This window comes from Drosophila guanche, unplaced genomic scaffold, assembly GCF_900245975.1.
Source record: "Drosophila guanche unplaced genomic scaffold, DGUA_6, whole genome shotgun sequence".
NCBI lineage: Eukaryota > Metazoa > Arthropoda > Insecta > Diptera > Drosophilidae > Drosophila > Drosophila guanche.
The window spans coordinates 4,853,465-4,919,497 of record NW_022995743.1 but is presented as its reverse complement, the minus strand read 5'-3'; the positions used below and the strand labels follow the sequence as shown (position 1 = coordinate 4,919,497).

Here is a 66,033-nt window from a genome sequence, read left to right as displayed (position 1 = left end):
TGATAAACAAAAAAACGTTATTAAAAGAAGGAATGGAAAGGCAAAAGAGTCACAACAGAAATCCCTACATTTCCAGATACAGAGCCACTAAACATTGTTTAATTTCTGATATTTATTCTACGGTTAGAACAACATACCAACAGAAATTACTCGTATCTGTTCGAAAGGGAATGCAATTTCTGTGCAGATTTATTTGAAATTTAATTTTTAGTAAAAACTAGCAAATATTCGCACATTCCAATTGCTTTATTAGTTCGTTTTGCATTTTCAGTTTGGTGCAAATATGGAGCTTACGTGTGGAGTTGTTGCAAGCGCAAAATTGGTAGCTTAAAATGGAAATGAAATTCCACAACTGTCTGGCGGAGGAGGCGTTCTGTTTCGGACGCCGCTGGCTAAACAAATATGCCAGTGCCCCGGGGGCAGAGCAAATATAACTAGACTAGCCCTCGGGTGCAGTCAGTCGGACATGGAAACCCGATGAAAATTTGCATATCAGCCGGCAACCAGAGCGGTACAAACTCGTGCCATATTTGCCCATTTCTTGTTGCATTACTGGACGAAGGGAGCTCTGGCTTAAAGCCCTCTGACTCGACTCGTAGTTCGTTTTTGCAGATAATTACACGGTAAATTTGGCAAAATGTGACGCCCAATAGCAAACAAGATGCCACCGAAGACTGAAACAAGTTGCACGTACATATGTATCCGTGTATACAGATGCTCGTAGTGGCTGCTGCAAAAACAGATACGAGTAGTAGCACGCTTTGTGCCACAGTTACACCTTCCCGAAACGAGAGAGAGAGAGAGAGAGAGATAGAGGGAGTAGAGGGAGAGAGCGAGAGCGATGTGCAAGCACTTCAAAAAATAAATAACAATTTGGTACGTTACACACGTCTCTGGCTTATGCAAACGTATCTGTATCGTGCTCCCTCTCCAGCTGTGTGTGTGTGCCTAAAAAGAATACTTCATTTCATTTCGTGTTGAACATGGCCAAAAGCCACCACTCCCACCCACTCCCTGTGCAAACACCACCGACAAATGGCAGCAGCAGTGGGGTTGGTGGTGGCGCCGCTTTGTTGATTTGGTTATTGTGGCTGCCAGTCTTGTCTTGTTTGCCCTCAAATTGAACAAATAGCTAAAACAATCTCGGTCTAGTAAAAGATTCCTTCCTTCCTGGTCTTGCATATTTGCTACTGTCTTACAAGCTCCTAAGCCATAGAATGTCCTAATCAGCCAAGAGCTCTTATTTGTCACTCAATTTGCCACATCGGGTCACCACCGTCGGGGAAGTTCATTCCACAGAACCATAGGGAATCATTTACGATACACTTTTCCCCTTTATCAACACTCTTTCGAAATGTTTGTCGTATCCGTTTTTAAAATAATCGAAGCACCTCCATTCCGTACAAATTGAAATGTTCCATAGTTTTGGTCAAATTCGCAGTATAAACACATAAAAATTGGTTGTAGAAATCAAAAGAGCAAGCCTACAAATATCGTCTTTCTCGTGTCTCATTCGGCGGCCACATGGATGTGCTCTCTATCACGCAGAAGGTGCTCGTACGCCGCACGGATGGACGGGTCCATTTGGCGAGTATCATCAAGCTGGATGGCGGAGTCAACAACTCCGTAACCGTGGAGTGGTGCGAGGGCGATTGCATGCGTGGCAAGGAGATTTCACTGCCTCAGATCATCGAAATGAATCCGGAAATCTTCGAGGTACAGCGAAAAGAACAATCTGAACAGCGCAAAGGGCACTTGGCAGGCATGGTGCCCATTCCACCCAGAGCTACCACAATGAGCGCCACGAAGCTGTGGAACACCCTGATGCAACGTCTGCCGGCTGGCGGTACACCCATCCCGATGAGGCGCCTGAAGGTGGGCAGTGCCACGCCCAGACAGCGCTCGCCCAGCCGGCAGGAGCGGCATCAGCAGCGGGAGGTTCGCGGTGGATCTGATCGGTGTGACTCCAACTGGGACACGGCCAGGATGATCCACTTGTATCGGCTGCAGATGGAGAGCCGGCCACTGGAGGATCTTGGCTTTCCGGGACCCCTCAAGCGGCACGGCATCATGGTGTGTGTGCGAAAGCGCCCACTCAGTCGGAAGGAGCTGGCCGAGCGCGAGCTGGACGTGATCAGCATGCCCCGTGCGGACATGCTGGTGGCGCACTCGCCGCGCCGGCACGTGAACCTGGTGCGATTCCTCGAGAACCACAACTTTCGCTTCGACTGCACCTTCGACGAGGCCTGCTCGAACGCCACCGTCTACAACTACACGGCGCGTCCGCTGATTCGGCACATCTTCGACGGCGGCATGGCCACGTGCTTCGCTTACGGCCAGACCGGGAGCGGCAAGACCCACACCATGGGCGGAGAGTTCACGGGTAAGCAGCAGAACGTGATGGACGGCATCTATGCGATGGCTGCCAACGATGTGTTCTGCACTTTGGAGGAGCCGTCGAATGCCAGCCTGGGACTGAAGGTGACCTGCAGCTTTTTTGAGATCTACGGATCGCGGATCTACGACCTGTTAACGCCTGGCAAGGAGCAGCTACGCGTCCTCGAGGATGGCCACCAGCAGGTGCAGGTGGTGGGACTCGCCGAGCGGCCGGCGCGCAACACCGCCGATGTCCTGGCGTTGTTGGAGCTGGGCAACTGTTTCCGGACCTCGGGCCAAACCTCGGCCAACTGCAAGTCCTCACGCTCCCACGCCATATTCCAGATTGTTCTGCGCTCCGCGGAGACATTTCGTCTCCATGGAAAGCTTTCGCTAATCGATCTGGCCGGCAACGAGCGGGGAGCAGACAACTCCAGTGCGGATCGCAGGACACGCCTGGAGGGCGCCGAGATCAACAAGTCGCTGCTGGTGCTCAAGGAGTGCATCAGGGCCTTGGGTCGCCAAGCGTCCCACATACCCTTCCGCGGCTGCAAGCTCACACAGGTGCTGCGCGACTCCTTCATCGGCAAGAAGGTGAAGACCTGCATGATAGCGACGATCTCGCCGGGTCTGCGCTGCGTGGAGCACACCCTGAACACCCTCCGCTATGCGGATCGCGTCAAGGAGCTCACAGCACAAACAGTGTTCCCAAAGGCTCGCCTGGCTCGAGCCAATTCCATGGAGGCAGCCCCATCCTTGTCGGCTAGCAGCCTGCAAATGCATTGCCTACCTGATATCATTAGTCCCACCCAGGCCTCGCAATCCCTGACCAATCTGGAGTGGTTTGTCTCCTCCACATCGCTGCAGGACGCAGAAAACCGGTCGACTCGTCGATCCCTGGATATGGAGACTCTGACTTACTGCAAAAATCCCAAAGAGAACAGAAGACCCGAACAGAGGCAGTCAGCGAAACCGGAGGTGACCCCCAGGAACTCGGAGGCATTCCAAGATGCCTCGCTGATGATGGCCAAAGCCTTGGACTTGGTTAACAAATCCCATGGTTAAGATTTCTAAGACATGATTTCTACAACACACAAACATATCCATATAACAAAATTTGGATCTGAATAAATAGTTTTATTGGGAATTAAATTAGAAATTAGAGCTGTTTTGTTACCTTAAAGCTATCTCCCGTTTTACCTACACTTGCCGCTTCATACTTAGTTCATTTGTGTGCCAGGGCCTAGGCCTTTAGCTGCTAAAGACACACACACATACACAGTTCGTGCGCCTTCGACTACATTTTCCATGCTGAACTTCAACTAAGCGCAAATATGTTCTGCATAGTTGCGCATTAAGCCAAAAACTTACTTTTTCCTTTCAGTTTTTCTCTCGGTTTTCCTTTTTATTTTTATTTTTTTGCGTACGCATATCTGCTGGATGGGTGGAGACGGGAAGTGGCTCCTTTGACAGCTGTCAATATACAATATTGGGGATTATGATGGTGCAAAGACACGTCTTACGACAAAGCTTTGTGTCAATATATTAAATTATGGCTTACGGCGGCTTTGCCCTAACTCCCAGCTCTCCCTCTCCCTCTCACTCTGACTCTCTTTCTCTGCTTACTTTTTCTCCCACTTTTACTTTCCCTTTCTCTTTGGTTCTTTATTTCTATATCTGCCTTGACTTCTTGGCTTCTTTTTTCGCGTAAATCCTCCTGCATAAATGCCTAAGGGCCGACTGAATATGGATGAAGCAGGCAAACTTGTTTTATTCCAATACGTTTCACATTCATTTAAATCGAAAAGATTATTTATTGGCTCAGAAGTATCAGTATATCAGTTTGCAGCAGCATTTCAATTTGAATATTGAGGATTTTATTCAATGAAGATGTTTTAACTGCACTTGAAATACATATTCATTAAAATATAAATTAATTTACAACTAATTTGAATTTGGCACTCATCTTCAACGATTTAATGTTTGCAATTTATGTTAATTCAAGTCCCTGGCGGCTCTCGCATGGTTAATCAAAAGCGTCTTTAATCTTATGTCAAGTTATGTAAATAAACAATTACGAGCGTTTATGTATGCACACTCCTACAAGCACACTGGCACACACAGGAGCACAAATTTTGCGGCTTAAAGTTAATTCATTTCGCAAGTGTTTGCCTAACCTGGCATTTAAACAGCAGCTAGTGAGATGTGGGGCGAGAACACCCCCCAAATGGGTTCGCTTATACCATTAGCAGTGCTACCTAAATAAGTAAGTAAATTCGATATAGGCATATGCAAATACATACGTACAAGTGTGTGTCAAGAGCAAACAAAAGCGGAAGGAAGCGCGCTCAGAATCAGTCAAGTGCAAACATTTCAATTTGGGTAAACTGATAAGTCGCATTAATGTAAACTTAACGTGGTCGAAACAAAATAGGGACGATAACTCAAACACATCTCTTGATTGAAAGCTTAAAGCAGTCGTCCCACGCTGGTATTCTTTCAATCCCACTCCCCTCCTCTCAGCATATCGATTACTTTGCTTCTAATGCACTTTGCAGTTCCAGGACTTCAACCTTCGCCAGCAACTTCAACCGAAACCGTTTTCCACAAAAACTTTGCACGCCCCAAGGAGAAGGAATAGCAGAGATTTAGCTGACAGAGTGCCCAGCTTGAGGGCGCAATATCAATGAAATATAGGAAAATAATATCAAAGAAATTTATAGCAAACACAAAGATTAAAGGGAGAATTATTGTAATGGTCAGGAAATTAAACTTCGTATTTTTGTAATGTACCTTAAAATGCATTTAAATAGGCAACTGTTGATGTCGATTATTAAGCGCAAACATATGCAGCTATTTACATGTGGCCGTTGAACATTATTTCGACAAATAAAAATGTGTTTTGAATGAGTGGCTTAAGCACTCCTTTGGCACTTCCCTTCCGGCAATTCCTCATTTCGCAGGATGTTTTATACACATGTACAAATGTGTGTATGTTTGCACTGATAATTGTTCTGCTAGGACTTTGTCGTTGTCATTGTCCGGCCAATAAATTGTTGGCAGCTGCATGTTTGTTAAGCCCCACCCACACGAGGCCCTTTCCCTCGCTGGTAAGCCCCTGTCGGTTCTGTTTGCCTCCTGGCAATGGACAACACTGACTCATGTCCGTATCCTGTCTGCTGCCGTCCTGTCCCTTCTGTCGACACTTCAACTGCTGTACTGAGCTTGGGGCGAGTTATTTATGTTGGGAATTACAGTTTCAGCAAAAACAATTATTTTTTGGAGGCGAGCATACGATAAATAAGATTTCCATCTTTTCGGCATGCACTGAAGAAACCGTTTACGGCATGCATTTGTCGTAGCTTTCATTTTGAATTTGAATTTCCATAAATTGGTGAATCACAAAATGCTCCCTTAAAGGCTCTTGCAATAATTGAAATATCCTTATTTAAGCTCCTCCTCCTCCTTTTGGCTTAAGCCACGGCGAGAGCCGTCGTCCAGCTGAGGCGGCCAAGGGGCGATGCCTTTTGTCTTAACCCAAATTGTTCGCCATTAAGCCGTCAAGTGCTAAACATGCAAGCGATTCTGAATTCAGTTCTCCTCTGCGCCTCTCCTCCTCCGCTCTCTTTCTCCCATTCGATTCGCGTGCCACAGTATGGAAAACGTCAGAGAGAAATGTGCAAAGATAAAAACGAACTTTGCATATTTACAAACACTGTCAGACGTGGGTTAAAGTCCATTAAAAAAATGGTGTGAGATGAAAGAGGCAACAGGGGCAGGAAAAGGGTTTAATTTCAATTTTCACTTGACCATTTTTGCAATTCCCTTACAGAGGGCATAGAGGAAGGCCTATGAAAGTTATCACTTGGGTTCGTGGCTTTGATTTATTACCATTATTTATTGTTCTGTGGAAATAGTTGAATATTCTTTGAGCCATTAAAAAACCATTCTTAGTGATGCATGCATCCAATTCCATTGATATCCTTAGCTAAATATCTTAAAGTGCATTCTGAAATATGAAAGAAGCTAAAATATGGTTGATCTGATTACATGGCAATGGCATCCGCTTTAAGGATATTGTCATTCCTCTGGCCATACAGCAAAGTGGAAATGTGCGAGAAATAACAAGCGAAAGAGCAGCAAACTGTGACTGCTGAACCACGGGCGGTGGGCCATGGCATGCCTGCAACAGCCACTATAGTCGCATACTCTCGTACTCGTATCGCATCGCCCCGAAGAACTTGACAAACATCAAGTTGGGTTGCACTGCCACATGTCCTTGCAAGCAAACGTATGTCTGTATGTTGCCCTATGCTCATGGGTGTGTGTGAGTGTGTGTACACATGTCTGTGCATGCGTGCGCGCTAGTGTGCTTGTGTTTGTCACGCTAACCTCAAAATTGCCGCCAACAATTTAACAAGCAGACGTTGTGTGAAAAATATGTCAAACAGAAGGCGAAGGCGCGGTGGCGGTGGCGGCAGCGGTGGCGGTGTTGGCGTCGGAATTTCGTTCCTTTCTCTCATTTTTTGGCCAGCTTTCATACGAAAATTGCGTTAGCACACAACACACACTGGGATACGCAAGGACGCAAGGACACGAGGACACTCAGACATGTCCCCATAGTCGAATTACCAACATAAAAAGCGGCTAACAGACACACAAGCACACACACACATACAGACAGACACGCTGACACCCATATATACCAGGGTAGGGCAAACATTTTCCCAGCCACTTTTGAATTATGCATGTCTGCCACACATGACTCGAGTCCCTCGCTTCTCTTCCCGCTCTCTCTCTCTCTCTCTCTGTCTCTGTCACGAAGAAAAATATACATATTCACCAAAAAATAAAATGACAAAATATGCAAACGGGAGAAGGCCCCCCACAAACTATTCCTGGAGTTTAACCAGCGTGGGGCTCAGCAAAGCAGGAAGGATGTGTTTTGATATTATGGTGTCCCAAGCCTCATAATGACTGACGCCCAGACTCCTTTACCGAATGCAACTGCGAGTCCTACTTTGATTACCCACAGAGTCCACAAGTCCAGAGGTAAGGTAAGCCGATCATGGGCCTCAATCTTGGCACAAATAGACCATAGCAGAAAGCTCATTTCAAAATCAATTAGAAGCCCATCGCATCAGGAAAATCTCATTTGCCTGGCATCATTTATGGCTCGCAAATAGGGAAAACTCAGTGCTAGCAATTCAAAGGGTTGCACCAGCAAGCCAAGCAAAGAGATCAAGTACCCTCCTCCCATACAGCAACGTACGAGTGAATAAATGATACAAATTGGTTACCAATCAATAGACAGCACTGAATCTAACAAGCCCATAATGTCACATTCATTCGTCCTCCTGTTGCAAATACAATCCTACTAACAGTATAGAGAGAGGGGGCGGATGGGGCAGTTTAACAGCAGCAATCAGAAAACAGTAATTAAATGGAAAACGCACTCGAAAAGTCAGCCGAGTCAAGGAGTAAGAGGAGCAGGAGGAGCAGGAGGAGCAGAAGGAGGCACAATCGCGTGACTTTGAGGCCACCCCCAAGCGCTCACCAAAAATACACACAAGCAGCTATACTCGAGTGCTGCTCAAGTATGAATTTATGTATACGAGTATATTCTTGTACTTGTACATGATTTCTTTTTTTATAATTTTAATTTGTGGCAACCTTGGCCCAAACGATGGCCTTGACAGGGGCCTGAAACTGGGACTGGGACGGGAGATCGCTCGAGTTGATTTTGAGTTTACCGTGTTTGCTGTTGAATAATAAATTCAGTTATTGATTTCCTTCCAAAGCAAAAAAACAAAAGAACCCAGAAAATTAAACTCAAACCGGAACCGGATGATTGGATGATGGGATGACGGCGCCCACAGACTGTGCAACTTTATGGACTCGACTCGTTTGGGGGGTTGGCTGCAAATGTACTCATCTGGGGGCTGCTGGAGTAAAGTTCTTTGGTTTACTTTATGATCTTGGCACTTGTTGTTTTCACTCCCTAAGAACAACATCATTTTGGCCAAACAACAATCAACTACTGGCCCTTCCCCGCCACTGCCCCTCCCTTTCGAAGGGATGGTCATGTATTCATGTGTCAGTGGAGAGCAGCGGAAGGAAAAGGAAAAGTGTTGGCAGGAAGCAAAACTTATTTTCCGTTTGTCAAAATGTAATAAAGTGCAAACAGCAGCAAAAAATAATGTGAACACATAGAAATCACAAAAAGTTTTTCCTCTCAGTTCATACATATACAACATAGACGTTATGTGTGTTGGCTGGCTCTCCACAGTCCTATTGTTTTATTATTGTTCACCCTTTTTGTTGAATGCCACGAGTAGTAGGGGGGAATGAATACTTGAACTTGGCATTGACATGGCGTGGACAGCACAAGTCCATGGGGCAAATTGTATCTTATCAACGGAAGAGCATAAAACTTTTGCTTCCCTTGTCTTGGGGAAAGTATAAACAGTCCGCAAATACACGCACAATTAAAGCTATTATTATATGTTGAACTAAGACGAACAGTTTTGTATCTGATTCGGTTGATGGGTGAATCCCGAATAGGGTTGTATAAGAAGATGTTTCAAAGATGACTGATGAAAGCAGCCTGAAATATCCTTAAAAGGCCCACACCACGGACAGCACCACGGCCTCTAAAGTTCCTTTGACATACCACAAATGGCGTTTGCTTCCATTTAACATGTCAACGCTCTGCAAATCTTTAAATTTCTGCGTGTTTTTTTGTGTGTTTTCCCATTGGCCCCCAATTGAAACAAATATCAATTTGGCCTCCCTCCTAGACATACGCTTTAGGTAATGAGGGGCGTGGCAGTGTCTGGCTGCCAGCACTCCAAATACCCCAGATATATTTTATATATATAAATATAATATATACGATACACCCCCAAAAAGAAACAGTAGATTCCTCAATTGATTTTGATTGTTTTTCGCCCCAAGGGCAGGACACCGAAAGAGGCGAAAAGACAACGAAAACTGTATTGATTTATTTTTTTTGAGCTTTTGTCTCTCTTTGGTGAAATTTGAAACGTGCAAATACCGCATCTTTTAACTATAGTTTTGTTAGTTTATTGGTGTGGGTTTATATACATATGCCGCCAAGTTAAAAACTAAATATTTTTCCTCACAAAAAGTTTTCAATTTTCCATTTTATTTCATTTCAGTTTCCACTGACGGTGTTCGCTTTCACCACGAAATGAGAAAACAAAATTGTAGAAAGGCTTCTGGGGATGAGCGACTAGCAGATACCTCGGGTTCTCTAGTTGATAATATCTACCTCTGGTAATCCACACGAGTATAATGAATATACTCTTCTATTCTCAAAAGAACGGGTATAACAATTTCACTCAGAAGCTAAAGGCGGCAAGTGGGTTGGCAAAGGTTAACTGCAACTTATGCAAATGCCTTATGCACCAAAGAATCTCCCCCAATTCACGCTGCAGCCACCACCACCTCTCTTCTTTATTGTTTTCTCTTTCTCTCCGAGAGAAAGAGAGAAGCCAAGTCAAATAGATGGGAAAAATAAAGCGAACTTTTTGTTAGTTTGGTTTAAGTACCGTGGAAAAGGTTGTAGGAGACTTTTTGGTGGGGCGGCAGGGGTCAGTTCTGCTTGACTCAGTCCTCCCGGGCAGCCCCTGCCCTTAGCTGCCCTTTGTTTCCCAGGGAAATACACACAGAATGGAATTTTTAGTTGGTTCAAATAACTCAAATGGCTGCAGACGAAAAGGAGAAAAATATTTCCCTCATTTGCATTTTACAAGAAGTTTTTCCCAACGGCTGTTAAATGGTAAGGGGATGAATCGTTCTTTGGATGTAGAAGAATATGGCTAACAGTTAACCAAACATTCCTTAATCTTCCATCAGCTGAAATGAATCTTTGGGCACTCTCCTCTGTCTTTTCCCCCTTTTGAATGCGAGAGTCGAGTCGAGCCAATTTGTGGCCACTAATTCGGCCTCTGAATAGTCACTTGAAAGAGCGTGGAAGAGTCTCTCAGAGAGAAAAGGAAGTCTTTCAGGGAGTAGAATGAGAGACTACTGGGGGAAGTGTACTCGTACTTTGGTAGACTTTTAACGATGTCATTGCAATAAACTTGAAGCTGCCTCAACCTCATACTTCTTCATATTCTTCTTTTTTAGCCTACACTCCCAGCCCTGCCACCATTTTCCAGACATTCCCCCACTCCACCCGCATTTCCTTTATCAATTACGCTACCAATTTTTTTTTTTTTTAATGATTTCGACTGCAGTTTTGTGTGGTTCGGGTCCAGCAGAAGTCTCGGTCTCGTTTCCTTGATTTTCTTTCTTTTCTTGGTGCTTTTGCGCTTTTCTTTTGCTGACAAGTGCACATTTTTCTTGGCTCTAACCAGCCCTCACTCCACGCTACCCCTACTCCTACTTTTATTGCCAAGAAAAGCGGAAACTTTATGCAGAGGCACAGGGCCCAAAGAAAAAATATAAAACTTTGAAGAAACAGGAAGCGGAAAAGGAATAAATATTTGTATTTTTTTCCATATAGAAGAAAGTTGAGAAATGCACTTTTCTGCTGTAAAATGTTCTTGGCAAGTTTTCCCCTCCTTATTGATTCTCCAAATAAGTTGAAGTTGAAAATTTACCTAATAATTAGTTGGCAAATATTATTAATTATCTTCGCTTTAGGTCTGCACCAACATCAATCCAACTAATTGCATGCCCATTTCTTTATTCTATATTTCTTTATTCTCAGGCAGGGGGGAAATTCTTTTAGCATCTCTTGAATCTCACTTTTTCTAGACAACTTTCAGCCATGTATGGAAAAGCATGAGTTCTGTTTTCTTTGATGTAGGCTTTCTATGAATCCTTTTCTCATTTTTCCCCCATTTGCTTTCTGTTTTCTGCTTTTCCCCCAATTTCTTTCTCTGTTAGTTTTATGTTCTAGTTTTTTCTCAAAGTCCTCATGGGGCTTATCGCACGGCGATGATCGCATATGATAAATCCTACCTCAAATATGAAACGTATTCAGGGAGAAGGACTTTGCGTTGCGTCTGACTTGAATACACATTGGCTGACTGTCTGTGAGTGTGCGATTGTGTGTGGCTGTATTCTTGTGTGACTGTGTGTGTTCAGTATATGCGGCTATATGCTTGTGTGTATCTTCAACTTGTTGCAAATGCTTATCAATTAATAAAAATCATTGCCTACTTTTCTGCGCGTTGGCTTCGTCCTCTTTGCCCGGCTCTCCTCGAGGGAATTTTTCGCCTTGGGTGTTTGAATACTTTACTTAAATAAGGGTATACTAGCTTTAGGATTATCAGTTATACTTATAGCTGTCCTGTAAAGTCATAACCGTTTGAAATATAAGACTTTGAAGTACTGTTAACTCCATTTGGGTATCCTTAACTTGACCTAGAACACTTCCAACAAATTGGTACATGTTTTCAATTCATCATCCCTTCATATTTTATATGTATTTCTGACAGAGTATTATACCAATCGGTGAGGTTCTTGTTGCTTCATTAACCATTCCCTCTACATTTGGAATTCTTATTTATGGTGAGCATTCGGCGTAATCCACCATCATTTATACCAATTTGCGGCCAAATAGTTGCCATATGTGAACCATCTGGGAGGCGCTTAAGCAGCGAAGAGGCGGCCTCAGAGGACCACAGCCAGAGCTTAAGCAACAGTCGGTGGTCTTTGATGAGGCGCTGGCACTGAAGTGGAGTTGTCAGTGATTTATGCCGAGATATTTACTGATCTCTATCTAACGACTCATTTCAGTGGCATACACAAAGGCATGTCAACAGCACTTGATACATTTTGCAACCATCTTTAATAAGGGTATGTGTGTATATGCCTTAAAACTGTTTCCCCATTTTTTATTTATGAACTTGACTTTCGGCCTGATTGCTTTTCAATTAACGCAAAACATATAAAACAGTAATGCAGCTCATAAATCATACAATAATGAAACAAGCGTTCTCATAATTGTGTTTACATATTAAATAGTTTCCGGTTGTAAACTGTTGGTAAACACACCCACCTAGACCACACTCGAAGGCCAACTGGCATAAATTATGCCCCAAAAATTAAACATTGCAGCACCTAAGGTCAGCAAAACCAAGGTTTGCCTAACCAAATTGGCGGGAAAGTTAACTAGATTTAAATAAATAAATTTGCAGCATTAAAACATAAAGGTTTTTATAAACATTTATGAGTAACCAACAGATTCGGGACAAACTAATTTTGTTGGGAACTCGAGATAAAAACCTCCATTGACTTTTGCCGGATTTTCATGTAGTTTTTTTTTATATTTTTGAAGGCCATGCGCTGACAAAAGATTCTTTAAATAAAAAACACGAATAGAACGGTTTAAAGCATTTCCGACGTGGTTTGGAAATAAAGCAAATAAAGCGGCAGGGAAAGTCCTTAAAGGACTTTCAGCAACTAATTCACTTGGAGAGGTCGTAAAAAGGGGAAATGGAATAAATTAATAAGGCACACACAAAAACCCCAGATCTGGCCAGCTGTTGCCCAGACTTCGAGGGTTTTCCTTTCTTTTTCCGAGTGTCCCACTTGGAGTGCGGAGGCGTAATTAATAAAGTTATTACCAGGAGCTAAGGGACCCGGACCACTACCAGCACTGTACTGAATATCAGGATACAGCTTACATGTGGACACCATTAAGTTGTAATTATGGTCGGTCCTCACTTCTCGGTTCCCTCAAAGGCCTACAGGTTGTGCGGTCCGAGTTTATTGGCAAACTTATAAGTGCCAGTGGTTTTTAGGCAATTGGAAACTGCATTTGCCGTTCCTGTACAAACAAACACACACGCGAACGAGTAGTGATTGCAATTTGTCAGAGCGTACACTTAATGGAGCACCATGTGGAGCTGTTCATGGAACCGTTTTCGCTGTTAAAGCTCTTGCGCTTTCATACAATTTTGGGCAAGTGGGGCAGGGATAAGAGAGCAGTATCGTCCTTATTTTTAGTTATTCAATTAATAATTAATTCAAAGAACATTATATTTATTTTCTGACTAATTTTTAAACCCTTGCACGAGTTTCCTAACCTCATATTATAGTTTTTAACTACAGTTTGAACATATTTAATAAGTCTATGCAAATTATACAGTACCTAAACGCTCAAGCAATGTCTGCGAGGGCAATGTTAGAACTCCCCCAGACAAAAATGTGACCCAATAACAGTCCAATCGTCATATTTCGAGTACAAGGGATGCCACACACAAAAACAGCCGCAGGTCATACCATAACCGAGGCAATATTCGAATGTTTTTGCCAGTGACGGCAATGGATAGGATTCAGAGCTCTACCCACACATGAAGCACGCTCAAAAAACATAGAAACACAACATACACACATACGAGTATGCATCCGGATGAGTATGTTCATTACAAGCGCCTACGCAATTGCCATCTGCTGGCTGACAAGCTAATAGAGCTTATTGAAAAATGATTGCATACTTTTCGGCGACACCAAACGGAACGAACCACAAAAGAGATGAGAGGGATGCCACCCCACACCACCCACACCCATCTGTAGACAGATAGACAGAAGCTATATCTGCCATAATGATTTATGCTGCCACATTCCATTTATTGCACATAATTCGTGGTAAGCTCCCACTACCCTGCGTCTCTGGGGCATTCATTTATCTTAGCATTTGGTGAATAATCGAATACAATTTTTTAGTGTCGCTTAAATAATATTTATTTACAGTGAGCGTCAAAAGTATAGCATGGCACGTAGTTCACCTAGCCCAAAGCGGGCTAGCCCCAGCCCACTCCCAAAAGTGCTAATGTGAGCGGTGAGCGAAGAGAGGTGGGTGCGGGGGTAGGCCAGGCAGGCCAGGGGCCAAGGCAGACTTGTCGTTAACATATTGTGGTATATTTATTTTCTTTCATGCCGTCGACATTCACGTTGCATGTCAAATTCGCCATCTAGTCGACACAAACAGTATAAAAAACCCACAGAGAAAGAGAGCGCTAAAAGGACAGAACGACAGAGAGGGAGAGGGAAAAAGCAGTCGAAGTAAACGAATTCCTTTTGTACGTGCCTGACATTTCATTGTTTTCGTTGCGGAAGAGAGAGCTTCGTCGGAATGTGGGCGGAGGCAAAAGGCAGGTGTGTATGGGAGAAGGGAGTATGGCAAGTGCGGATCGGAGGTGGATTCCGGATGGCAAGACCCACGCACCATCATTGTCAGAGCAACCTTCAAATGTCGCCTCAAAACTGAGCCCGATGTCGATACAAGTTTCGATATTGTTGCCGTTCTCTGCCGTTTCCGATACTCTAACGGAAGGCGGGTTATGCTGGGATATGTGGAAAGGTTGAAGAAGTCACAGAAGATCAAGATCTACTGATAGAAGAGGCCTATCAGTACAATATATTTTCGAGTACGAGGGATCGTTGCAATTACCAGGCAGGGTATGAGAATATTAAAGAATTTACCTTTCAACCCAAAAATGTCGATGCCTATGTGCGTGTGATGGTGTTCTTGTGTAAGTGCGCTTCTATGTGTGTTAGTGTGCTACTAAATGTGTGCGTTTGTATCCGTGTGTATCTTATTCGGCGCTATCGCAATGTGGCATGTCAATTTATTTGTCAAAGAAGAAAAATAAGGCAGGTAAAAGTGTAAGCGGAGCAAAGGAGAAATAGCAATAGCTAAAACATAAAACCGTCAAAGATACGACACGATGACGAGGCTGGAGAAAGGGGGGAGAAAGAGACACGACATAGAGACGGGGAAGAAGCCAAAGAGGAAGGAAGAAAACAATGACAGCCTCAAGTTGTTACCCATTGAGGTGCTGTATGTGTGAGTTTCTCTGCATGTGGAAGTCTATGCTTCGTTATGTCTGTGTGGCAGCTTTAAGCACTCGAGGGCGATGCCTGGCAGCAAAGGTAATCGATATTTATAGTTATGGAAATCGCAACACGGCTGCCTAGAGAAAGGGCAAGCGAGTGCGGAGGAAACTGAGTAAACTAGAGTGAAAAGAGAGGGGAAAAGGGAAAGAGTGTATGAGGCAAATCGACCATTGGTTGAACATCACGTTTGTCCCAAGATAAGAAATAATATCGTACGTTTCCATGAAAATATACACATAAAGTGTTGCCTGTTAGCCTCCCCAAGATGTTACACCCTTCTTTCGCTCTTTCTCTCTCTTTAAAGCACACCTTAAAGCCAATACACTCGCCTCGATGATATACAGTTGAAGGAAGAGTGTGGTTGGCCCCTCAAATTAATTGTGGGAGCGAAAGTTTTGGCATGACATAAACATGTTAGACAGTTCTATTAATAGCTGTGGCCGGGCTGCACACAGTAGATATACGTTTAATTATATACATATATACAAACATCTGCAAGTGTGACATAAACCAGAATAATTGAAGCATAACCTTTGACTGAACTCGACAGAGTTGCCTGTGGCCTGCTCTGTAATGTGGCAGGAGCAGTTTATTTGGGTGATTTGATGATCCCAGTCAAGAGCATACTTTTCATGACTGTCAAAAGAAGTTGTTGAGTATATAATTGTTAATAAATCTGTACTGAATAAACTAATATTCTCGTATATCTTAAAAGGATGTATACTTAATACAAATTATTTACTGTGCAGCTCCTCATTCCACACTCCCATCTATGCACATTCCTGTCAGTAGCAAAGATATAATTTGCGCTCTCTATTTTCAGTACATTTGAGTGGATCACTCAGCGCACATTCTACGTACTTAAATGTGCGCTCACTTAACGCATTTTTCTATTCTCTTATGCTGCGCTGCATTATTGACAGCTTATTAAATTGATTTCATTTAGGACTTGGCAAACATGTCATGCTGCATCGTCATCATCGACATCACCAACAGCAAGCAGCATCCTCATCATCCTTCTGAGAAGCAACGTCAGGAGTATAGTCAGCCAGGAGCAGAGCACGAACAAGTTTTGCTTCACAAAAGCTCCCGCTTTCGCAACGCTCGCTCTAATAGGAGCCGAGACCCAACCTTCCCCCACGCTCTTGTCAAGCAGTTGCTGACTTTTTATTGCGTGTCTTCCCATATCCCATACACCTTACACTCCGCGTCGCCTGCTCCCCTTGGCTGCGTGTGTGAGAGTGCCCCAAGTTAAGTGCTCATAAAATATTTGTAAATGTTTGAGCTGATGCCAGAGCGAACGGGAGAAGAAAAAAACTAACCGAAAACATTTTAAAGCATACTTACGAGCCTCGTCGACTCGGGGGCCTGTCAATTTTCCCGGATCCTAATGCTGTCAATTAGGGCCTTCTAAATTGTTAAGCACTTCCCCTACTTTACCAGTTCCCGAAAAACAATGATCCCATGAGCCGGCACAAAACTCACTCTCAAAACCAACTTGGCCACACAAAAACCGTAAAATTGTTTCTCCTTTTTATTCATTCCGGATTATGGTTGAGGTGGTTTGTGTGTCTGTGTGTGCTGGTATATAAGCAATATTTGTATATATACTAATAAGCTCTAGAGCAGAACTTTTTCTTTTTTGGGGCAAAGTTTTAAACAAATTCATTAGCCCAAAAAGCACATCATCTATTTTTTGGTCTCCTCTCAAATGTCACATCACAAAAGTTGCACCCCAAAAGGAAATAGTCAGTAAAGTGCATCAAAAAAAACCAACCATCAAGGACTGGAATCTTTGTGGCAAAACTTGAAACAAAACTTGTGTAAGTAGCTTAAAAATCAGATTATAATATGTTGGAAAGGATTTAGGTTGTGAATCGTGATTAAGTTCTGGTAAAGATTGGCCATTCTATCAAGAATCGACTCTACACCGCACATACAATCTAAATCGCATCACGGAATTTCCAATACAAGTACCAAGCTTCGCTAGCAATCAAACATTCGATTCCCTAAGGTCAATCGTTGGCCAGGGCAACGAGCTGACAACTGCAGAAGATTGCCTCTAATAAGCTTCCCATTACGCTAACCCCGTTGACACAGAAACCCATCAGAGCAAAACTCTGGACCAGTGCAATTCCAGGGCCATCACCTGCTGCTGGATGGTCAGTGGGTGGCTTGAAGGATGTGCAGCCGCTTGTGGACAGCAGAACTGTTCAATCGCTACGCCAGACAAGCAAATTTCTTTTAAATCCCATCATAAAAACACACGAAACTCTCCACAAATCCAAATACTGTAAAAATACAACATTTGGGTCACTTTTCTTTACTCCTCGTTTATGTTTTTTTTCCACTATACCGGTACTTTTTTGTTGGTCCATCGTTGGGTTTTGGTCTCAGTTTATTTTATGGCAGCTTTCAAAGTTTTTACTCATTGCCGTGGCTGTCAAGACTCGCAGCGGTTCGGGATGGCAGGGCATGGATAGGGCTGGCAGGGAGATGATGGGACAGCTGGATGAAGCCAGTGGCCAGAAGCAAGTCTCTACGAGGAGTTCCAGCTCTTGAGGTGGCAATAAAATAAATGGCAGCACTTTCGGTTTTACACACACACACACACACACGCACACAGAGACCCGAACCCTTCTCTGCTGCCCGTAACCTCGAAAAAAGGCAATTTGGAAAGGTGGAAACGTGGAAAAGCGGAGCCTGCAGTGGCCATATATCAAAAGACGAAAGAGTAAAGCACATAAAACCAACAAAACTAAACGAACGTGAGATGTAGAGAGATCGGACAGACTATGAGAGAAAGGTTGGAGCTGGGAGCTGGGAGCTAGGAGTTGGGAGTTGGGGAGATGGCAGATGGAGAGAGATTTGCTGGCAAGTTGGTTAGCGGCAAATATTTGTGGTATTTTCAGTTGGCCACTGAGTGGTTTATGACTTGTCCGCTCGCCTCCGTTCCTTGGCCACCAAATCAGACCTCACTCTGGGGTATTTTGCACAAGCTCTTCACCCTGGATGGGACGCTCAGGTGAAGCGCTTAAGACGAATGCTCCACCACCATTGTTCGGAGAGTATTGACAATGTTGTTTAGTGAGAGAAAAGCAGTGTAAAGAGAAAATGTTATTTCTGAAAGGATTACCAAAGGCTTTAAAGTAAAACCCAGCGAAAAAGGAGCTCTGAAGAAGCTGGTGACATGAAAAATGAATTGCAAGCCACCGAAAAAAAGGCAAGTTTCCCAACCACACACACAGGCACACACAGGCACATGCAAAGACACATGTGAAGTCATCGTCTCGCCGGCGTAAAAATATGTGAAAAATGAACGGAAATGCCGCAACGACATGGCGGAAATGAAAAATGCACACATGTACATACATCTGTGTATATGTATGTATGTATGGATGAATGTATGGTTGTGTGCATGACTGAATGCCAGGAAAATGGCGGCCGCAACACCCGACGAACTCAAATCAAAAAGAAATGCGAAAGAGGGTGCGAAGTCAAGTCAAGTCAGTCAATGGGAAAGTCAGCCCTGAAAGTACATTGTAATTAATGATGAGGCAGAAAGCGAATAATCGAGAAGCCGCTCCCCAAAAATATGAAATTTCAACGTGAATATATAAATAGCATATGGCGGAAGGGAAGGCAAGGAAGGAAGGAAGTAGGAGACTTCCGCAAAGACCAAACCCCATGTCGAAGCTCTTTAAGCCACTTACGGAAAACCGACATGCTCGTACACCTCAGCAGACACTGACTCTTGGCAACACCTTTATTTCAAGCAATTGCAACGGCTAGCAGAAATTTCAACATTTTCCGCATTCAATTTAATTGAAATTCCATGTTCACACATAGTTTATGGCTAAACAAAGCCGATTACATTAATTTCACACCACCACAAACCAGATGGCAAGGTCAGAACTCGAACACAATGGCAGCCGAACGATAAAAGGGTTCCTTAATTCCAATCCTCAGGAAGGACTGACAGACAAAGTGGCCCGGAAACTTGTTGAGAGAATGCGAATCGAAAAACTCCCACACCCACACACACACACACATAGAGACCCATGCAGACATCCTGTGCGCACACACATAAACACCCACAGATACTCGAAAGCCACTCAGTCAGGTGTTAAAACTAATTTACGACAATTTGACCAACAAACAACAAAAGTTTCCAGCAGGACCAGAAGTAGAAAGAGTGTTCCGAGTGCTCCGCATATTTCACACGATGCCTGAAAAGGGTCCACAGAGCCACATCCTTCACAATGACCACAAAAGCATCGCAAATCGAACAGAAGCCATGTCCGGACAAGAACTCGAGCCCAAGTCTAACCACAACTTGATCCCATTTCGGCTGTGAATTTTACTCACTTCTGACTGCTTATTCCTCCTTTATTGCATTCCTTTAACCCCATAACATATGGACTTGAGTCAGTTCTACAGCGTTCATTATTCGATAAGAAAAGAAGATATGTTTTTGGGTTGTTTTTTAAAGCGAAATTAATCAGACCCACACACAGACGCAGAGGGATAGGGTCCACAAAAATGATACAACACGAATAAGTGCAATTCATTATGCTTAATTCTGCCGAGTCAGTTTTGGATAATTAGCATGTAATTAAAGCAGACACGCCTCCGGGGATAAAAGAACGTGGCAGGGTATAGGGTTTCGGCTAATGATGATGAAGCTAATGCATATAAAACGGCGAAAATACGAGACTCCTTAACAGTGTTTTGAAATCTGTAATTTTTGGTCAAATTCACAAAATATCCTGAAAATTTAAGAACGCCGTAAAGTTAGTTTAAAATGTTGTTGGCATAAGTTCCTAATGGGATTAAAATAGGATTTATTGCAGTATGTGTGTGAAATCCTCATTCAAAGCTGAACTAAAACGAAATCAAAAGTAAACTCCTTAATGATTTGCCAAGCAGCAGCTCTAATCCTCCAGTTAATGATTAACCAAAGAAACCTAACCCCATACCCAATCCGATTCCCATTCCCATGTTCATTCATTTACCTTTATTCATTTAATGAATTACCAAATCCAATTCAAACATTGCAAAAAGGAGAAGTAGAGAAACCATCTCAGAGGAGAAGAGTCCGTGGTAAAGGCAAATGGAAAGTCATTATGATACACATTTGGGCTAATGAGATTTTTTTATGGCGATGCCTGGAAGGGAAACCCGAGGCCGAAATGATAGCCACACGCAAATGTCTTCTTAATTATTCACAATGAACGAATATGGCTGTAAGGTGAGAAGAGTAGACGTTTTGACACCTTTATGGCTCAATAAATTGGACCAGAAGCAAAGAACTAAGAACCTCTGGCACGCCAGTTCATTAGAAACTCACACGGGAGTCGCTGATATCGCTCTTGATTACATTCAGGCCCACTCAAGATGTCGAAGCCACTCGAAGCCACTCGAAGCCACTCGAACCCACAGAGAGATGGCAGCGACCTGGAGCCCCAGACGACTAAGCTGTGGGCACGTAGTTTACAATTACCAAAGCTTCGGACTCGTTAGTGCCTGAATAGTTGTACAAGCAACGGCCAGACAGAGGTCCCCCTCGCTGCATCCACCCAGACAGGGTGGGCGGTGGGGATTCGGGTAGCATGCCATTAGTGGGGTATCCTTGGTTTCCGCCATCGCAGCAGTCCCCTTCGATGTCTGCTTATGAATAATGTTTTAATTTTCAACCAGGCGAATTTGCCAACGTTCTTCGGCATTCGTCCTTCGCTGGGGCAGGGGAGGCTCTTGGCACGCAATTGCATGTCAAGTGCATATGATTCCCGCACAGAGTCTACTGCCAGTCGAGTCCCCTCCACTCGACACAACTCCCGACTAATATGCGAAAATTATGGGTTGTAATGTAAGAGGTACTTTTGCTTCATTTTTTTTTAATGACATCCAACAAACGCGGCATGTTTCTTCGCCCACACAAACGCGACATTTTCCCCCGTACCAAACCAAAAAACGGTGATGTGAATGTGGTTGTCCCTCAGCCAGCCACACGAGGATGTGAGTGTAGACGCCGCAGATGGTGATTAGGAGGTAGTTTTGAGCACCAGCGCGAGGATAAACATTAGAAACTGTCGTCATTTATATTAATTAATGGCGTCTGCACTCGAGTTGCAGGGAATTCAATTTTCAAGATGACTTCGGCAACTTTATACGAATGTCAAAGAGTCGACTCGGGTAGCAGGCAGCAAAGTTTCATAAATGTCAAGAAGAGACTGAAGCTTTTCTAGGCAAACGTTTGAACTGTATACAAATTTTGCTTGGAGTGTCTGAAAAATGCTAAAAGTTATATTTAGCTGGCTCTGCCAGTGTTGAAAGTCTATGATACATAATTAGACTGGCATTTATGCATCCTCCTGTTTATGCTATCCTATTTCGATTCAATGATATAATAACGGAATTATCCTTAATCAACTGTCCGACGTCATGCGATTTCTGGTGCCACCCGCAGCTATGCAACACATTCTGGTTGAGTGCTGCATGCATTTCCATGCAATCAGAAACCATTTTCAATCCGCATCCGTTTCCTGTTTTTCCATGGCGGTCGCATTTGTGAGATGCGAATCTGTATGTGTGTTGGTGTGTGTGTGTTTGGTTTTTTATGAAATTTGATTTGTCGCCTAAATTCACAACATTTTTGACACCCGCCATGCGCGAAATTGCATTTTTGTTGCAGTTGTCACATTTTTTGTCGTATCCTTCCATTTGACAGCATGACAAATGCAAAACTATAAAAATTCATTCGGATTTCCCAGCCTGGTGCTGTGGCCACAATAATTTAAAATTAAAGACCCAGTTAGTTGGCCGGACACAATTTCCGATGATATTTAAAGCAGGACTGACACTGAGCGACACTTGCATTTTGGTTGGATGGCCTTTGGCACTTTGGCAAACTCTTGAGACATCGCTGACATCAGCCACAGATGGCGACCTGAGGGGCTTCCTCTCGCTTTCTTGTGCTGTGTTTAATATGCACTTGAGAACGGGGAGTGACGAGTGCACGTCGAAGTTTCAGTTTCAGTTATGTGTGCCTTTCAGAGAGGGTTATACCTATACCACGCAGCTATGCTGCTGCTGCGGGCTTTTCACTAAAAATAAGTGTTGAGTAAACATTCTACGGGCATAGAATTTCGCTGGTGCAACATCAGCAGCACCATCCTTATCCTCCTCCTCATCCTCGTCCTCGTCGTCGCTGACATCTTTGTCCTCTCGAAATAGGGCCATGTTTGTCAAGCTATGAACTGTGGAATCAAACTGCAAACAAGAAGCAAACACAAGATGTTTAACACTCTGCACAGACTTTCGCCCAGAGGGTAGGTCATGTGGGGGTACCACAATCAATCTGTGGTCGAGTAACACGCATAGGGGGGAGTACAATGAAATCATTGGAATAATAGTTTTTCTATAAAATGCTGTGCGGTTACGAAGTCGTTCCTATTTCATGAAAATATCAGAAGGAACAATCATTACTACACACTCAGATTAGCTCCTGCATTTCACTATCTATACGTACTGTTCATGGATACACCACAGCCTAAACTCATTCAATAAATTTACTGATTCTAGATAGTCTGCTTTCATCACTTTCCCTAATGGATCACGGCCAAAAATCAGTTCATTAGCCTCCGCCCAAGTACAGTCCAGACAAAACCAGTTAACATTTATTGTTTCGCAATGGTAGACCTAGTGAAATTCTGTGTGCGCATCGGCTACCTATACGGACGCTTTACCGGTACGCTTAACTTTGAAGTCGACTTGGAGACGGGTAGAACGCGCGTTACAAGAAGAGCAACCATCTATTCAGCATTTGCAAGCCTGTTCTTGATATCCATCCTGGCGCACCACTTTAGGCCAAGCAAAATAACGTCTGAACTGTGGAAAAATATCAGTTCGCTGCATGAAAGTGTCTTCTTGATCGTCTCATACCTGCGCGTATCCTGCGCTCTAGCTGCCTTGGCAAGTCGCTGGTATCATCGTCGTCGGTACATACGACTCATCAGCTCTTTTCGCCGCCTGTTCCTGAAGAACCCCGAGGTTATGCGGGTCTGCCGCCGTGGCTTCATCTCAAAGTGCATTGTAGGCTCTGTGGCCGAGATTATGCAGTTTTTGGTGGCCATCTTGATGGTGCGGGACAAGCTCAGCTTTGCATTGCTGCTTGGCATCTGGGGTGTAATGACTGTGACCGCCATTATAAATGTAGCCATAACGCAGTATTTCTTTGGCCTGGGAAATGCGCGGGGCCATTACATACTTATAAACAGGAAGCTTAGAGCTTTGCTTGGCGAGGCCCAGTCTCTGGGACCTAGGCGGAAGCGTCGAAATGGGGTCTTTATCACGAAATGCTGTTTCCTGGCCGATCGATTGGATGAAATCGCCCAAACCCAATCCGAAGTACAGGCGCTGATCGAGGGCATGTCGAAGATTTATGAACTACAAATTTTATGCCTGTGTCTCACCTATTATCTGAGCAGCGTGGCAAACATCTACGTACTGTTTAGCTTATACAAGTACAGTGGCATGACAGAGACTTGGTCGAAGCTTGGACTGATGGCGTCGGCTATTTTGTTTGTATTTTACTATATCGATTGCGCGATCAACTTGTACAATGTTTTCTATCTATTGGATGCCCATCAGGAGATGCACAAGCTTCTGGAGCAGCGAAACCTCTTTCCGGGCGCTCAGGATGAGCGACTGGAGTCGGCCGTAAGTGCTGCCGTGACTTCTGGCACCAACAATCCTATCCTGACCTTTATTTGCTTTCAGTTTGATAGCTTCGAGCTAAGGCTGGCCCGCAATCCGTTGAATCTAAAATGTTTTGGCCTATTTCGATTGAATCGATCCACTGCATTTGACGTGGGTAACTCTATTTTAATCAACTCTGTACTTCTCATCCAATACGATATGCAGAACTATTGAATAAACCATTTGTGTGCCGCCTGATGCAATTTATCGTCAGCCCATTAGCCTGCTCCCCTAGGTCATGTCATCATAATATTGATTGGATTGGATTGGATTGCCTGCCAGTCCACCACAACTGTAACTCCTCCATCCAGTCTCCTTTAGTTGTGCACTATGGCTGACATTGTTTGGTTGGTTCAGCGCTTTGTCTACCTCTATAGTCGATTCATGGGAGTGCTTAACTTTGAAGTGGACTCGCGCACAGGCCGAGCGAAGTTTACCCGCAGAGCCACGATCCTGGCGGTGGTACACAATATCAGTCTGATTTGGCTGCTATCCTTCCAGCTCCTTCACGACGATACAGCAATCTGGAAAATGAACAGGGGCAAGTACCTGCACGAGTACGTCTTCCTGCTGGTGACTGCGGTGCGGCATTGTGCAGTTCTGGGCACGTTGGTGAGTCGTTGGCGAAACCGTGGCAAAATCCTGCGCATTTGGAATCGATTATCCCGCTCGATTCAAGAGAGGCCTGAACTGATACCTCTGTTTAGCCGGGAGCTCATCGTGAAGTTTGTATTCGCCTTTATGTCGGACTGTCTGCACATCGTATTGGACCTGAACGCGCTTCGAGAGACACCCGGTCCGGCTCTAGCCCTCAAGATGGGGGTCTGGTGCACATTCGCATCCATATTCGATATGATCGTGGCCCAGTACTATACGGCCATAATGCAGGTCAAGGCTCACTATAAACTGATGGAACGGGAACTCCGTGAGCTGCTGAGGGAGACCCGGACCCTCTGTGGCAACAGCAATCGACGGGGCGGTGTGTTCGTGACCCAATGCTGCGCCTTGTCCGATCGGCTGGATAGGATGGCGCAGACGCAGTCTGAGCTGAAAGCGCTGCTCGACAGCATGTCGGAGATATTCCAGATACAGATCTTCAGCATGACCATCGTCTACTACCTCTCCACCATGGGCAACATTTACTTCGCCTTCTGCACGATTAAGTACAACACTTCCGGACTAGCCGCCTCACACTGGGGACTACTGCTAATAGTCATCTCCACCGCCTTCTACTATGCGGACAACTTTATAACCATCTTTATTGGATTTTCCATACTGGACTCCAATGCAGAAATGTCAAAAATACTACAAGAGCGGACAGTGTTTGGCGTGGAATTGGATGAGCGCTTGGAGGCATCGGTAGGTTTCGATCGTTTTGATCGAAAATACCGTTTAAAATGTTTACTTTGGCTTTTGCAGTTTGAGAGCTTTCAATTGCAGCTGGCACAAAACCCTCTGGAATTCTATGTTATGGGTCTCTTTAAGATGGATCGTGGCCGCTTTGTGTCCGTGGCAAACTCTATTATAACCCATTCCATTCTACTGATTCAATGGGAAGTTCAAAACACTTATACCAGGATACAATCAAATGGATAAGAGAAGGAAAGAAAGGAAAGCTCATTAAGACAGACGGGCATATACTTTATACTTTATGGGAAATGGGTAGCCACAAATATAGTATAACTCTACATTCTGTGTAGAAAGGTATAAAGAGAGTAAAGCTTTCTGCTCTGCAATTTTGGCAGATGAAGCTAGGCAACAAGTCAGACGGAAAGTCAAACAGACATGGACTCAACTATTGATCCATCAAGAAAGGTTTGATTCTATGTGTTACGCACATCACTTTGACCACAAATCTGTTATCCCCCGTGCATAACTCTTCAGGGTATAACAAGAGATGGCTCGTTGGCACCAATGAAGTGACTGTGGAAGCGACGAATGTCCACTGCTGGGTTGAACACTAAATTTGCATCTGAGAGAGTAATTGTACCAATGGAATGTGTAATTGTGGCCAAGCAAAAGCGATAATGGCCGTTTCATGCACTACCCGAGGGTATATCGGTCTCGCAGTAGTGGGTAATGGAAATTGGCTGGCCGGGATTCCTTTGTATCGCCAATTGCCAAGCATTTATAAGCCTGGAAACTTCGACATAGCTAGAACGATTCGAACGACAGTGACAAATCCAGTGACAGCATCAATGCTTTGCCGCAAGACGAGCAAAATAAACGAGCTTCCATTCAATTTGCCCTCGCAGTCCCATCCGCTTAGCATAAGTCGCAATTTAATCCGTCTCCCGACAGCCGGGGCACAATATGCAGTGCCAACATCGGGACAGGCAGCGGGACAACAGCACAGACAGACAGACAGACAGACACACAGTCAGATAGATGGTGAAACGGATGGAACTAGAGACATTTCAGCATAATGCATTGCCAGTTGCTGCTGCAACTCCTCTCGAATCTCGTAGCTCGACATCTAAAACTAACAGCATCGGAGAGGAAACACTTGAAGTGGGAATGTGAAGAGAAATGGAAATGGAAATGGGAAGGATAGTTAGGTTAACAATGAAACATTCTCAGCATCAATAGAGTTTATCGATTGAACAAGAATCAAATTGCCATATTGCCTGCACCGAAGATGGTTGCGGCAATGGGAGTACAAAGCGTTTTATTCCATTAAGATACTAGTAAAATAAATATCATAGATTGCAAGTTATTTGTTCATAGATTCCAAAATAGACAGGCCTGTAGTACAGTAGTTCTTATTCTACTTTCCTTCCGCTTTGCTGCTATAAAAACCAAATCTTAGGACTGCTCAAATGTGGTCTCTTGTGCAGATAATTTGGTAAAAAAAAATAAAAAAGATGAAATAACATTTTCGCGGCTCAGAGGAATCTGTATGCCGCCACATCTAACACAATTCTCGGCTAACCATAACTTACAAAATATGCAAAGGAGGAGAGGCTCAAAAATTCATAGGAAATCCCACAGCAGCAGAGCACAGAGACAGCAGGAGCACCAGCCCCACCAGCCCCACCAGCAGCAGCAGCAGCAGCACGAAAAAATGAAAATTAAATTGAATTTTCAAACGCCACGCTCATAAATCCAAATGCCAAGGCAAACGGAAATGCAGCCGAAAAAGGAAACTTTTTGTAGTTTACTTTTGCCGCAGGCAGTCCAGGCCCGGCCCCACACCATCAGCTTTTACAGCAGCGAAATTGTGCTCAAACATACTCGGAATCATAAATATTTGATTTTCTTACATTTTTACAACATCTCGCTGCGAAATGCGACTTGGATCGGATGTGTATGTCTGGCAGCGGAATCTGTGGCTGGGTCTCGGCCAAAATTGATAAGTTTTCAATGATTACGCTCCGAGATTGATATAATTTGTGTGCAATTTCGCAGCAATTGGCAAATGTCGCGTACGTGAGCCATAAGATGACATTTCGTTTGCCCTGAGACGAAGTAAATTGAAAATCAGAATTAAGCTGCGAAAATGCTTTCCCTCCGAGCTCTCACAACTAGCTACCAGCTTTCGCAAGGGTTTCATTAAGAGGCTCACGGTTAGTTCTTAATCGGTAATGATGTGCTCTATAAGGTAAGTAAGGATTCGCCTGTCGGCTGAGTTTTGTGCACATATGCAGATGTTCTCACATGTGCACGGGTCCCGTAAACACTCTTTATGGACTTTAAAATTTATGTTTTGTATACACTCAGCTGGTTGGATGCTTTCCTCGGGCAGTAATCGTATGTTCTGTACTCGTATTTGTGGATATGTTGCGGTCTTTTTGGTTTCGGCGTGTGAACTGCATTTTATGAATTTTTTATGGCTTTTAATGTACACACACCTGGCGCCATCTAACGCTTACTTCGGGCAGCCCAACGACACTTGGGCGCATGGACATTCAGGGCAGGAACTGAATGGGACAGGACGGGGAGCGTACGGTGGGTACATTGGGCCATAAAAAGCAACAAGAAGATATAGGGGAAAGAACAACACACCTTTTATATGGTCGCCCATAAAGCTGTTCGCCCCGAAATCTGCTCACGCTTCTGGGCCGTATTTCATCTCGACCTGGACTAATCCATCGCCGTGTGGCTTTTCGCCAAGGCATCCAAGGAATCCCCGCATGAAATACGCGGTATCCCAAGCACTGGAGCAAAAACTTTCCCCTTGATTTATATCTTTCGCTCTCTGTGAAACTTCAGGCCATGCTAGCACACCGACTCATTAATATTTGGGCCTGCATCGCAGTCGGTTATTGTGCGAATGCTCAGTTGTACATGTACATGAACGCAGCTCGAAGTGCATTTTTAAATAATGAGCATGTCTGCCTCTGTCCACCACAAGTGGTGGTCGTAATTTTATTAATCAATGCGACAGTTGCAGCGGCAAAGGCATTTCTGAAGTGCAGCTCAGGCGTGTGACTGAGTCCACTGTAAAGATAAGTAGAGTTCCATTCATATTTCACGGGATACTCTTCAAGAAAAATAGTGTTCCTTGCTATTCGGACAAGGGTTGCAGCTTTGTAAAGAGTCTTCAAACTTTGATTTTTGTTTAGAAAAAATAATAAATTTCCCTTTAAAACGAGTACAAATCTGAGAGCTTCACCCATCCGGAATTAATAGTTGATCTTTCACATTATCGTAGAGCCATTTCTAGTCATTGTAAAGACACTCCTCAAAAACTTGGCCCACATCAATTGAACTGGAATGGAAGGATACACTAGGCCTTACACACAGCTGACATGCTTGGCATGGACAACAGTGTCATCCACTAATGGGGGCTGAGAGATAGAGAGCGGATTCACTTTCGTTTTTTTGTGTTTCGTTGTTTTCAATTTCCATTCGACTTCGTTCGCCGAACTCCGCCCCTTTTGTCGTTCTGATAAGGCACTGGAAGCTCTAATTGCATCTGATTGCAGCGACAGTTTTTCCCACCAACTGACAGCTGCAGAAGACGGATGCGGAAGAGGATATACGTGTATAAGGATGAGGAGACCGTTCGTTCTGGGTTCTGGCTCTGAGTACCCGTACATCCGTTTCGCATCCGTTGATTTTCAATTCGCGTAATTTCTTTCTTGCTTGTTTGCTTGCTTGGAAGCACTGCAGAAGCACAGCGCACAGTGCACTGCTCATCCGGGTAAAATCGTGAGTGAAATTTAAATGGCGCTGACTGTGCAGCTCACTGAGCGACAACTGAGCAACAACGATAATACAATACAGCGGAGTGCTCGATTGAAAATGTTCAATCAACAAAATGTCATTCCTTACGAACAAATTGTCGAAAGTGATGCCCAAGAAATGATTGAAATTTGATGAGACTTTACCAGCTCTTCACTAATAGGATGTTCCAGTATGGAACTTATTTCGGCAACAATTTGCATTCCGCAAAATGAAGCTAATCCTTTTTATCCCTTTCACTAGTAAGCCCGGAAGCCAAATTTTCAAGCAAATTTTGTTTCCATAAATTCAGAGCGAAACGGAAGAGCACACAGCACGTATGGATTATGATGCTAAAGGGGGGTAAATCTGTATGTGTTGCTTGAACTGACCACATTTTGTGGTATTTTTCGTGTCCTGCGGTTGTGTTTTTGATCTCCCTCTCACCCTCTCACTCTATGCTGGTGCCATGCAACACGGCAACATTAATTCCAATTCCCAGTACAGAGTTCATACAGACTGATGAAAGAACATTTTAGTGTAGTGAACGCAATGCTCTAGAGCCCCACACAGAAAATACTAATTAAAATGCATTAAGCAGCGGCTCAACGAAACAATTGACAAACCATTTCGGGCCAGTAATCAGTTTCAATCTCAGCTGAATAAAATATTCAATGGAGAGCTCGGCCTAAAAGTGAGTGAAGTGTGGAGGACTTGAGAACCGGCAAAAAAACACAAATGTTTGGCATAAAAAATGCATGAATTATGCAAACCATTTAAGAGAGAAACAAGAAGTAAAAATCGAAAAATCCCACACATTTCTGCCTTAGTCAAAGCTGTGAAAAATTGATGCCGACAACTGAACCAGCAAGTTCTTTGCTCGGCATACCGTATCCTTCCATGTCCGTCTTTGTGTGTAAGTGTCTAAATGGACATCTGACCGGGAGTGCGGCCTGGAGGTGGCCCCAAAATCTCTCAACATAGCTTTTAAAACTTGGCCCTTCCCTCTCTTGCAACCAAATGCCACTGGGCTGCTGTGGGCCTATGAAATATTCATGCGTTTTGTATGGTGCCAGGGCAAAGAAAATGAAAACGAAGTCGGGGTAGGCGAAAGTGTACGTTACCAGGCCTATGCCATATTAAAAGTCAAGAAGCTTTTGCGTTCCGTAATTAATGTAAATCCCCCTTTACTTTCCGATACCCTAGCGTACCCAGTTGCAGCCTCGGAGTGACAAGTGGGCTGAAAAGTTTGCAACGGGGCAACACACATTCATTGGCCATCAACTATTTTCAGCTTCGGTTGAGAGTACAGTCCAGTATGAGATATAAGTCCTTAAATTGTGTGTTCCCGACAAAACAAATCTTTATATTATAGTTCTATGATATCTTATTTTATATTTTTATGTTTCTATCTATATTTTCGCCACTAGGTATCACCATATTCCATACCTCCTGGACTTTTGGGAACCTTCTGTCAACCTTCTTCTCCCATATGCACCCTGTAATTGATTTTCTGTTTACGCAATGGCCCAAAAAATTGGACGTGGACAAGCGAAAATGTGTAGTGGGCGTGGCAAAACAAAAAAGCAAAAGTTACGCCTGCCTGATGCTTCCGGTTCTTTCTTTTTGTTATACTATTTCCATTTGCCATCAACTGTTGTGCTTGCTGATACCTACACTAGTGGATTTCACTAGAGAAATCTAAGAACTAAACGCATAATTGATTGACACCCAGTAAAACCTAGAGGTATTTTAGTTGTGGAGTCAAACTTTAAGGGTACTTTTTGATTTACAGAATTAAATAAAACAATTAATGGAAAATAATTAGTATTTTCAGTCAATTTATTCCAACATAACCACGCCACGTTCAATTCTCTAATGGGTACCACAAAAGTTTCTATGCTACATACAACTTTTTTGATATTTTTGCTGGGCGGAAAGGAAGACAGAGACTAGAGACGAGACGCAGAGCCTCAGAGAGAGAGAGAAAGCGACTGCTCCAGAGGGGCAGGAAGTCCGACGGAGCGGGGCACATGCCAACACTTGTTTTCTGTTAAGTGATTTAGGCAAAACTTTTGCACCCCTTGTAGCTCTTTCCGAAGGAACTTCCCTGCCCCAGCCCTAGTCCCAGCCCCAGAAAGAACCCTCTCTTGGATACTGTCAGAGAGCGTGTGCCATTCGTGTCTGGCATTTTGGGCTTAGACGACACCCTTGACACAGACGAGGGACAGGAACGGGGATCGGGACCGGGATGCATGACGTTGCCGTAGAGCTCTTGCTATTCCAATGGCTGGTTCTGCGGTTCGCTGCCGCTTCGACGTCGGTTTGGTAATATTCTGAAATACATCGGAAATGTTTTACAAAACTTTCGCGATGTGAGCAACAAAAATAACAACATTTTAAACGCTTGCCACATAATCGCCGTCAAGTGAAATTCATTTCGTCGACAAACAACATGAACTTCAAAGGAACTTGGGCAAATCCCTGCGCTACCCTCAAAGCTGCCTCAAAGGAAATTGAAATTGTTAAACTAGAAGAGCTGTCAGTCTGGTTTAGCTACTCCCATGAATGATGTACAGCTCATGTATAGGTTGTAATTGTATAAAAACATTCCAATACTCGTAGCACATGCACATACATATTTATCACATAATAATCGACATTACCTGAGCTCATCCGGTTGCCTTCCAACAGCCAGACAAGTTTTGTTACATTCCCGCCATTTGACAACATTAAAACTGTCTCCTCAAATTCTGACTTGCCAGAAGAATTTCTCCGGCACAAAGTTTGTCCGGGTAACCATATTACACGGATAACACCCGCAGAACACCGGCAACAGCACTGCCACGCGAGAAATGCTTCGTGACAAAGAATTCCAGTAACGAAAAGCGAAAGAATAAAGTGGCAGAGCCAGTGCAGCTTGGCTTGGAAAGAGAAACGTTTGCGGGATAGAATACGAATATAGAGCAGTAGAAAACTTTGAAGTTTTATTAAAAATACACGCCGCAACATTCCTCAAGAACTTTTCGCACACGAAAACGTGAGATAATTTAGTAGAAGCGAACCGGACGGGACTGAGTCCTGGCTGCTGCTGCTGCTCCTGCTCCTGCTCCTGCAGCAGGTGGGGAACATTGCCGAAAAACCGGCAGCAAAGTGTCAAGTAGTTTGGATAAACTTTTGTGACAGCTCAATTTGGAAGGGAAAATGTATGTAAGGCATTTTCTCCAAGCCCCAACTAAAGTGAGAGAATGCCAACAACATTAGAATATTAATAGCGAGCATATGCCTGGTCGACTAATGAGCATGACTCGGGGTTTTTGCTGCGGGGAATAGTTAGAGGTCTAAAATAAAACCTTGATGTGGGTTGTGTGTCAAGAAAATGGTGGATTAAAGTCGTGAAGTTTACGGGCATAAGGCATAGTTAAGGTCACCAAATACAGAACATTCAGAAAACTGATTGGTATCATGACATTATACATTTTGAGATAAACTTCATGGGACAACGTATATACCACGCTATCGATAACTAGCAGCAACACACATTGGTTGACAGCAACATGGAACACAGAAACCCCAATGAGACACCTTTCGAGGTAATGATAAACACAGCTGAACGAACAAACTGAAGGATCCCTGAGACATGCACTTAGCTAAGCAGTTGCAGCCTCCTTCCGACTGTCAGCCTGGCATCGTTGGCAATCCACTCGCCTCGGGCATTATATTGTTGGGGGGGAAAATTAACAACATGTTGTGGTTATGGAAATTAGCTCTGGAAAGATGACAAACATTGTGTGCGTGCCAAGATTTATGCCCTGATGTTGCACAAACTACTTCAGATGCACATCCTGCACGCTGCACCGAAACCGAAATTGGAGCAACGCCACAAACACACACACATGGCCAATGCCGGTGCCGGTGCCGGTGCCGGTGACTGTGTTGACAGCCAGGATACAGGACAATGGGTGCTGTGTGTGGACAAACCCTCCGGCTAATTGGTATTTATTGCTACTTAAATGCCCAAAACTTGTTGCTACTTTTCACCTCGTATTTCAAACAATTTTCCACATACATAAGTACATGCATACATAAACCAGCGATGCAACGGCAACGCCCCCAAAATGTCGGATGGAATAGAGCGAAAGGCAAGACAAATCGGAGCAGCAGACCAATGGCAGATCTGCGGCTATAATTAGGTGCAGTCAGAACGAGAGCAAAGATCTCGCAGACATATGTTTCGTTTTCCTAAGATCTTGGGATCGTTTTGGGATCGTTGAGCGAGGCCAGCGCACACACTCTTTTGACTTTTGAGGCTAATTTCAGTGGGCACACGACTTTGGCACGGTTTAGTATCGTCGCGACAATTATCGTAATTAACTCGTTTATGTGTTGTGTGCTAATCCAATTACCAAGTTCGCGCAGGATGCCCCCAATCTTGGCGAGCGCAAATAAAGGAAATTAATTCAATCATCGCTGACAACTAAAGAATTCAATTTGACTCTCAAATACAATCAAGCGAATACCCACCTAAATATCAATCTGTAATTTGGCGCAAGTGTTTCTACAAATTGATTTGAAAGTGAACAACCGAAAATCGATTCGTTTGGCCATGTTGAACTATCAGCCACAATTACACTCGCTGCCCGTCGGCACAAACAGCAATTTCTACTACGGCCCGACGGGATCACATCCACTGACAGCCTCCGGTGAGTCCTATCCATCGCATGCGGCGCACAACCTCGAGGTCGAGGACAAGCTGCATGATCGTGAAGGGAGTGTCAGGGATCTGGAAAAAATGCATCGATTCTCGGTGGATAATCTCATCGAACTGAAGCACGATGCCTATGCCAAGGGCAAGCTCGCGATGGAAATCAGCAACAATTACGGTAAGTAAAAGTTCCAGAAGAAAGAAGTTCCGATCATTTTTGGGTAATGGACTCCCACAAAATGTATTTTAAGGCGATTAAACGTTAAGTGTTTGCCCATTTACCACAATCCCTTAATGTTATCAACTATGTACATATGTGTAACTAGTACTTATGGGTGTGCAAAGGAATGCCTAGTGCCAAAGGTGTCTTACCGCAGACATCCTGTTAGATATTCTCCAGTAATTTGTGAGACTTAGCGCGAATATTCGGGCTAATTCATAAATGATAAATCCATTTGCAATGCGTGCTGAGAAGCCGTGACTTTATGACATTAACCACACAAGTGCATAATCATAGACGCATTATGTACACATGTACATACATATGTATATATATTTTCTTTGCTGTTCTGTGCAGTGATGTGCGTGCGTGTTTTGTGCGGACCACTCATGGATGACAATTAGGTGCCAGATGTGGGCGACATTTGCACATTTATGCCGATGACATTACCGTCTCGCAATGTCATATTCGTGCAGTTTTTCAACTGCGGTTGTCTGCCCCCACATATGCACTCGTGCACCTCCATGCAACCCACAATCAAAACTGTCAACATATTACTGCCTGTTGTCATATATTCAGCATTATATACTATATGCCATGAAGACCTAATGCCATGGCTCTTCAGCAACTCGCGCAACTCTTTCAATTTGTAACCAATTCTCATACACTTTTTTCCCTGCTTTTCCCTTACTCGTCGGCTGGTGTTCGCTTTCACTTTGCTTCTTTTTTTTTGTGTGTGGCAGAGGAAACATTTCCGAGCCGACAACACTTCAACATTGTCAACATGACAAAACGTAATCAAAGCTGACATGATATTCCCTCAGTGGCCGCATGCCTTTGAAGCGGTCCGAGGACGCAACTCGGGTACGGGTAGGCCTCTTCCCTCTTTACCCTCCTACCCGAGTCGGCGGCGTCAGCGGCAACGTCCACGACTATAATTTCCAAGTGGAGCATATAAAACGCCAGGCCCGGCCCGGCCAGGCCCGTTGTAACCATTCCCAGACGGAGCACGCACCCAGCGCTCTGCTCTGCTTCGCTCTCTGCGTTTATTTTCGTCGCTCCATTGGATTTTTTAACATGCCGTTCTCATCCCTAGTTCAGTACGTTACGTACCCCTCTCTCTTACTGCGTGCATAGTATATCTCTCAGGGAAATCTGATTGAGGTTTCCCTTTCGATTTGTTGGTTTTTTATTAAGCTGCAACTGTTTTTTATCGCTCGTTGGCAATTCAAATTAAATATCTTCCTCCCATTGCTCACACTCCCCGGGGACATGGGTTGCTGCATTTATCTCTGGGTTGTTCTTCTCTCTTATTTTGGTATAGTTTGTCTCGGTGTAGTACTCCGAGCTGATCTACGATGCATTCCCAACGTTGTGGACAGCTTGCTGACAAATTGAGACAAATGGCGTGGGTAGGAGCAGTACATGGGATGTTGATGGAGACAGTCATGGCGGTGGGCCACCATGGAGCAAGAAACAAGACCTGCCTGGCTGGCGACGCAGCCAGAAATCAGGGGAGCGCCTGTAAGCAGGCGGGTCTGCGGAGAGTGTAGAGATCCTTAAACAGAAGGCAAGCCGGAGAGCTAACACAAAAAAACTAGCTTGAAGGGTTTCCAAAAGAGTTATCGATCGCTTCTATGGATTATAATTGCATTAACACTCTCTGATCATTTAATATGCATTATTAAAAGGCTAACAAATGGCAAATGAATAGCTTGTTGCCACTAGCTTATTGGTTAATAATTATTTATAAAAACCATTTTTGTGAAAATTCACGTTATATAGATGCTTGCTTGCAACGTGTGGCAGCGGCGCCTTATCCAATTATAACCAGAATAGATATTTTCAAGAGAAAGAGAATTATATTTTTCGTCAAACGATTTCCACAAGAAAGAAAATTCAATGGAAAATCAATTAACGGTAGCTAGAGGAGCTCGCTTACGACCGCTTAATGTCACAATTTCACTTTAATTAATAGATCGTAAATTTGTTTGTTAGATTGTCGAACGGAGACAGTGGCATGAGGGACAGTGGCAGCGGTACCAGCGTGGAAATTAGTATACAGCTGTCCGCCGATGTCGTCAAAAGATATTTTATGGTTCATGCCATTTGTTTATGACCCCCACAACTTGCCCCAGCACCCCAGCAAAAGGATCAAACGGAATGCAAAATTTTATGTGTTTTTCCATAAAAGTAACGAAATTTCTTAGCTGCTGCTGGGGCTGGGACTGGGGCTGGGGCTGCTGCCAAATTAATTGATATCCGTTGGCACTTATCGATTATTTACGACGCGCCGCTGCATTGGACAAACTTTGCATTCACCTCCAGCCAAAACCCTAAACTAAAAGAGAAAATTCTCAATTTAATGGCGTCTTGATTGCTCTTCCTTCCGTTGCAGGCGGCGGTGGCGGCCCCAGTGGTTGCACCAGTCAACTCTCGACGGGACACTCGAGGAAACCGCGACGGAATCGCACCACCTTCAGCTCCGCCCAGCTAACGGCCCTGGAGAAGGTGTTCGAGAGAACCCACTATCCGGATGCGTTTGTGCGCGAGGAGCTGGCCACCAAGGTGCATCTGAGCGAGGCACGAGTGCAGGTAAGATAAGGCAACTTTTAAAAGCTGCTTGAAAACTATGGATAATTTCGTAGTGATTAATCCAGTGCACCATATCGAAAGCCCCTTCGTACCTCTACTAATAAAGCTTTGAACACCTGGCTTCTAGGTTTGGTTTCAGAATCGCCGCGCCAAATTCCGGCGTAACGAACGCAGCGTGGGCGCTCGTCCGCTGCTGGACAATGCGCCACAATTGGTGCCAGCGCCGCTCAGCAATAACATGCACAAATATGCGAATTTGAGCCACCCACCGCCGCCGCCACCACCCGGGGCGTATGCCCTTAACTTTGCGCCGCTGGAGCTGCGCTCGTGCCAGAACTATACGAATTGCTATGCGGGATTTGGGACTAATCCTTCGAACGGCAACGGCATGTGCTCCTTCTTTGGGGCCACCAACTATTGTGTGGCAGCGAACTATGCCAAGAATGCTTATCCGCCGCTTTGATGACGATGACGACAACGACAACGACGACGAAGACGATGGCCCACCATGGCAATCATTTAATGGGCCCCATGAGGTTACTTTCAATTAGCTAAATTGCATTAATGTTTAAGCGTGTGTTAAAAAATAACATACGTATTTACCTACCTGACTAATATTTATATTTATACGATACTAAACGAAATGTGACATACTGAAGAGCACTAAAAAATATACATTTAACAGATTCTAAGCGAATGTTCCATTGATGTTTCCTCTTGGGGAATACTTAAAGTATGCAAGTTTAATTTTAATTAAACTATAAAAGCGGCAAACAGTATTCGAATTAGCTATTCATTTCATGCGTCAATTCTGCTAATTGTGGAACACTTTAAAATGAATTATTTAGTAATTGTTTTCCTGTCTCAGTGGAAAGCTGACTCTCTTATGTATCCTGCATTAATATTGTATCGGTTTTTGGTTTATAAATCCCACAAACTATGCTGCACTTTAATGTGCAAAGATATCCAATTCAATTCTACATTTGAACTCCGTGGAATTCATCATCCAAAAGTTTTCCATTTATTAAACTGTCAGTGGCGTATGAAGTTGACATGGCTTATTTAATTATTTACTTAGTAATATGATTTAATTAAAAATGTATATTCACAGACAGACACTCACACTCACACTCACACACACCAACACACACAAGACCGAGAACAGCTCAAGGGTTATGTTTCGTGTGTGTGCGTTTGTGATTTTTCACCCGCATGTGTTAATTTGTATAATAAAACTTAATTAAAGTCAAAACAAATAAGCAGACGAGCAGCAAGAGAGAAACCAAACACACACACAAACACACAGAGGGCTGGGGAGGGTCGGGAAAAGTTTGCGGGCAAAACCACAAACGTTGGCAAGGCGTAGCCACAATCAAAGTAGATTAAGATTGCGGCCAAGTCGGTCTTTCAACGCAATTAAAAAGGACAGATTGGCAGTAGAGACACAATAAAATACTATAGAATGTGCATTGCATTGTGTAGCTCAAGGATCCAAGCAAAAAAGAACACTCAGCTCGAACGCATTCCCAAAAGTCAGAGAGAGAAACACACACAAAAGGACATCCAACAGACGCACGAAGTGGTGGGAGAATGCTAGCCATCCAGTAGGAGATTCCCAGCCCCAGCCCTAACCATTGCTGCCAGATGGAAAAGGTTAACAAGTATGTAATATATTTAAATGCAAATAAAAATTCCCCTTTTATCCGCAGGCCAAACATGACAGAGCCAAACAAGCCCCGAGAGCGGTGAACAACAGTGGAAAATGCAAATTAACATTCGGAATGCTCGGCATCGTTCCGGCGACTAATTTGCATAAAGCGATGGGGCAGCACTCAGAGCGTAAAACATTTTTACAATATTTACAAAATTGCAATAATGTTTGAGTAGCAGGAAGCGAGCAGCACAAATAGCACAAAAACAGGAGCGATGGAAAAATGCGTTTTGTCCTTCTGCGATGCGGCAAATTGTTTGCCGAGAAGGACGACATTTGCTGACAGGCAAACATGTTGCAGAAGTGCTCCTCTCCTTCTCAAAAGAGAAATACAAATTTATGGGCCAAGCACACAGGACAGACACACACTCAGAGTAGAGTAGAAAAGCGTCCTGTCAAATCAAATGGCAAACGGAAATGCCAGAGCAAACAGGGGTCTTATCTGAGCAATGTACATATGGAGATTCCATGCAGACTCTCCACCGGCTTCAAAAATAGTGCACAATTCAGTGCACTTGGCACTCACCTGGAGCACCAATTGGGAGTTGGACATAAATCAAGGTAATATTTCAAGGAAATCTACTACAGTTTTCAACCTTTTAGTGGATAATCCCAGTCAATTCGCGCATTATCACCTTACTAACAATATTTTAATATCAACATATAAACATACATAATTTCCCTTCAATGCCACGCTTTGGAATCTTCCGAGTCGTGCCTCTATAATTAGGTGATAATTTTTGCCTCTGTTAAAAAGCAATTATTTATAAGGAGCCTAATGAATGAGAGCTCCGCACAGATGCTGCTACAAGCACCCAGTGGTAAGGTCCCCCACACACAAATGTGGCACACATGACACAAGGGCAATATTGTCAGATGAAAGGGAAATGCGATGCGATCGTTGACACAGGGCCGGGCCAGAGACGAAGGAAGAGCAGATCATCGCACTGACAGCTTCTTAAGTTCCATGCCGACACAGCAAAAGATTTGTGTACTGACAGCATCTTTAGGTTTGAGTACTGTCAAAATATGTCACAATTTGATGGATACATTTCATGGGGCATTTAAAAAGGGGGAACGAAAGCAACAAACATTTATTTCGTACCTAGCGCCAATGTAAAATCACAAATATCAGAACCAGAGCCGAAGCAATTACCACCAGAACATTCGAACTGAGCGCCAGACCACAGCTGGTTTTGAGCTTATTCAAGACGGTCTCTATGTTGGTATAGTACAGGGCCGAAAATTTGTTGGGATCAGCTTTTTCATCTGTACAATGTGCGACGAGCTCGTCCACCAATCGGAATGCATACTCGACACACACCAGATGACTGTGTCCGATTTCAATGATCCTCGTGGCTCCACGGCCATCGATGCATTCGAATTTCTGTATTGACTTGATCCTGAGGCTCTTACAAAACATGATCGACTTGCTGCCAAAAACGGCCAGAAAGTCGTCGTGTGCGTTCTCCGATTGAAACACAGCATAAGGGTCACCAGGAGCAACCAGCTTGCCGCCATATCGGATCAATACATCCGTCGGATAGCTGCCACTGCAGATCAAGTTCCACATGCCAGAGAGAATCCTATGACAACGATGTGTAATTTTGTCATAGTGACTAACTACATTCCTCGAATCCTTCTTCATATTTCCTAATGTCTAAGTGGGAATCACTCACTATCTACTTGGAATTTTAGTTTTGTGTTTCACACAAACTGTTTTTCACCAGAAAATTATTGTTTACTGATCTGACAAGTAACCGAACTCCATGATCTACCACAAACTCAACAAATTCTAGGCAATTGTATTATAGTTTTCAATATATATTCGGGGTGATTCACAGCATTTTGCTAATTTCGGAACGTCTAAAAGGGTAACAATAAATAAATTGATCAGACAATAGGGAACAGGTTTATCAGCTAACAAAAGCAATATTCTCTATTTACGAAACATCTTCAAACTTTCGAATGGAATATAATCAGAACATGAGTATACCAAGGTCACCCAGGTTATTGGCTTCACTACAAATATTTTCAAATCAATTCTAATTATTATACATATTAATGCGAATTGTATCATGTGTGAATCCCACTAAAAGCCACTTCAGAAAGTGGGTTTCAGAAAGTAAAGCGAGCGGCAGAAGCAAGCGAGCGGCAACTTCAAGTGCTTACTCAAACGATAGACAGGTGAAATCTTCCGAATAACAGCTCTTCGGATACTCAATCAATCAATAAATGCGACACGCATAAATAACATGCAAGCATATTCGCCATTTTATTTATTTAAACAACAAACAAATAAACGAAACATTTTATAATACCATTATCCAGGCTAGACAATAAATTTCAAGGGATGCCAAACATCAGACGCCAAGAGCGATTCGAATAGAAATCCCATTAATGAACGCCTCAATTAGCATAATGTATAATAAATACGATACAAAAGTGACTAAGCGAATGTGATAGCCGAAAAACAACGCCAGATGAAATTGTATACATATAATTATAACAGACAATATATCGTATATGAATTTGTTTTTGTATTTGTATTTTACTTTATGCTAATACGCAGAGACAGCAGAACACAAAGCGTATCGAGCCCGAGTGATTCCCAAAATCCCACAATAAAAACGTTTGAGTTTTCTGTTTTGTGTCCCCCGCTCTCGTAAAGGTTAGACCCCAAAACGGGTCCAACGGGGATTGATTACGATAACGCTCACGCGGAGTTTGCCAAAATCATATTTTGTTTTCGTTTTTGGTCAGCGTCACAAAAGTCTGTCGGTCAGTGGACAGAACCAGCCAAGCGGGTTGTTGAACCAACAAATCCGTTTATATAATAGGCCGTGCGGCTGGGAGCCAACGACAGTTTCAAACGGAAAGATCGAAGCTAAACAAGCAAAATGAAAGCAGCCATCGTGTTCGCAGTTGTGATTTTCGCGCTTCTCAGTGTCCTGGAGGCGGTGCCGGCTCCTCAGTTCGGCTACGGTGGCTTTCCCGGTGGTTATGGAGGCTATGGTGGCGGCTATCCTGGCGGCTTCGGCGGTGGATATCCCGGCGGCTATGGAGGCTATGGTGGTTTTCCACGTCGCGGCTTTGGCGGCGGTGGCTTTGGCGGTGCCAGTGCCTCAGCATCGTCATCTGCATCAGCCGGCGGCGGCGGCTTCTACGGCTAAAGACGGAAGCTCCCATACTATGTACCTTTAAAGCCTCATCAAATTATTATTTAATAAACACAGTTTAGCCATTCCTGTAACTCCAAAAGATGTTGTTGGTGTTCTTCTTGTGTTGAAAGTTTCTGGATGGCGATTTCATTTAGAAGGGCTAAAAACTTTCACTTTTTCCAAGTACAAAATTCAAATCTCTCACAGCTGTGCCATGCCATCCATCCATCCATTGATCCATTGGGCTGAACGACAAGTAAATCCCTGCAGCAGCATCTCTTTTTTTCGTGCTCATTCATGCTGAAGTACTGTGGCATCGAACTTGGTGCACCGACTTTTGCGGCATCATTAAAAAGTTTTGAGCTGCCATCTTGAGTAGAGCTGTGCTTCAGCTGGGCTGACTTTTGGTCGCCATGCACGTCCATTGGTCGCGCACACCACACATCTCGAGAATGTGGTCTTCATATTGTTATTTTTCCAATTTATGTCCACCAGAGAATGAGCGAGAGAGAGGGAGAGCGAGAAACACAGATAAATAGTGATAGAGAGAGCAGAGAAGAAAAGCTGAAAAGCTGAAAAGCAGAAGCGTCTTTCCCAGTTGCCGTTGACTTTAAGTTGCATTGATGGCAAAGGCTGTAACCGGCACTGCCACTGGGTCTGGCTCTGTCAGTGGCTTTTGGCCCTTCGCCTGTGCCTGCCACCAGCCATTCAATGTCGCGGCTCTGGCATTGATGTTCACGTCGTGGTGGCATCCATTGTGTTGTGTCGCCACCCCGTTGCACAATGCCTTGTGCATTCTTTGGCCTCCATTCAAGTGCAAGTGCTCGTATGCAAGAAGCCTGGGGACTGGCGACTCGGGCATTCAAAGGCATAATATAATAACGCGTTTATGTCCTTTCAGCCATTTTATGATGCACGGATCCCTGATGCTGTCCGAGGCAAAGCCAGAGAGTAATGATGGCCAGGCCCAGACAGGATATGTGTCCGGCAGTTTTCTGAGTAATGACACGGCTAAGATATATCCACCATAAATAAGGAATTTCATTTCAAGAAACACCATCAAGTATAGTCACAAAGAACTTCTGAGATATTTGCTCGGAAATTCGTATGCAGCTCTCAGTTATTTGAATCAATTTGAAGTCTCCTTTGATTCTCCTTCATGGCCGTGCAAGGAATACTCAATCGGAATTCATAAGCGATTGAAATGATTTATCTCCTTCAAATCAAACAATTTTCTAATCCATCAGAAAGCGCTTGACAATGGCCAAAATCAGAAATTCTTTTGGCAACACGTAAAGGGCGGGCCACCGACTGCGGCACGGAGTGCAAAATGTTCGCCTAAAATATGTCAATCGGAATGTAAATCATTGCGTAATTTGCATTTTGAGCAAATCTGCTTCAATTGAATTTGTCAATGCCCCCCCGCACCACGCACCACGCACCCTGCCACTGCCACTGACTCTGCTCTGTCCCTCCTCTGTTTCTGTCTCTGTCCCTGTCCGGTTGTCGTTCGATTGTTTCTGTTGCTGGCAACACGTGAGTTATGGCAATGATTTTGACAATTGCCGGAGGAGCGGCGGAACACGCCCTCCTTCCTACCCATCGTCAGAGAACGGGAGCAGCATCAGCAGCAGCAGCAGCAGCAGCAGCCGCCGCATCCGTTACGTGCATGTTTGTTGCCTCGTTTCGGGAAACAGAAACTGCGCTGGGCATAATAAATCTTGCCTCTTGTTATCCAGCATACATAATTGTGTTGACGTGTTGTCTCGATGCCAATTCAAATCATGTTAATATCTCAACCAAACAGATTGCATTAAGAAATTGCCACATTATGCACGGGTTCATTATTATATTTTGTACGGTTCATGGCAAACAAATTCGATAAGAAAGGATTCCATACACATTCCATACACATTCTAAGAATATTTCAACAATTGTAGATGCTAAAATGATTTTGGTAAAATCCATTCCTAGCCCCCGTTCAGGTACAACTTATAGCCGCAAATTCTTAGAATTTTTCGTGAATTCCAATTGTTGAGAAAAATTGATCCGCCCTAATATAAGTACATTTGTACCAACCATACAATCGCTTAAGCTGTTTATTTGTATGTTTAAAATCAGATTTGTTTTATAAACCACTTGCACAAGGAAATTGCACAACTCGACCATAAATTGTACAGAGACAGAAGTGAAGCAGCAACAGCAGCAGAGGCAGCAGCGTTGTGCGAAACTTCGATACACGTTCCGTTGTGCGAAAGGAATTAGATTTGCATTCAGCGTTTTGTAAAAGCCAAATTTATTGCGAAAAATTATGTATTTGATTTATTTTATTTCATTTTATTTACGAGTATGCCCCCGAAGCTCACCCTGGCTGGCAGTCACCTGCTGCCAGCTACAGCTATAGCTCCAACACCAGAGCTCAACTAAGTTGTGTAAGGGTTGCCGCAGAGGAGAGAGGAGGGCTTCCGTGTTTATGACACAACTTTCATCACGTACGAGTACGTAGAGCAGATGTGCATACGCCAAAAAGTATGTGTGCAACGGCAGAACGTGATTTCGTTTTAAATTCATCTCTGAGTGCTGTCAAAGCAGAATTTATTTGCTGAACGCATTCATTTGGAAATTATCGAGCAGGAAATTATTGGCTCCTGCAGCGCTACACATTTTCCTATGGCTGTTGTTGCTTATGTAGTTCAAAAATGTTCGCCTCAAGCGGGTTCAACGTGAGCGAATACGCAATACGATACAAACAAGCCACTATCTTGGCCAAGTAAAACCAATGAACATGGCTGCCTGGGGTAAAAGATTTTGCAAGTTTTCTAATCAGCCTAATGTGATGTATAATGCATTATATAATCGGGCATGAAGAAGTCCAGCGTGCGTATGAAATAGAAAGAACCAAAGTATTTAGCAAATAGAGGACCCTGGTCACGTGGTCACGGAGAATATAATGTAGTCGAAACGGGAGTCCGGCTGACGAAATCAAAATAAGGTAGCCATAAGTCGAAACAGAAGGACTTCCAGAACATTGCACAGGAACAGATACAGCATAGTTACGGGTTTTGTATAGAAAAGCCTCCGCAGCTTAAGGTTTACTTTGTTTTGTGTGCTGCCCATCTTGTGCTTCAATTGAACATTACATTTGTGTAGCTCCAGCAGTATTCTGTCTCGATAGCCACGCAAGATCAAAGTGTGTACGATGACAGCATCGTACAGGAGTAATCCACATGAAACGCGGCATCCAGGCATCCACAGCCACAGAGTTGGCCAAGCGTAGAAAAGCCATTGGCTGCATTGCCACCGAGAATATGTTGATGATCAGCGCGTATGCTCTGGCTATCCGGGTCTGTATAAATCTATCGTCAAGCCCAGAAGCGATGCGAACCATTGGAAGATATCCAGCAGCAAAAGTCGCACCATTGTCCAGTGTCAAATGAGCTATTCTGAATTTCTGCAATTTTCTGCAATGATGTGCATTAATTATCTAAATTATGATTACTTGGAAACAGTCATTGAATCGATGTAAACGAAGTGAGTGTGGTCCTATAGAGTTCCCTCGAAGTATTGGATAATTTTAAGCAAACTGAGAATTCAATAATGTTACGAAATGCGTCATCTTCTGTCTATTAATTCCTCAGCACCAGGTGAAACTGTAGTAGCATTATATAGTAGTACAAAATGCTGCTAGTCGTATCGAACCATAGACTTCGATTCTCCTTATAGAGTCCACATGTCCAAAGCTGCAGCTTGGAGCTGCCCAAATAGGTCACATAGGAGTTGATCTGCGGCAAAAGAATTCTCCATAAATAAGTGCAAACAATATAGAAGTAAATTCAAATATCATACGTCCTGCGACCAGTAGCCCTCGCTCCAGGCATGCTTTGGTGAGCTCTGGTAGTGCATGGCCAAATCGCTCACATAGTCGATCAGGTACGAGTCCAAGCAGCGGAAACAGTACGCAAGGGCGCCAAACACTACCCATAAAATATTCGTGCCGGAGTGTAAGCTGAAGAACGTACCCCAGTAGGCATTGATGACGCCGAAAATGAAGTTATCGAAGCGAATTGCCATCATCTGTGGGCCATAGATCTTGTTGATCCTGATCGCTGTTCTGGTTAGTGCAGCATGAAGCGCCCAAATTCTTCGTAGCTCCTGCATATCAGTGGGTGTCGCTGCCAGAATATCGTCCAATCGTTGGTTCACATAGTCAAAGCCACGGGCAATGTGCCAGAGTGCCAAAAAGTAGCCCATGGGCACAATTTGCAGGATGTTGAGGGCATTGCTTAGAAATATAATTCCAGCTACTGTCCTCCAATTTCTTTCCACGCCAGAGTGAAAGCTAAAAACGAATATCGTCAAGCACACGAAAGCCGCCGTGGAGAATTTCAGGTAGATCGTCACTTGAAGGGATCTTCTGACTCGCTGCTTTCCATTGCGCTTTTCCTCGCGTAGTAGCTTGGTGAGCAGCGGCTGCATCTCCTTCAGTGCTCTGTCCCGAAAACCGCGCGACAATACCGTATAGGCTATGACCCCGTAAGCCACCAGGTATCGCACTTGGAAGGTAATCAAAAGTAGATGGGGATAGGTCTCATTGGCCTTAAAACCATTACGGGACTCCAAAAGCAGCGGCGGAGTCAGCACGAGGGTAGCGATATTCACAGCCAGTGCATACCATTTCGAGAAGCATGTCTGCCCGAAGGTTGAGTCCACAAATCGATTCGAAGTTATGCCTATGGCCAGCGCATACCCGAAATATAATTGAACCAACGAATTCGACATGACCGGGTGCTGTGTTCGCCAGTGTCGAAGCTCAACTGAATTCGCCTTGTCCCGTAGTTAGTCAAATAAAATTAAGTGCGCTGTCCGATGGCAGGCCTAGTGATGATGTTCCATGGGTGCGTATCTGGAACCATTTCGAATCAATTAATTAATAAGTTGAACGATAGCATCGTGTATTATAATTATTATTCGTTTAGCTTTTCTGTTTTGGCTTTCATCATCAGATGGTACTGCAGAAGCATTATGGAGTTGCACAGGATGGCTCCACTCATGCTTAGCCACTGTTTTCGATTGGCTGGGTACAGGCCGCAAACCTTCAAATTAAGATTCATGCTGTTTTGGTAGATTAAAAACGAATTGAGCTGCAAACCGAAATGGAAACTTAGTAGGTGGTTCGTCGATGAGTTTATTAAAGTACCTCATTGGACATGACGCCTTCGCTAACGGTGTCCTTCCGCATGCTCTGGCACTGAGTCACCAAATCGCAGATATAGTCGGTCATAAAAAAGTCCATAATCCGTATCCAATAGAGTAGACCTCCATACCATTTAGTGAGGTTAGGTTCATTGTGCGAGTAAATCGAACCAATATAGCCATTGATTACAGTGACTACAATATAGTCGAAACGTGAGGCCAACATCTGGCGACCGTAGATCCTGTTTATCTTCTGCGCTGTCCGGCTGAGGTTGGCGTGAAGAGACCACAGACTGCGCAGCTCCTCGGTGTACCCAGATGTGAGCGGCGACCGTGTGGAGATGAGCTCCTCCAGCTGCTGGTTCACGTAATCATATCCGCGAACAACTTGCCAGAGCGAAACGAAGTACAAGTGCGTTGTGCCAATAAGGATGCAGTAGCCATTGTTAATTAGAACACTGGAGAGAATCATGTAAAATGAAAAGCCGCCGGTGAACGCGAATGTTCCCAAGACATAACTCAGACACAGACACGACATGGTAAAGGTCTTTATGTAGAACAGCCTCCGAAGCTTTGAGTTCATCCGCTTTCCGGCTCTGCCCATTTCGCGGTTCAATTTAACAATTAAATGGTGCAGCTCCATCAGTATGCTGTCCCGGTGGCCACGCGAGGTCAGAGTTTGGACAATGACCAAGTAGTTCACCGCATAAAGGACGTAAGGAGTGATCCACATAAATTTCGGCAGCCAGAAATCCACGATAAAAAACTTTGCAGCGCCTAAAAGAGCCGGAGGCAGCATTACGACCGTGATTACATTGAGGATCATGGTGTACACTCTGTTTAGCCGGGTTTGCATAAGTCTACCATCGACCAGCCTGTAGGATGTCAAGCCAATCAGAACGGCGAACCATTGAAAGATGTCCAGCAGCAAAAGTTTCCCCATTGTCCGGTACCGAATGAACTGTTCTGTTCTGTTCGAGCCGCCGCGTGCAACTGAATTGCTGCAGTTCCCACAATTCGTACGAGTAAAGTCGAATTAATTAGCTAATTCTAGTTTCAAAGATTCCAAGATTCCGATACACCCAATTATGAAGGTAGGACAAAATAAGTGAGCAAGGGCAGTCCATGAATCGATCAAAACAAATAGATTAACACTTTATGGACTTGTTTACCGAGCAAGCGTGAAGCCTTTTACCCTTCCCTCAGGTGCATAGGCAGGTAATTGATATGTGTATCCACCACCATCAGAAAGCTACAATAAACACCTACCTGTTCTGCATATATAGTCGATGGAGGACGCATCCGAATATCATTCACAAGAGGACGCCCGTCAAGTCTACACCAAGCCATGGATAGCTCTTCTTCGTATTTGCCCGTAAATCCCGCTTGTCTAGTATTATTTGTTCTGGTCATTTCAATGCTGGATTATATAGTTCATTGTTGGTTTGAAGTCAATGGGAACACCGCCGCCATTGCGCCAATCGCCACAAGTGGTAACAAAAACAGTGTCAACAGGTGTTTGGCAAGCAGTGCGCTTTTCGATAGAACATGTGGCGACGAGACACCGATTGCGCGGAATTGCGGCCTGCGACACCTTCAACTGCGTCATCGTGTTAAACTGATGGCAGGCGTTAAGCGACGACTCGACCAGGACTTTTAAGATAACTTAAGTACATTAAGAGTAGTTTACACACAAAATAATATTAAGAAACTATCGCATTCATAATAAAATTGTACAAATTCACATTCAACACTTGTCCTTCCACGATACCGGCACTGACTATCGATTCACAGCATCGCGACGAACTCGATATTCCGATATGCGCAGTGCTGCCACATCACTTGATTTTTGTTGAAGGTGGCAGCGCTTAGAGAACATCTGTTGCCGGTCGCATTTTAATGTTCAAGAATTTGTTAAAAACACATTTATTGCCAATCCGCACAATGTCCTGCTTTGCCCACGTGATGAACCCCATAACGGGTGAGAACGGGTGGCACGAGCGCGAGGATGACTACGATTACCATCAGGAAGTGGCCAATGCCGGTTTCGGCGACATGCTGCATGACTGGGAGAGGAATCAAAAGTATTTCGCGGCACTAAGGAAAACGATAAAGGGAATGCATGCGGCAGGAAGGGAAGTACATGTTCTGGACATTGGCACCGGCACGGGCATACTATCAATGATGGCCTTAAAAGCTGGAGCAGACACCGTCACGGCCTGCGAGGCCTTTCTGCCCATGGCCAATTGTGCTGCCAAGATATTGTCCGACAATGGAGTCGGCGACAAAGTGCAACTGATTCGAAAACGCTCCACAGAAATCAAGATTGGTGCGGGCCTGGACATGCCGCAGCGTGCGAATCTCCTGGTGGCCGAGCTGCTGGACACGGAGCTGATTGGCGAGGGCGCCATCAGCATCTACAATCATGCCCATGCCGAGCTGCTCACCGACGACGCTCTGTGCATACCGGCCCGGGCCAGGTGCTACGCCCAAGTGGCGCAGTCCCCGCTGGCCTCGCAATGGAACAGCCTCAAGATACTCCCAAATCTGGATGGGGAAGCCTTGCTACAACCGCCCGAGCAGCTGAAGAACTGCAAGGGAGAGGCTGCTCTGCATGATGTGCAGCTCTCGCAGCTGCCGCCCGGCACCTTCCGCCTGCTGACGGAACCCATCGAGATCTTTCAGTTCGATTTCCAGCGCAAAGAGAGGCGCGAGAAGCAGAGGGAGAAACTGCTGCAGCTGCAGACGACACAGCCGGGTGCCGCGGAGCTGGTGTTCTACTGGTGGGACATACAACTGGACGACCAAGGGGAAATCCTTCTCAGCTGTGCTCCGTACTGGGCCCATCCGGAGCTCAAAGAGCTGACGGCCAGCCAGGCCGACCGCCTACCTGTGGCCAATGTCGTCCCCTGGCGGGACCACTGGATGCAGGCCATCTATTACGTGCCGAAGCCGCCCCAGTTGACCACGGCCGGTCAGGCCTTCTACTTGAGCTGCCACCACGACGAGTACTCGCTGTGGTTCGATGCGCTGCTGGAGGCGCCTGCCAAAACGGTGCGTCGGCATACCTGCTCCTGCGACCTGCACATGACCTACTCCCGCAGCAGAATCGGCCAGCTAAATCAGGCAGTGCGCAACAAACGCTACCTGCGATACCTGGAGAACACCATTGTGCCTAAGCCATCGAATGTGCTGGTCCTGGGCAATGGCTGTCTGCTAGGTCTGGCCAGCGCGGCCCTTGGTGCAGCGTCGGTGCAGCTCCATGAGCCACATCGCTTCTCGCGCCGCCTGATCGACTCAATTGTGCAGCACAACGAGCTGAAGAATGTCAAGTATGTGGAGGACGTAGAGCAGCTGGAGGACACAGAATTGGTCGCGCTGACGCATGTCTTTGCCGAGCCCTACTTCCTCAATTCCATTCTGCCGTGGGATAACTTTTACTTTGGCACATTGCTGCTGAAACTAAAGGACAAACTGCCGGAGAATGTGGAAATTACGCCATGTGAGGCGAGAGTCTTTGCTCTGCCCGTGCAGTTCTTGGATTTGCACAAGATTCGTGCGCCTGTGGGCAGCTGCGAGGGCTTCGATCTGCGCCTGTTTGACGAAATGGTGGAGGTAAGTAGATTAGTTTTATGTGCCCTTAAAGATCAATTTGACGATTTTAATTGCTTACAGAGATCCGCCGAACAGGCAGTGTCCCTGGTGGAGGCGCAACCATTGTGGGAATATCCCTGTCGCGCCCTGTCCGAACCCCAGCAGATTCTCAGCGTTGACTTTGCCAACTTCAGTGCTGAGCACCAGCTCCAAGGCAGCATAGAACTGACGCAGTAAGTCGTCCCCATTGAAACTCTGTTTATTATAATCAATAAATTATCTTTGCAGATCGGGAGTGTGCAATGGAATTGCTCTTTGGGTGGACTGGCACTTGGATAAAACGAACAATGCCAAGTCCATTGTTAGCACCGGACCCAGCGAGGCTGTAGTGCCCGGCGAGTTTGTCAAGTGGGACATGTTTGTGCGCCAGGGCGTGCACTTTCCAAGAAAACCCACCACCGATCTGTCCAGCCGTGTGGCGTGGAGTGTAGACTTCAAGCCACTGCTGGGACAGCTGAATTTTGGCTTCACCCAAGAAAAGCGATGAGCTGCGCAAGAAATTTCCATTTAATTCACATAAATTTGGACGAATAAACACAAAAACAAACTGGAAACACGTACAAAAACTCTGAAAATGGCTATGTTCGGTTGAGAACAAATTATGTCTTTGGAATCTCATCCTCCATGCGTGTGAGCACAATGTTCCTGTCAGTCTGAGCACTCGGATTGGCCATCTTCAGGCCGAACTCGCCGCCCTTAAGACGTTGACGCAAGTCGAGGGCCCGTATATCAGTCATCAAGGAGTGTTGCTTATTCTCCAGATCCACATCGATCTTCTGGGCATGCTCCTCCATGAGGTTGTAATTGGCCTTGCTCTCGTCAATCTTGCAAATTAGACGACGCCGGATTTCGCGCAGCTTCTCCACCTCCACGCAGAGCATCTCGTGGGCCTGGTCCATGCACAGCTCCATACCGGAGCGTTGGGCACGATTCTCCAGCCGAGTTTCGGCCAACTTCAGACCGTCGGACTTGTCGCGCAGCGCCTGCTCCAGCGTCTTAATCTCGCACACCGCCTGCTCCATTTCGTCCTTCATTTTCATCTTCTGCCACTCGAGCTCGTTGCGTGCGCGCTGCGTCTCGAAGATGCGCTTGCGAATGGTATGCTCGGCGCGCTCCTGCTGCGACTGCAGCATGTTGCGGGCCTTCTCGCGGCACACGAACAGAGCCTCGCGAATGGCATAGGTGTCGGCCAGCTCATTCTCCGCCAGCTGCTTCATGTTCTTCACATGCTCCAACCAAGTTTCATAAGAACAAGAGCTGAAAGAAAACCAACGTAGGAGCTTCACAAATACGTAACATAAATGCGTGGACTCACTTCTTTGGATTCCTGGTGGGATCCGGCTTGTACGATATGTTGGCGGCATTGCGGTCCAGGGCCAACTGCGAATTATCCAGCTCGACTGCCTCCAGCTTGTTGTCGATCTCCATGCCGATCTTGAAGCGCACCTCATCCAGGCGCGTCAGTTTCTCCCATGCCTTCTGGCAGCGGTCGGCCAACAGGCGTTGATTGTTCTCCAATATTGCCAGCTCGTTTTTGATCTCCGTGTCGGCCTCATCGTAGGTCATCTCAGAGCCAAGACGTCCGTCGCGCATGGTCAGGCACTCGGCAATGACCGATATGGGACCGGTAAGTGTCTCCAGCTCGCGTTCGGTGGCATTCTTCTCCTCCTGCAGCATGTAAATCTCGCGCTCGATACGATCAAATGTCTTGGCTATGATGTCGCGCCAACGATTCAGCTCGGATATACTGAAAAGGAGACAGCAGTCAGCAGACAGTCACTAGGCCAGAAGAGCTAAAACTAATCACCGATCTGTAAGCCCCTCATTGCTCTCGTAGTTGGCCCAATCCCCTTCGATCCTTGTCTCGTTCCTCAACGAACGCGATGCATGGCGTATGGCGAAGGCGTCCGATCGTCGGGCATCTGCAACATTCCGCAACTGGCTAACGCGAGCATGCCAGTCCGTCAGCGAGATGTGCTGCAGCGGCTTCTCCATTGTGACCACCGAATGGAAGGCCATGATGAATTATTGGTTAAGAAATGTACGAAAATGCAAAACAACAAAATATTTATTTTTGTTTGTTTGAGTAAATTTTAGCTTTGAACAGGAACGTTCCACAACTTGGACTGACTTAAATGTACGAGAATTTTCACATCGATTGAACTGATTTTGAAGTTTGTTTGGTTCAAGAACACTAGATCTCCAAGGCGCTGGGTCATTGCCAAGGACTACTCGGATGGTGTTGACGGCATTGACATAGTAACCACAGCTCTGTAAATGCTGCCATTAGGCGTAGAATGAGTATTACTATTATTAGTAATACCTACTAGTTATTAACACCAAAATATCAAAATCATAACGGAAGTCGATTATTTACAATGTCAATTTTACATACATATGTACACTATGTACGTAATCTTTTGTGCGCGACGTGGCAACATTGTTAAAAATGCGACTGTATTGCCGAAAGGGTGGCATTCCTACGCAACATTATTCTGCGTTAGATATGATTTGATATATGGCGGACTTTCTACATGTTCGGTGTGTTGCTTAAATGATTGTTTCAGTATTAAAAGTCTTTGCAAGCTAGTTATATCAAATAGAACATCAAAATCGAGGAATATGATTTAAGACTGCGGTATATTTATGGTATATTTTAATTTATGAAGGTATATTTATGGTAAATTTTAATTTAAGAAGGTATATTTTGGTATATTTTGGGCGGTATATTCCGCGGTCACACTGGCAAGCACACGTGTTTTCTTTCTTGTGGTGGTACAGCGTTTTGCTGGCCGCGTGTTTTTCTGAAGATTCAATTTTCGATCAAGTTGTATTAAAAAGTAAAACTACAGCAGTTCAATATGGGAAAACCAGGTGAGGATTGCAAGAAATGCCATTAGCTAATGAAGGCAGTCTCTGAAACTAAGAAAAATCATAGAACTTAACCTCCTAAAGAGTGTGCATCTGATAAAATGAGTTTTACTTGTGTTTTTGTGCAGGTTTTAGTCCACGCGGTGGCGGTGAAGGCCGTGGAGGCGGCGGAGGCTTCCGTGGACGCGGCGGTGGTGGCGGCGAGGGACGTGGAGGTGGCGGAGGATTCCGTGGCCGTGGAGGCGGCGACCGCGGTGGCGGCGGTTTCGGTGGACGTGGTGGTGGCGGTGGACGCGGAGGCTTCGGTGGACGCGGCGGTGGTGATCGCGGTGGCGGCCGTGGTCGCGGAGGCTTTGGCGGACGCGGCGGTGGCGATCGTGGTCGCGGTGGCGGCGGACGCGGAGGCGGTGGCCGCGGCGGCGGAGCCGGTGGCTTCAAGGGTGGCAAAACAGTCACAATCGAGCCACATCGCCACGAAGGAGTCTTCATTGCACGAGGCAAGGAGGATGCTCTAGTCACCCGCAACTTTGTACCTGGATCTGAAGTCTACGGAGAGAAGCGCATTTCTGTCGAGGTTTGTTTTGACATCACAATTCCTTCCAACCCATATTCCAGCTGATGATGATGTTGTGCAGGGGTACAGAACATGGCATTATGTGGCCATGAGCGTCCATTGCGTTCACCGGGAGCTGTGTGCACTTCAGGTGCACTTGAAGCAGCTTCAGGTGCGCTTTGGTTGCTTAGAGCAATGCACAACTGAGGCAAAATCTCTCAGCATCCTATGTTTATAAATGTCCATCTATGTGCAGCATTTCACACAAGTTTCTTGCTTCCTTCACAGACCAATGGCGAGAAGATCGAGTACCGTGTATGGAATCCCTTCCGCTCCAAGTTGGCTGCTGCCGTTCTGGGTGGCGTGGAGAAGATTCATATGCCTCCCGGCTCGAAGGTCCTATACCTGGGCGCAGCCTCTGGAACCACAGTTTCCCATGTGTCTGATATAGTGGGACCGGAGGGTCTCGTCTATGCCGTGGAGTTCTCACATCGCTCAGGTCGCGATCTGATCAATGTGGCCAAGAAACGCACCAATATCATACCCATAATCGAAGACGCTCGTCATCCCCACAAATACCGCATGCTGGTGGGCATGGTCGACACCATATTCGCAGATGTTGCCCAGCCCGATCAGGGCCGTATTGTGGCCCTGAACGCACAGCATTTCCTTAAGAACGGAGGACACTTTGTCATCTCGATTAAGGCATCCTGCATTGACTCGACGGCGCAGCCCGAAGCGGTGTTTGCCGCCGAGGTCAAGAAGATGCAGGCGGACAAACTGAAGCCACAGGAACAGCTCACGCTGGAGCCGTACGAACGTGATCACGCTGTCGTCGTGGGCGTCTACCGACCACCGGGCAAGCAGTGAACAGTGTTCAGGGGCGAATGTGGATAGTTTTAGGTTATAACTTCTTTTAATACAGACGTTTTGTATTAAGGTTCTTCTTATTAAATATAAACCATAGTTGTAAAGATAAATCAAAATGCAAACTATTTTTGTAGCAGACGTACAAATACATAAGACTACAAGCCAACAAAACCGAACTCGTTCCGAAGCTACTGAATGATTTGATTGAGGTCGTTTTATAAAAGAGAGTGAAATTACAAAATAGAGATAAAGGGTGTCAAAAAAATCAAATAATTAACGCTGCGGACAGGATTCGAACCTGTGCGGGTAGAACCCAATGGATTTCAAGTCCATCTCCTTAACCACTCGGACACCGCAGCTGATATATAATGGCGTGCCAGAATCGCTTCTTGACGTTGAGTGCACTAGTACGCTACCTGTTGGATATTCTAGCAGACTTTTTAGCCTGAGCTTGCCACATACTCTGAAATGGATCAAATAGGTTATTTTTATTAAAATACATCAAATGTAATCAAATTAAATAATGTTTAATGGTTAAGGGTCACATCAAAAATAACTTGTGTGTCAGCCCTGGTACGAGCCAGATCACTGCGTCTAACTAGAATCGAATCCAGAACCAGTTCACGGCTAGTTTACATATTATCCGCCGTTCTTAGATGGCGTTTTTGCTAAATGTTCCTCACAGGAGGCGCTTTTGTGTGCCTTCCAAGTGGTGCGTTTGACACCAGCATAAAATGTGCTGCGGTGTCCGAGTGGTTAAGGAGATGGACTTGAAATCCATTGGGTTCTACCCGCACAGGTTCGAATCCTGTCCGCAGCGTAAGATATAAATCCTTTTTTATCTGACCTTTTTTTGTTTGCATGTTTTTGTAATCTGTTAATTTACTTTATTTAGCCGTTTGCGGCGATCTCAAAGGATAACAATATAGAGAATAAACTTTCAGTTTCGTTTCATTACAATACGATATTCATCTCTTAGCCTACACAATCCGCTTGCATTACGGTTTTTGATAGCATTGCGGAGTGGCTCGCAGCCAAATATATTTTTAAAGATCGGGATTCAGGACAATTTTTTTGTTTTTTAAAAGTTAAATCTTAGAAACTAAAGTAAAATCATAATCGCATTGATTGTTGAATATCTGATTAAATGTATATCACCGATTCGTCAGCCTTCAGAGGCTTACAACTTGGCGCGCTTGGGGACGCCAATGGCCTCGAGTACGCCACAGACCTCCAGGTGGTTGAACAAAGTCTGCAGATACTCATCCCGATGCTTCATGAAGTGGGCTGCGTGCTGGGAGCGTTCCCAGCACTTGAAAGTGACCTTCACGTTGGCCCTCTCCCAATTCTCGCGGACAGCTTGATTCGACGAAGGCGGGCCGATCGGATCGTTGTCAGAGACGAAGAACAGCGCCGGGGCCTTGAGCAGGGTGGAGTGGAACATTTGGCTGGAGCGCATATAATGAATGGTGGCCTGGTTGTGGAATGTCTTCATATGGTAAAGGGTGTAGTTCCTCAGGGCTGCCTGCATGCGTTCGTTCTTGGGGAAGATGGACTTGGGCACGCCTACTGGAATCTCGGTAATGTCGGCAGCGCTGTCCCAAATCTGGCAAACGAAGCGCTCCAGTATACTGCCATAACGATCCATATCGCGAGACATCTGCAACATTATCTCGCCCAACTGATACGCTCCAACGGAGAAGCCATGCATGACGATCGGTCCATACGATTCGTTGTTTTCAAGAAACTTCAGAGTCTCGGCGGCCACCACCTGAAATGGGTAATCGAATGATTAAGTGACTAATTGTAATTGTTGGCACAGGTGGCAATTGACATTGGCATGGCTATAGAATTCCTTACCTGGGTTCCCTTAACGGGCCACAACAGCTGCCAGGGCGTAATATGCACCACCATCACATCGAAACCCATTTCCGTATAGATCTGGGCGTATTTCTTCAGATGTTTCTGCTTAGCCATCAGCCAGGCCATCATCAGGACCAGAGGATTGCCAGTCGGGTTCTTAAACTCTAGCGTCTTAGGATCCACATCTACATTCGCTTTGTTGCTAGTGTATAGAGTCATGTTTTTGGTAATATCTTGCGACGATATATACCGACGATTCTTCAACGGTGCCATGGCGCTCTGGAAAACACACACGGAATAGATAGTGGATTAGTGGAAATATTTTTCAGTCGCATTGAATGCTGAATGGAAATTTTTCAGATGAGTCACAGAATAAATACCGATATGTCCTGTTGAGCTTCTGTGCATGGTACTTTATGATCTCTTCAAGTGCACACAGGTCTAGACTCTATCGATAGTGGTTATGTTATGGGGTAATCTATTTAGTTTGGATAGGTCCAGCTCTGGGTTTCGATTAGATAGGAAATACAAGTTTGAAGTGGGCAGTATGGCCTGATCGGTTCGAGTCTCAGCGAGAGATTAAATTTGTAGTGGGATTGGGTAATATATCCAAGCAAATTTCGGGAAAACTTGATAAAGCTTTGCTTTTTCCGCTGCTAGCAGGGCTGACCTTGTTTTGCCACTGTACACGTGACGATAAGGGTTAGTTCTTGATAAATCGCAGGTGTTGACTTGTATTTATAGAAACTGTAGCCGTTACTGGGGAGGGGAAAGATAAGATGTCATATAGCTAAAGGACAGAAAAACTTCAACACTGACTGATTCGCTTGAATACAAATTTTAATATCCAATAATTGTTTTTTTCTGTAATTTACGATGCGCCCGATAATTGTCTTTCCATTCACCGTGTCATATCCGTATTAACGATTATTACCGAGTATTATTATCAGGAGCTGCTGGAGCGTTGTCAAGCGTCAATTATCCGCTAATGCTGAATACCAAATGAACGGGGAAGCAGTGGGTTTTCGACTCAGGGTTCTTTTTTTCTGTGGCTAAGACCTTAAAACCAACTGATAGCACCTTTATTCGCAGATAGCCAGGCAAACCCAACGATAAGGTGTTGCAATTTTAGATGTATGAAACGAACCAACAAAGAAGAGTATCACATAAGTTAAACAGCAATCGACCAGAGAATTTGAGAGCAGAGAGGTGGACAGAAGGAGCGAGATACTTTCACTTCGGTTTGACATTTTGAACTTGAACTTTTGGTTCACGGTGCCACTCACACGTTTCAGACGTCGATAGACCTTAAGTAATACGACCACCAATACGACCAGCAACGTAATTCCAATTAGGAAATCCATTATGGAACAAAAGATGACCAGGGAAGCAGGTGCAACGACGGACTAAATGGTCCGATATCTAGTGGGACGATCGTGGCATAGCTTTGTGGCATTCCGCTGAGCTTACTTCCAATGGAAAATAGTTATTCGTGCTTTGTGTGTGAGGGAGAGACCATGTGTACATCTGTATGTATTTCTTTATGTATAATAGGGATCAGAATAGTATGTGGCGTCGGCTTGAATTACATTGCGGCACTGGAAAGGGTAAAGTAGAGTGCCTCGACTAGGCAATACCCAAGCGAGAAATCAGAACGTATAAATTGCTCTCAGCTTGTAGCTCTGAGAGATCTTTTCATTGCAGCCTCCGCACAAATTAGTCTACTCTTTAAGACGTCTTCTAGTATTGATGTATGTATAACCCAATATACCCCTTCGTGCATGGAGTGACAGGTACAATCAGCGTGTGGCTTGGAACTCATGAGAGTGCCATACGTTTTGGGGGGCTCTGGGCGAAAGCTTGGCATTGAGCGCCATTATGATGTGTGTATATCATGGAAAAAGCTGCCACTGCTGTTGCTGGCCCCAATTGAGCGTGTTTGATCGAAGCTTGCCCGGCGAGGGTGGTTCCAAGAGTACTCCCAAGGATATGGCATCCAGCAGACCATTTCGTATCGCAGCTAGCAATCAAAATACTCCAATGAAAATAATTATCTGGCTACCTCAAGCGTTAAATGGGTCTCCCCACAAATTGCAGGCAATTAAAAAAACAATAAAATATATTTCTAAAAAAACTATATAACACCTAATCGGTATAACAAATCAGAGAAAGAGAGACATACAAAGAGAGAGAGAGAGAGAGAGAGAGAAGTCATATGCCGGGTGCAAAGTACAGAGGAAATCATTTGAAGCATGCAAATTCAAAAAGGAAAAGAAGATAACTCAAGAGAGAACCGAAAGAACCCACACACAATTAGAAGATAAAAGCAAGTTATAGGAAAGCGGAGTGGGGGCCCATTACAGGTTACAGGTTAAAGTTCAATTAAAAGCCAACAAGATGCAACAATATATAATGGAATATGTAGTGGTAATGCTTACATGTGCCTCCTGCGGCCCGCCGGTGCTCAAGCTCGAGAAATTGCGACATAGCGGCCTTTGGATCTCCCGGTACTCGGCCATTGGACGCAGCAGGCCCTTGCTGCCGGTGGATACGGCGCCCCCGCACCCACTGAAGAAATTATCTGCGTAGACATTCTCGTACGGGATAGCGCCAGCGCTGCGGCTATTTTGTGCTGTGCATGAGGCGAATGGCGGATCGGGATGGGTACAGAGACAAATAAATATGTGTAGGTATAAATAAACGTGAGTTGAATGGTTTCATTTTCAGATAGAGCAGCGCGATTCTTCTACATTCAAACATTTACCACCAAAGGACAGGCCCACGGCTAGCGTTGCAGCTGTCCGGCCGGCAGCGAACGGTAGACTTATCGATTTTTTCGCTGCAGTTGCGTAAAATGCAGTGCGAAAGAAGTGCGCAGCCATGGCCGTAGATTGAGAGGGGGATCAGATCAGTTCGGCGTGGAGACGACTTGCACAAGAAGCTGTTGGACAGAAACTGTGAAAACAGGCACGTTCAGATTTGGATTATAATTCATTTATGATGTGTATGTGTAGTCTGGATACCCTTGCGGGAGGTATTATAATTTTGTAATGCACAAGCAAAGGCAGAATTATCCCTGTGTACATTTTGCACATCAATAGTCTTACGTTCTCACAACGAGGCAGCTCAAGTATTAGAAAACAAACAGAACCAATCACTAATTTAAAATTTCAAGCAAGTTCAATTACTTCTTACTGATCGCCAAAACGGTAAGGGTATACTCGCATCAGCCTGCTGAAATTTTTTGTTCAGGCATTTTCGTATTCATGTTTGAGAGACACAGACAACAACCGACACCCACACAGACACAGGCTCAAGCTAATGCACACGAAACGAACTTTGTACCCTGTGCATTTGCGGCTGCTGGCTGCAGACGGGTTTTAATTCGTAAATTGATAAAAATTTCGTTTGTGCCCAACGACACGACAAAGAGATTCTTGGACGTGCCTCTCGAGAACACTTTTATGTGCGTGTGCATGCTTTGAAATTGTATGTATGTACTTGTTTAAAAGTATAATAGTTTAAAGACAAAATCGATCGCGGTTATAAACTTACGACTGCAGACGAGCTTTCCGTGTTTACGTTGGGGAGATTTGATTCAAAATTTAATTATTATTTATTGTTTAGTGTGACCGCTAGTGTGACTGCAGAGTTTTCAACTAAAATACCGACTGAACGTCAAGAAAGATACCTAAATATACCTTCTCAAATTAAAATATACCATAAATATACCGTGGTCTTAAATCATATTCCTCGATTTTAATGTTCTATTTGATATTTCCTGCTTTCAGAGACTTGTATCACTTTAACACTAATTTAATCCGATTGAAGAATCAATTTGGCTTTTTTTAAATACTATTTTTTATTGGATTATAATGCTTATGACCTTATATTTTACAAATTCGTATTTGCATTTTTCATTCAAATCACCCCTTCTGGAAGCAAGGGAGCTTTGTGTTCAGTATGTAACATGTAGAGACACATGTTAACTGATTTCATTGCAAATTTTTGGAAAATAGCGTGCGCAACAGAAGACGAATATAAATTCTATCGTTTTCCTGAAAATTGCACAAAGGGAACATAAGTAAGTATTATAATTGGCTCTGAGTGGGTTGGGGGGCAGTTCTTCTATCTTTATAGAATCTTTATCTTTAAAAATCCTCATTATAGTCTAACTTAGCACCGATTTATTTGATTTTATTTATTTTATTTTATGTATATATTTAATATATTTAAATATTAATATATTTTATTGTATATTTAGTTGTTCTCATCAGCTGTTCAAACTCCCTTCGCAAAGTGCGAAGCTTTCAAAATCCCTTAACAAAGCAAGGGAGCTTGCATGGTGCGAAATTTGTATCAAAAACTAAGGTGTCGACAACAGGTAACCATGTCACAAAAAATTCCATCGAAGTTCATACACCCGTCTGGCAAGTACATGGCCACAAGTTGGTCACACCATGCGCGCGCAATTCAAATGGATCTGGAAATTCGTATCTATCAAGCCAAGTAGTTAGAGTTGTTTAAGATATTTGAACGTGGATTGACGGACACGAAATGTACCAATTAACTTATTTTCCGACTATCTGAATGGCAAATAAATTGCTGATTAAGTTCACGGCGCCATATATCAGACAATTTCAATTTGCTGCACGACATTCGGTTTATGCGCCGCAGTAAAGTTGGTCATGCAAAGGGACAAATGGGTCAGGTTCCTTTAAGATGTTCAGTTTTAGTGTATGCAGTTAACAGTAACGTAATCTCCCCCATCACAGTTATGGGGATCACAAACTCACTGATCCAAGCTGGCAAATCAATTACTGCAATCACTTAATCCCCAGTTTAGGCGTATCTCTTGCCATAACTGAATGCCGTGCACATTTTATAGCTTCGAACTCGGCCAGCAGAATGCTAGGGAAGACGAAACGGAAGCGGGAACATGGCGCAAAACACTTGATAAGCGAAATTTGAATAAAGCTTTTTCTTTTTGTTTCAAGCACGAGATATGAACAAGGGCAGTGCTATATATACTGCTATATACACACACACACACACAGAAATATATAATTGTAAGTAGAGTAGTCGTCTGACAAGAATCCGAGTGTATTTGAGTCTCGGCAACACAATTTGCATACGAGCTTCAGCCCCTGACATGGTGTAGCCCCTGACTGTAAGCCCATTCCATTACCCGGACACGTGCACTGGAATTTCGACCAAAAACCCCCACATTGAGCTTCTTTCCAAGAGAGCTTGAGATAATGAAATAAACCCATTAAGAAGCCATTTAGGAGGAGTTATTTATACGAAATCAGAGAGATCTTATCGTAATAAAAGGCGCATTAAATGCTCTCCGCCCGGTGCTATCAGTAAGAACAGTTACCATTTCGTGTGACTGCCAGCCAAGTGACTGGAATCTCAGCGTCCGAGTCGGCGGAGTGAGAAATGCGTGATTATCGGGCGACTCAATGTGAGTCGACAGTTTTGCCTTTGTTTGTTTTAAGGTTAGGAGGAAGCGGTCTCAAATGATGAAATTGCTACACCCGGTGGGGCTGGCGCTTTACGTCAGCGGAGAGGGGGCAGTCGGGCGGGCAGCCAGGCAGGCAGGTATTCAATTCATTCGATTCCGTTCGCAGAAAATCAGCAAAATCATTTTGTGACTCGTTTTTGCACCGACCCGAACATTAGTCGCCTACAACAAGCAAGCCACTCACTCACACACACACACACACTCACACAATCGTACCGTAAATAAAGACGAAGCAGGCCAGAGCACATGGTTATCACGTGAACGTTGCGCCGAGTGGCCGACTGGGTGCCGTCGTGTGCGGGAAACGTGATCAAAGATCAAGAGAGCGAGAGTGCCAGAGCGCCTGAGAAGCTCTGTAGGAGAGAAGAACGAACACCTAACAGTATGTGCGTGTGTGTGTGTGTGTGTGTGTGTGTGTGTGTTGGATTGGGGCCTGCCTGGCTGCCTGTGTGTGTCTGTGCAAAAAGTCAAGCTGCAAAATGGCAACAAAAATTAACACAGTGCGGCGCCTCGCACATTGTCTCTATCTCTCTCTCCATTTGACTCCCCTCTTACTCTCTCTCCCAACGATTTCTGCTCTCTCCCTCTCTTTTGGCACTTGTGGTTGGGGCCTGCGGAGGTTATCGCGTTAATCATTTCGCACTGTTAACGCAAATACTCAATTCTGTTTGTTGTTTTTCCACAAATGATATTTATATTCACCTCGTCGTCTGCTTGCCCGCGCCACTTCTCCATCAAACTAAATATAATATGATAATGAATAGTTAATTACCATTTCACAACGAACTTCATTTCTGTTTCAAGCATTTTCTGGCCAGTCATGGAAAGATACCTGTGTACATATTTACATACATTTGTACATAGTGCGAATCTGGTCTTTGGAACTTCCAAGAACACTCTCTGTTCTAGGGCCAAATGATGTCACAGCTTGGGTATGATAAATCAGCACCCCTCTGCAATGATAAGACCCACACAATCCCCTATCCCATTTACTTTTTTATGATATAACAAATCTTTCGTTAGATAAGATTCTGCAGTCGCAGTGCGACCCGCGCACGCAGATTTGTCGAGTGACTCAAGGCAATCTTTTTTCGGCACGGGATACGGGTGCAGGTCTTGGGATAACCTCCGGCGGAAATGGCTCTTCATGAGCGGCGATGATCACACTTTGTCCAAATTGCTACGTTCTATTCTTAGTACGAGTAGCTGCAATTAAAACCAAATTATTATACGCGGAAAATATGTAATTTTCATTGCGGATCTTCCTCTTTGAATGTTTGCCAAGTGTCTGACCCAGAGACACATACATACCATACCATCTTCGGGGGTGTTAATCAGGTGCCACGCCCACGCCTAGAGCCCCCTTGTACACACCCACAAAGAGTTTAATAAAGTTTCCAGTGTTGATGGCATGATAAGTGCCATTCGATCGGCCCACAATGCGGACAATTGGAGCTTATTGGACGCAATTCAATTACGCGCCCAGATGGCATCTCAAATATGCCCTAGAAATTCACACAATTCCGCGCTGTAATGAGACGTTTGCCCAAACGCTTAGACGGCACACACATAAATGCCCATATGTATATTTTCTTATTTGAATGCCCAACAATCAGCGGAGAGCAAGCGAACTGCGGATACTCTTTTCAATTGATTTTTATTGGCTGAACAGAAGCGAATCAAGTGGTCAATCAGCAAACAATAGCCTGCGGGATTGTTGGATAACCAGCAGAGCTGTTATTTCTCTGGGGGTGCACGCTGCATCCCCACATAGATATACCCCTCACATAGGGTGCTATAAAATGCAAATCTTAGACAAACATTTGCCTAGCGAATTAAAAGGTTGTTGGCGCCAGCACGCCTCAAACAATGTCCGTTTGCGGGGACATCGTGATTAACACTGGAAAAAAACCTCAGGCCAAAGGAGCCGAAATTGTATTCATTCTGCCGACCTAAAACCAGGTGACAGCTACACCCTTGCACGGAGCACAATTAGACCCGTTTAGAGCATTTCTGTTTGGTTACACCTGTCGTATACGTAACGACACGCAAGTCGTTAACTCTCAGCCAAATGATGGACAGCTCGCTATTTGTTTGACTTATAAGAAAGGGAATGATGCATTTTAATTAGATTAAAACATCGCTTGAGACAGAGAAGGGTGCGCCCATATGGCAGCAGGCCAGACCCATTCCCCATGCCCTTCCTTCCCGATTCCCTCCTGCTGCAGTGCGGACTGACGTCAAGCGGACTGGCGGGAGATCGTTCGTCCGTTTACCATTTGTCAGATGATAAGCAATGTTAGTGTAACAGATTCGCATTCATTCCGACTTGCAATCAAAGCCATCCATCAGGGGCTGGGCGTGTCGGTTCGTCTGATTAGATTGCCATCGCCAGGAATACTCTACAAAATGTATTCTCTCTAAATTTAGTCAACTCATAAACCCAAAAGTCGACCGAATCATTCATTTATGGCAATATTATGTCCCATTTGTGGTGATGGTTCTTTATCTGAAGATCCGGCATGATGAGCCAGTTATGGATTGGATTGGATTAAATTGTGCCCCGGGACTGGACTAATCATCGATGGGGGGCCGGTTTCGATAAGAGACGTCTCGAGATTTGGCAGAACTCATTATTTACGGAACGGACGATGGATCGGCGAACGAACGTGCCTCCAAACGTGTGTGCCATGTGCCAAAATTGATTTGGTATTGAAATCGAAGACGAAATCGGAACGGCAATCGTGAATCGGATGGAGGCCTTATCAAGCTTCTGCTGTCGTCAGTGCCCCTTGACAGAGCCCCTTACCTGACACCCCCTGACTCTCCTCGATGTGTTTGTCGGAATCAGAATGAATTTGCAGAGTCCGGAGGCACCAAGCCGCTTACTTAGCAGCGAATCAAAGTCTGAAATGTGTTCCTCCCCAAAAAAACTGATAAGGCATTAATAATTTGTATAAAACATTTCATTTTCAGCAATTATAATTGATAAACAGCGGCACAAAGAGCGAGAGAGAACAACAAAAGAAAAGATAGGGAAAACCAAAAACAAGTGAAATAATTAAGGAAAATTTTGTGCCATATCTCTGCAAGGAGTGGTTGGGAGGGTTTTGGGGGCTGGCAGAATCTGTCATGTTGAAATTAAAATTGCATTGATCAAAGGTGCGAGTTGGTGTGGGTTTTATGTAAGCGAATGAACCCATCAAGCAGGCCATCGATCACACTCAGCATTGTAATGCATCGTCTCGAGGCTTTGTTATGTCATTTTGTAGATCAGAGAGCCGGAACGGAGCGAGAGTGAGAGAACAGAACTCAACAACAGAGATTTGTATTGAGATGAGGTTGATCGGAGCTTATCAGTGGAAACAATGACCTCGAATGGGGTTTCAATACCCTTATCAAAGACTACACGACATATGGAAAGCAGAAAAGTCTTTGTAGACAAGTGTAGAGTATTGCGAGATGATCTCTAGACAGGATTCAATTTCATTCATGCTTTTCGCGGCCCTGGTAGCTGGAAGATACCAGATCTAACCGCATCTCTAGCTCTCAAACAGAAAGAGAGTGAGAGCTAGATACATCTCAGCTAACTGCACTTTTAGCTGCAAGAGAGAGAGAGAGAGAGACAGTGAGTGAATGCATCATCCGAACAGTGTGACTAATTTTACAGCACCCGATGCCAGTGCCTTACAGCAACAATCGAATACTGAGAAACGAACAAGAGGAAAGTGCAAGGGTAGGCGGAGGAGTAGGGGCATAGGAGGATGATGAAAAGGTGCAGCGGAGGCAAAGAGTGTGTGCTGTGTACGTGTACTGATAACCGTAGCCTGTCCATGTGCTGGTGTTGTTTACATACTCGCCATATGTATGCCGGTTCCACCAGAGAGAAATCCGCACCAACACCACTGACAATCGCACACAGAGAGAGA

The 66,033-nt window shown here is 44.6% G+C and overlaps 13 protein-coding genes and 2 non-coding genes across 18 annotated transcripts; 9 read left to right on the top strand and 6 right to left on the bottom strand.

The window, feature by feature from the left end:
• Positions 1 to 1,333: 1,333 nt before the first annotated feature.
• Positions 1,334 to 3,528, top strand: LOC117591916 (kinesin-like protein Klp59C). Its single transcript, XM_034285308.1, has one exon. It carries the CDS (start codon positions 1,525 to 1,527, stop codon positions 3,439 to 3,441), a length of 1,917 nt encoding a protein of 638 aa, XP_034141199.1. The 5' UTR covers positions 1,334 to 1,524; the 3' UTR covers positions 3,442 to 3,528.
• A 19,419-nt stretch (positions 3,529 to 22,947) lies between these two features.
• Positions 22,948 to 24,189, top strand: LOC117592533 (putative gustatory receptor 59d). Its single transcript, XM_034286393.1, has 2 exons — positions 22,948 to 23,976; positions 24,037 to 24,189. Exons 1-2 carry the CDS (start codon positions 22,948 to 22,950, stop codon positions 24,187 to 24,189), a joined length of 1,182 nt encoding a protein of 393 aa, XP_034142284.1.
• Positions 24,190 to 24,345: 156 nt separating this feature from the next.
• On the top strand, positions 24,346 to 25,611 carry LOC117592386 (putative gustatory receptor 59c). Its single transcript, XM_034286097.1, has 2 exons — positions 24,346 to 25,374; positions 25,435 to 25,611. Exons 1-2 carry the CDS (start codon positions 24,346 to 24,348, stop codon positions 25,609 to 25,611), a joined length of 1,206 nt encoding a protein of 401 aa, XP_034141988.1.
• A 7,905-nt stretch (positions 25,612 to 33,516) lies between these two features.
• LOC117591910 (paired mesoderm homeobox protein 1) lies at positions 33,517 to 37,356 on the top strand. Its single transcript, XM_034285306.1, has 3 exons — positions 33,517 to 34,064; positions 36,505 to 36,701; positions 36,829 to 37,356. The coding sequence occupies exons 1-3, from the start codon at positions 33,788 to 33,790 to the stop codon at positions 37,162 to 37,164; spliced, it is 810 nt and encodes a 269-aa protein (XP_034141197.1). The 5' UTR covers positions 33,517 to 33,787; the 3' UTR covers positions 37,165 to 37,356.
• Positions 37,357 to 39,517: 2,161 nt separating this feature from the next.
• Positions 39,518 to 39,985, bottom strand: LOC117592385. Its single transcript, XM_034286096.1, has one exon. The coding sequence runs from the start codon at positions 39,983 to 39,985 to the stop codon at positions 39,518 to 39,520; it is 468 nt and encodes a 155-aa protein (XP_034141987.1).
• A 1,269-nt stretch (positions 39,986 to 41,254) lies between these two features.
• Positions 41,255 to 41,673, top strand: LOC117591928 (uncharacterized protein F12A10.7). Of its 2 annotated transcripts, XM_034285341.1 has the most exons (2): positions 41,257 to 41,486; positions 41,520 to 41,673. In XM_034285341.1, exons 1-2 carry the CDS (start codon positions 41,313 to 41,315, stop codon positions 41,583 to 41,585), a joined length of 240 nt encoding a protein of 79 aa, XP_034141232.1. In that variant the 5' UTR covers positions 41,257 to 41,312; the 3' UTR covers positions 41,586 to 41,673. The 2 variants fall into 2 exon arrangements, with proteins under 2 accessions (XP_034141222.1, XP_034141232.1); XM_034285331.1 differs by having other exon boundaries at positions 41,255 to 41,673.
• Positions 41,674 to 44,597: 2,924 nt separating this feature from the next.
• On the bottom strand, positions 44,598 to 46,375 carry LOC117591887 (putative gustatory receptor 59b). The gene is made up of 2 exons (XM_034285274.1): positions 45,420 to 46,375; positions 44,598 to 45,355 (listed from the first exon to the last, which is right to left on the bottom strand). The coding sequence occupies exons 1-2, from the start codon at positions 46,350 to 46,352 to the stop codon at positions 45,200 to 45,202; spliced, it is 1,089 nt and encodes a 362-aa protein (XP_034141165.1). The 5' UTR covers positions 46,353 to 46,375; the 3' UTR covers positions 44,598 to 45,199.
• A 157-nt stretch (positions 46,376 to 46,532) lies between these two features.
• On the bottom strand, positions 46,533 to 47,772 carry LOC117591880 (putative gustatory receptor 59b). The gene is made up of 2 exons (XM_034285262.1): positions 46,771 to 47,772; positions 46,533 to 46,714 (listed from the first exon to the last, which is right to left on the bottom strand). The coding sequence occupies exons 1-2, from the start codon at positions 47,707 to 47,709 to the stop codon at positions 46,538 to 46,540; spliced, it is 1,116 nt and encodes a 371-aa protein (XP_034141153.1). The 5' UTR covers positions 47,710 to 47,772; the 3' UTR covers positions 46,533 to 46,537.
• Positions 47,773 to 47,904: 132 nt separating this feature from the next.
• On the top strand, positions 47,905 to 48,478 carry LOC117591921. The gene is made up of 2 exons (XM_034285317.1): positions 47,905 to 47,984; positions 48,053 to 48,478. The coding sequence occupies exon 2, from the start codon at positions 48,115 to 48,117 to the stop codon at positions 48,424 to 48,426; it is 312 nt and encodes a 103-aa protein (XP_034141208.1). The 5' UTR covers positions 47,905 to 47,984; positions 48,053 to 48,114; the 3' UTR covers positions 48,427 to 48,478.
• A 163-nt stretch (positions 48,479 to 48,641) lies between these two features.
• LOC117591864 (protein arginine N-methyltransferase 7) lies at positions 48,642 to 50,955 on the top strand. The gene is made up of 3 exons (XM_034285236.1): positions 48,642 to 50,381; positions 50,442 to 50,593; positions 50,649 to 50,955. Exons 1-3 carry the CDS (start codon positions 48,666 to 48,668, stop codon positions 50,905 to 50,907), a joined length of 2,127 nt encoding a protein of 708 aa, XP_034141127.1. The 5' UTR covers positions 48,642 to 48,665; the 3' UTR covers positions 50,908 to 50,955.
• Positions 50,930 to 52,636, bottom strand: LOC117591871 (tektin-B1). Its single transcript, XM_034285249.1, has 3 exons — positions 52,228 to 52,636; positions 51,736 to 52,167; positions 50,930 to 51,677 (listed from the first exon to the last, which is right to left on the bottom strand). The coding sequence occupies exons 1-3, from the start codon at positions 52,437 to 52,439 to the stop codon at positions 51,020 to 51,022; spliced, it is 1,302 nt and encodes a 433-aa protein (XP_034141140.1). The 5' UTR covers positions 52,440 to 52,636; the 3' UTR covers positions 50,930 to 51,019.
• A 506-nt stretch (positions 52,637 to 53,142) lies between these two features.
• Positions 53,143 to 54,867, top strand: LOC117591896 (rRNA 2'-O-methyltransferase fibrillarin). 2 transcript variants are annotated; one of them, XM_034285294.1, is made up of 4 exons: positions 53,144 to 53,294; positions 53,420 to 53,485; positions 53,591 to 53,865; positions 54,133 to 54,867. In XM_034285294.1, the coding sequence occupies exons 1-4, from the start codon at positions 53,282 to 53,284 to the stop codon at positions 54,712 to 54,714; spliced, it is 936 nt and encodes a 311-aa protein (XP_034141185.1). In that variant the 5' UTR covers positions 53,144 to 53,281; the 3' UTR covers positions 54,715 to 54,867. The 2 variants fall into 2 exon arrangements, with proteins under 2 accessions (XP_034141177.1, XP_034141185.1); XM_034285286.1 differs by having other exon boundaries at positions 53,143 to 53,294; positions 53,420 to 53,865.
• Positions 54,868 to 54,991: 124 nt separating this feature from the next.
• On the bottom strand, positions 54,992 to 55,073 carry Trnas-uga. Its single transcript has one exon. It is a non-coding gene; the product is annotated as a tRNA-Ser (tRNA).
• Positions 55,074 to 55,452: 379 nt separating this feature from the next.
• Positions 55,453 to 55,534, top strand: Trnas-uga. Its single transcript has one exon. It is a non-coding gene; the product is annotated as a tRNA-Ser (tRNA).
• A 124-nt stretch (positions 55,535 to 55,658) lies between these two features.
• LOC117585518 (transmembrane protein 53) lies at positions 55,659 to 60,224 on the bottom strand. Of its 2 annotated transcripts, XM_034275028.1 has the most exons (5): positions 60,133 to 60,224; positions 59,342 to 59,532; positions 59,016 to 59,209; positions 56,575 to 56,856; positions 55,659 to 56,485 (listed from the first exon to the last, which is right to left on the bottom strand). In XM_034275028.1, exons 2-5 carry the CDS (start codon positions 59,457 to 59,459, stop codon positions 55,895 to 55,897), a joined length of 1,185 nt encoding a protein of 394 aa, XP_034130919.1. In that variant the 5' UTR covers positions 59,460 to 59,532; positions 60,133 to 60,224; the 3' UTR covers positions 55,659 to 55,894. The 2 variants fall into 2 exon arrangements, with proteins under 2 accessions (XP_034130919.1, XP_034130927.1); XM_034275036.1 differs by lacking the exons at positions 59,016 to 59,209; positions 59,342 to 59,532; positions 60,133 to 60,224 and adding an exon at positions 57,864 to 57,956 and having other exon boundaries at positions 55,895 to 56,485.
• Positions 60,225 to 66,033: the final 5,809 nt, after the last annotated feature.

Excerpts from the sequence above, each read along its gene's own strand:
- LOC117591921 (XM_034285317.1), top strand. The coding sequence starts at position 48,115 with ATGGATAGCTCTTCTTCGTATTTGCCCGTAAATCCCGCTTGTCTAGTA.
- LOC117585518 (XM_034275028.1), bottom strand. The coding sequence starts at position 59,459 with ATGGCTGCGCACTTCTTTCGCACTGCATTTTACGCAACTGCAGCGAAA. Across the intron at positions 56,857-59,015 it reads GCGGGCCGCAGGAGGCACAT|AGCGCCATGGCACCGTTGAA; the intron begins GTAAGCATTACC and ends TGTGTTTTCCAG. Across the intron at positions 56,486-56,574 it reads GGCCCGTTAAGGGAACCCAG|GTGGTGGCCGCCGAGACTCT; the intron begins GTAAGGAATTCT and ends TACCCATTTCAG.
- LOC117591928 (XM_034285331.1), top strand. The coding sequence starts at position 41,313 with ATGAAAGCAGCCATCGTGTTCGCAGTTGTGATTTTCGCGCTTCTCAGT.
- LOC117591896 (XM_034285286.1), top strand. Across the intron at positions 53,866-54,132 it reads AGAAGCGCATTTCTGTCGAG|ACCAATGGCGAGAAGATCGA; the intron begins GTTTGTTTTGAC and ends CTTCCTTCACAG.
- LOC117591880 (XM_034285262.1), bottom strand. The coding sequence starts at position 47,709 with ATGGGGAAACTTTTGCTGCTGGACATCTTTCAATGGTTCGCCGTTCTG. Across the intron at positions 46,715-46,770 it reads AAGGCGTCATGTCCAATGAG|CTCAATTCGTTTTTAATCTA; the intron begins GTACTTTAATAA and ends TTCGGTTTGCAG.
- LOC117591916 (XM_034285308.1), top strand. The coding sequence starts at position 1,525 with ATGGATGTGCTCTCTATCACGCAGAAGGTGCTCGTACGCCGCACGGAT.
- LOC117592533 (XM_034286393.1), top strand. The coding sequence starts at position 22,948 with ATGGTAGACCTAGTGAAATTCTGTGTGCGCATCGGCTACCTATACGGA. Across the intron at positions 23,977-24,036 it reads ATGAGCGACTGGAGTCGGCC|TTTGATAGCTTCGAGCTAAG; the intron begins GTAAGTGCTGCC and ends ATTTGCTTTCAG.
- LOC117591864 (XM_034285236.1), top strand. The coding sequence starts at position 48,666 with ATGTTCAAGAATTTGTTAAAAACACATTTATTGCCAATCCGCACAATG. Across the intron at positions 50,382-50,441 it reads TGTTTGACGAAATGGTGGAG|AGATCCGCCGAACAGGCAGT; the intron begins GTAAGTAGATTA and ends AATTGCTTACAG. Across the intron at positions 50,594-50,648 it reads GGCAGCATAGAACTGACGCA|ATCGGGAGTGTGCAATGGAA; the intron begins GTAAGTCGTCCC and ends TTATCTTTGCAG.
- LOC117592385 (XM_034286096.1), bottom strand. The coding sequence starts at position 39,985 with ATGTGGAACTTGATCTGCAGTGGCAGCTATCCGACGGATGTATTGATC.
- LOC117592386 (XM_034286097.1), top strand. The coding sequence starts at position 24,346 with ATGGCTGACATTGTTTGGTTGGTTCAGCGCTTTGTCTACCTCTATAGT. Across the intron at positions 25,375-25,434 it reads ATGAGCGCTTGGAGGCATCG|TTTGAGAGCTTTCAATTGCA; the intron begins GTAGGTTTCGAT and ends TGGCTTTTGCAG.
- LOC117591910 (XM_034285306.1), top strand. The coding sequence starts at position 33,788 with ATGTTGAACTATCAGCCACAATTACACTCGCTGCCCGTCGGCACAAAC. Across the intron at positions 34,065-36,504 it reads GGAAATCAGCAACAATTACG|GCGGCGGTGGCGGCCCCAGT; the intron begins GTAAGTAAAAGT and ends CTTCCGTTGCAG. Across the intron at positions 36,702-36,828 it reads TGAGCGAGGCACGAGTGCAG|GTTTGGTTTCAGAATCGCCG; the intron begins GTAAGATAAGGC and ends CCTGGCTTCTAG.
- LOC117591871 (XM_034285249.1), bottom strand. The coding sequence starts at position 52,439 with ATGGCCTTCCATTCGGTGGTCACAATGGAGAAGCCGCTGCAGCACATC. Across the intron at positions 52,168-52,227 it reads AATGAGGGGCTTACAGATCG|TATATCCGAGCTGAATCGTT; the intron begins GTGATTAGTTTT and ends TCTCCTTTTCAG. Across the intron at positions 51,678-51,735 it reads CCCACCAGGAATCCAAAGAA|CTCTTGTTCTTATGAAACTT; the intron begins GTGAGTCCACGC and ends GTTTTCTTTCAG.
- LOC117591887 (XM_034285274.1), bottom strand. The coding sequence starts at position 46,352 with ATGTCGAATTCGTTGGTTCAATTATATTTCGGGTATGCGCTGGCCATA. Across the intron at positions 45,356-45,419 it reads AGGGCTACTGGTCGCAGGAC|ATCAACTCCTATGTGACCTA; the intron begins GTATGATATTTG and ends CTTTTGCCGCAG.